This window comes from Phragmites australis, chromosome 20 (genome assembly GCF_958298935.1).
Source record: "Phragmites australis chromosome 20, lpPhrAust1.1, whole genome shotgun sequence".
Classification (NCBI taxonomy): Eukaryota; Viridiplantae; Streptophyta; class Magnoliopsida; order Poales; family Poaceae; genus Phragmites; species Phragmites australis.
In genome coordinates, this window is record NC_084940.1 from 13285961 (window position 1) to 13358049 (window position 72089).

Consider the following 72089-nt stretch of genomic DNA (forward strand, 5'->3'; position numbering starts at 1 on the left):
TGGTGGTGAAACTGGCAAGCTCGCCGGTGACCTCGTCCCAGATGGGCACCGGCTGAGCGTACGACGCCCGGCCTAAACTGTTGTCCAAGCCTTCGGTCCTGTCATTCTTTGTCAGCTCAATGACTTGGTTGTGGAAGTACGCGTAGCCCTGGAAGCTGAAGTTTGCAGCGTTGTAGCCACCCGGTTGGGAGAAATCGAAGTCGAAGGAAAGAGAAGTAGCTTGAGGTAAGTGGAGGGTCGACAACACCAAGTAGCAGAGCGAGAAGGATGGCATGAAGAGGCCGAGTGCGACCATTGTTGGCGCGCCTCTTTCACTGTGGGTGGAGTTGCTTCGTGTGTTTGGGAGCTGAACACATGCATGAGCTATATATATGCACGAAATGGATGGGGCTGCATCGTAACATCATTTTCTCTTTACTTAAGGGGACTGCCTACGCATCTTCGGAGAAAATAAAAACCTCAGACCCAGTCAGTCAAGTTTTATGTCATCTAAATGTTTAATTACCTGTGCAGAGCTTCTTCCGAGACAATAAGAATCAGCAAATATCAACACAAGTCCAATGGATACAACCTGTAGATAAGCAAAAGAAAAATTTATAATTACTTAATGTTGTTAGTCTTGGCGCGACCCAGTCAACCAGCTGCCGGTTAGGAATATATAATACACATTGGATACCAATGCGTCAGGTAGCTTCCAAGTTCCAGACATCCTTTCATTTTACTGGTGAAGCTTTCCTGATTTTACAAAGAGATAAAGCAGCGCCATCAATAACAACACAGTTCCCTGTATCCAGAAATAGGAAAAGTACAAAATCTGAACATCCTAGACAGATCGTTGCGGCCAATCGTGTTCCTCCCATGTACATCATTTCAGCTTGGGGGTCTCCGGAGACTGATTTGGTGAAGTCGAAAGTATGGCTTTTGGCCGTTGTCAAAAATGAGGATGTTGCCGGAGACCTTGAAACGATCGATCGGCCTTGGTTGGAGTGGACAGCGGGAGTAGCCTCGTAGCAAGAATGGGGGGCCGCCGGACATCTCTCCTTCGGCAACTCCGACTTCCACTCATCTTGATTAGATCGTTCTGTTCCGTATCGTTTTCTCGAAGACACTTCTGTGTAACAGTGCTAATTTCGTGTCAGGTTGCTCATACATGAGCATCACCAGTCACTACGGGTTTCATTACGCATTAATTTGGAGGTGGCGTCCCAGGCCGTGCTTGCATGATGAGGCAGAACGGGTTATCAAGAAGGATTTTATTACCGTATGTTCAAAAATATGTGTTTTTGTGTTTCTCACGTACAGATATATCACTCTATCTGTAATATAGGTATACATAAATAGATCTAATTAACAACTGTGTCTATAATATGGTTACACAATTGTCAGTTTCACAATTATCATAGATGAATTTACTATAAAAATCATCTATGTCTGTATACTATCACAGACGAGTAATTTTCATAACCATCTATGTCTCTGGTATAGTTCTAGAAGGGGATATTAAAAATCATTTGTGTCTTGCTTATCGTTTGAGACAGAGTTCGTAAGTAATTGTCTGTGTGACACAAACTGCTTTTTAGTTTAAATTTCACAGTCGTATTTCTTTAATAATTGTCTGTGTGTAAATATTCCAGACGTATTGATGTAAAAACCGTCTTTATGTCCCTAAATCTCCGAAGAACCAATTTAGCTCTCAAGACGCCTTCAGAACATATTAGAATCTCATAATATTATGAATCATATGTACATGCAATAAATGTGGCAGACACATATGACATTCACGGAAAACAAAATCAAACATAATTCATTATCAATGTTACACAATGTATAACACTCTTTCACACATGCATGGAACTCATTAATAAATTACTTCTACAGTGTAACATACACATCAAATATATCATCAATCTGAATGAAACTCCCCTTTCGGATTAATTACTTGAGAAATTAAGAAAAGGGCGATTCGTCCTCGAATTTTAGCAATTGTTGCAGTTGGCAGTGTAGTTGTTAGCAGTCTGAAAGTTTGACAGTAAGAAAAATATGTAAGTAATAATGAGCATGTGTAGATCAAGATTGACCTAAAAGTAATGATGTACAACCTTTAGATCTTGATGGCGGCCATGTTAGTGATGTGTTGCATGCGGTGGGCAACGTAGAAGCCACATGTGTTACCCAGTGGTTGCTTGTAGCACTACAAATAAAGCATAGAAATATATTTATGTCAAGTCAATAGGACACATATTACAATAAGAACATATGTAAAAGATATTACTATACTTGGTATTTGAAGAAATGGTTCAGTTTGGTTCCTTTCGGCTGTGAACCTCATTTTAGGCGGATGTATGCATCAAAATCTCTACATGCATGTAACAATAATAAAAATTTAAGTACTACAAGAATAAAACACTATGCCAGAATAACATATTAGTGATGGGTGATAACCGTTATTAGTAAAGGATCACATACCCGTTACTCTGAACGCAGCACTAATGATAACCCATGAGTGATGGATGCCAACCCATCACTAAAGTGCGTCTCCTATGGCCTGAGCAGGCATGTTGCCCATCACTAATGACTGAATCCCAATGACGGGTGATAACTGCATGCATCACTTATGACTTGGTCATTAGTGATGGGTGGTAAATGTACCTATCACTAATGACCAAATCATCAGTGATGCATGAGGATACAACCCGTCACTGATGACCTCTTTAGTGACGTGTGACATTTTCACCCGTCACTAATGTGCTCATCGCCGAAGGGTTTTATCTGTTTCCTGGCAACATCCAAAAGTAATATTAGGATTTAGTAGCCGTCTTGTCCTACAAACAAAGTAATACACATATAGATATACACATAGAGATCACTCATAACATTCATGCCATAATAACCATGCATTTCAAGATATCCATATTGTAGGAACCAAAATCATGAGATATCCACATATACATAATCAAAATGTACAATGGCGCAAGTCCACATCAAGAATGGAACTACAAATTACATTAGTAAAAAATAAAACCACAAATTACATAAGACGGTATGCCGCCTCCCTACAATGGAACTCACCTTTTGAAGAGACCACTTCGGTCATTATGAACGAGGCAATTCGTCCTCGAATGTTGAAGAACGTAGACTCCTCGATGTTGCCATCCGCAAAGATGAATTCCTGCTGAATGAAAATAGTAGTGGAAATAGTATGCAATTAGTGTTAGCAAAGTCATTTATCATCAGATATTAGTATTCAATAAAAGAAATTATGAAAAGACTATACAATTATCTTACATCTAAGGATTTCATATCCTTTGTTGCCATGGTTAGCAGCAGGTGACGTGCAACGTAGAAGCCACAAGCGTTACCCGGTGGTTGTTGGTGGTACTGGAAAGGAAAAAATAGTCAGTTCGAAGGAAAAAAATGGTAGTAGTAGAGTATTTGCAAATATGTTTGCTAGTATTTACCACGAAGGAGGTCTTATGTGTCAGCGCCGGGCACCTTCAAATCGTATGTGTGGTCAGAGCAATTACACATGTAAAAAGCTCTACATGCAAAAAGGGATCGATTAGTCAATATTTGGAAAAAGTTTGAAAATTTTAATATGTCTAACACCGTAAATTTCAAATTTTTGCAATAGATTAAAATTTTGTTAGAAGTTAATAGGAGTTACAATTTTGTTCAATAGAAAGAAATTAATTTCTAAATTTAATTTGGCCATAGGTTATATAAGTTTGATGCATTCATGTCATCATAGTTGCAATAGGTTTTTATGCGTGGGAAATGCTTGCAAAAGATCGCTAGAAATTGCTCGATTAAAACTCCTTTTGAAAATTGGTTTAAAATCTAAAAAGGAAAGCAATTTTGAAATTGAAAAATGCCCATGGGCCAAATCTCCTTCCGCGGCCCACTTCCTCCCTCCCCCTCTCTTTCTTTTCCTCCCGCATGAGCCATCTCCCCCTCCTTCCAGGCTAGGTCGCACCGAGCCGTCCTGCAGCGCTTGCCCGAGCCGCCCTCTATCCTCTCTCTTTCGCTGCCAGGTGAGACTAGCTGGAGCCAAGCCGAGCCACCTGCGCCCGAGCCGCAGCTCCTCTTCTTCCACCTTCCACCGCCGGCCATCTTGACCCAAATCCCATGCGCCGTTTGAAATCCGAACCACCCCACGCCTTTATTCGCCGATTAAAAACCATGGTCGAAACCCCCGCCCCCTATTCACTCCTCCCCGACAGTTTTCCCCTTCAATTTCCCCCCTCATCGATGGAAACCGCCGCGTTTATTCCTTTTAGGCCACCAGCCAATTCCCCTCAAATCCGTCCGATCCTTTCCCTCTCTCGAATATATAAGCCTCTCATCACCTTTCTTGTGACGTTCCGCACCCAATACACTCATTTCTCCTCTCCTTTCGCTCGAAAATCGACCTCGACGCCGTCATCTTCATCATCTCCGGTGAGAGCTTGGCCGCCGCCCCTTTTCTCGGCGATCGAGCCATCATTGATCCTTTTCTTCTCTCTTCAGCATCGTAGGTGCTCAAGGACCATTCTTCGCTGCTTCTTGGTGCTTCTCTGCCGCCCCTCTTCATCACCAACCGTCCACTGCCCTTCCCGGCCTTTGAGCACCCCTTGGTGATGATCCCCTCCGCCTCCTCTCTCTTTTGTGCCACTTCTCGTCGCATTTCGTGGTCGGTAGCTCGATTTTGCACATCTCTGATGCTGCACCGGCGATCCACCGCCATCGGCTGCCGCCTCCCTGTGGTTGCGCGAGCCGGCCAAAGACCCATTTGAACCCCGGCTGTTCGATCTCGGATCGACGGCCCAGATCAGAGGGGTGCATACCCCTTTGGTCTGGTCCATCGTACCCCTTCGGTATGATCCATCGTGGACCCATGGACCGGTCTCCAAGCCGTGGTCCATGGGCCTATAAACCTATTCCATGAGTTTTTCAATAGAAAAATATTTCCGTTTTAATTTATGGCATCATAAATAGAGTTTTCAGTATAAAATCAATTCGGTTTATTCTCAAAAATGAAGTAAAATTCGTTTTTTTGCTCTCAAATATTCGTAGCGACATGTAGAATCTTTTTATTGGGGGTTTACCTACATTTAGTTCTTCTTGGTGTACTGTCCTTAGAGGATTCTTTTGTGTGCTTTTCCGGTCTGTCGTTTAGAAGGTGCGCAGTTCAGGAATCTTTAAGAGCAAGCTTTCGAGGACTTTGAGCAACCCTCCGTTGAAGGCAAGTGTCCTTGAATATTTTGCCCCTGTTTTAGGATCCATGTGTAGTTTTATCCTTAATTTGCATGCTTTTCTAAATGGAATCCCACTTTAGGGTTTACTAGTTTTGTATAACAATTCCTTGTCGTCGTTGATGGATCATGGGGTAAAATGGGTAGTTTTTGCTAGTGCAGTCATAAGGTGGGGAAATGTTAATATTGACTAATGAACTATGCAACAAGAAATTGGGTAATGATAATCTTGTAGCAACATGGTATAGGGATCCTACAGGATGGTTGGTTTGAGGTGGTGCTTTACAGCAAGTTTGTGGTTGTTCCTGTGTGGGGTCCTAAGGACCTTCTTGAACATGTAACCAAGTGAATCAGCACAACCACGTTACCTATATGGGTATGGCCTGGCTAACTAATTAGCCACCCCTGTTACTCTGTGGGCACCGTTGGAAGGTTAAGTGGCACAAGAGGGGGCTTCTGCAGCGATGTAATCATCTGTTAGTGGTGAAACCTCAGTAGGTGCCTGCAAGTTGGCGGGAGCTTTGTAAAGGCCTTGTAGTGGGACCCTGACTGTGAAGCAACACGGGAATCATGACTCGTGGGGAAAGCTGTGCAGACTCTGCAGAGTACCTATATGGTTGATCAGCCATGCTCACGGACAAGAGCGAACTTGGACTTCTTCACGATTAGATGGGATCAGGGTTTGTTATGGTTGGTTGGGTAGCCAGGTAATGGAATGACCTGGTGAGTCTTGGTAGTCGGATGGAATCCAATGAGTCAATCCTTTTGTTTCAGTTGAGTCTTCACACCTAGTAAATAGGTTGCCTGTTGTTGAAGTCATAGGTCATAGTTGCTTAGTGCAGTTAACCTGTTTCTATCCTTTCCTTGACTTGAGCCCCATAGCATGTTTACCCTATACTTGCAGAGTACTTTTTTGTACTCACACCCATTGTCCCTTCTTTTGCTTTCCCCTCTGCTGAATCAGAAGCTGTCAATGAAGCTGCTACTTTCGAAGAGGATGATTTCAACCCGGAGTTGCTGTTCTAGGTTGGTGTGCCCCCGGTCGACACCTGTGGCTGATGGAAGTCCCGCTGGCGCTAAAGACCTCTTTTGTCCCACTGTGTTTTCTTTAGACCCTTAGGTCCTTTTTGTAATAAGTTAAATACCGTTGTAATAATGGAACTGTGATGATACACTGATGATGTAGCACATGTATGGAAACTTGATCCTGGTATACATGTGTTATGCCCGATTTTATTCCTTTAAAATTGGGTGTTACAATATGCAACCTAAGTCATGAAGAACTTACTGATCGAGGATTCCTTTGACCAAAGTATAGCCACACTCTCCCCGTTCCCTGTCAGGAACTACTACTAGTCTTGATGAATTGTGGTACCAGACCAAGTTTCACTTGGGGGTAATAACCAGTAAGATCCAATGGCCACCTGTGTTGTAGGCGGCCATCAGGTAGTCCTTCATCGAAAAGTGCCTCATTTCCCTAGCCACATATCCTACAATGTCCCTATCTTGTTGCATCATCGAGATTGTCATCGTTTGTGGGTCAAGGAATCCGAAGGGTTCCTTCTTCCTCATTTCTTGCACGAAGTGTCTACGGATAAGAAGTTAGTTAGATTGGAAAATTGGTGAAAATAATTAATGAATGTCTAGTTTGAAAGGGCTTACAATGTGAAGCATCGTAATAACCCCACATCCAGTGCATCGAGGTTGAAGAGGTCGTATAAGTCGTTAAAACCCATGAGGAAGTAGCCGTCCCCATTTAAGAAGTGGCAATTCTGATATTGGAGGACAACAAAACTCTTCTTCACTCTACAACCTTACAGGTAGTAATTATGCAACTTGACACAAGGTTGTCCCACCATTTGAAGTGGACCTGCCATCAGCAAGGGCTTTCCATGCTGGAATTTTGGGTTAGCCTTAAACCAAGCTACCTCTATGCCACGCTTCTCGATGATTGAGTCCTTACCGGATGACTTGGACTTCTTTGGTAGCTGCTTCTTCTTCTATGGGCTGCCCTCAGGTTTCATAGCTAAAGATGATGGAGTAGGCAAAGGTGACGTAGCTAGCTCATCACGAGGCTGAGTTTGTGGTAGGAAACTCGATCCACTTGAATGTCTAGCTGGATCGATCCTAGATGGTTCCATATGCACTAAGATGTCCCCCTCATCCATTGTGTCCTTTGAAGATGAGCTTCACCCAGTTTTTAGATCTCATTATTGGGGGGGGGGGGACGAGAAAATTTATGTCCATGGCATTGGCATATACAAAATCCACGAAGACCATGGCATAACTAGGGCGTATCGGGACCGTATGTAACACCTGGATCTCTGGATGCACCCGACCCTTTGAAACATCAATTTGGTAGCAACTAGGTCTTATGAATAGTGAGCATGGCATGGGCCCATTGAGAAGGTCTATAGTATCCGACTCCATGGAAATAGAGAAGACAGGTTGTTTGGCCTCCCTGCAAGCTTGACTACTCCTGCATCCAGCAATAAGGCTATCACCCACTGGTGCATTAGGAATTACGAATCCCTACAAGGCAAACCTTTGCATGAGGTCTTGATAAACACTCTCCCTGATTGACTACTTGCACATAGATTAGACCCAACCTATTCCTCTTCCTATACATCCCAACATGTTCGGGATAGCTTAACTTCCAACCCTGGAAACTAGACACGTAACTTCCAGCCCAGGAAACTAGACACGCCTCACACGCGACCTGGGTGCTCAGGGTTTCCCAGCACAATGGAGAGATTGTCATGTTCCTCGACCCCAGTGAATGAACCTTTTGTGGATTGGACTGCTATTTCTTTCACCTTTTCAGCGACTATCTTAGTTTCGCTAGATTTTAAGATGATTTTCGTACTATCTGACAACTTACCCCTCGCTTGCAAATAAGACTGCAGTCGACCCAAGAATTACAGCCAAGGATTCTCGTAGCCATTGTTGGCTAACTTTTCACCCTCTACCTGCCATTTATCCCTTTTCCCCACATACCCACATGTGCAAAGGTTGTGATTCTGCTTGTTCTTTGCCCGAAGCTGCTTCTTTGCTGAACTCTCCGTTTGCAATGCTTCTGAGCTCTGCAACCCCACAAAATCTTACCAATCCTCCCTTTTCATATATGGGTACCTGCTTAGGGGCTCTAACCCTTTTGCCATATACTCGTTCACAAGCTTGCTCATGTGGCTTCTCCAAACTTTGGCGATCATTTTCATAGCAACCCTGCAACCCTTCGCCTTCATGTTCTCTAGGAACTCCAGAAATGTATTGACGCCATCAATTAACAAGGCATTCTTTTGAACCACAGTGAGGTCATCAAACATCAGAAGGGTCAATGGCACCCACTCTCGAGCATTAAGGCTTGTGAGCTTCTACAACCCCTACAGGGCCTTCTTCTCCGTAGGCATTCCGTCATCATTGATTTCCATGATGGTAATCTTATCTATTGGCCACTTTGCTTGTGCCCTTAACCTTCGTAATGTTGCTCCACTGGGACCTAGTTGCGCAGATGTCTGATTGGGAGCTTGTCCTTTACCAGAGGATTTTGATGAAGACTCGTAGCCAGACATCTAATAGATACGAATACGCAGATACAATTATATAAGTATTAGTAACTATATTCACATTTATACGAATTTATGAAAATATGATGTATTTCTTATCTAAAGCGGAGGATCCTAGATAATTTCAATAGGCAAAGATAGGTCCTAATCCCACTTGAGGATATGTGGCCCAAATAGGTTTCCATGCTCTTGTACGGTTCTCGAGGAATTTAAGCAACACCTCCCCGTTGTTCTCCAAATAATGTCTCAACAACAAGCTAAGAAGGTATGTATCCAAAGAACAACAGGGAGATGTCACCAAAATTCTCTCTAGAACCATACAATTGTATAGAAGCCTACTACTCCGGCCACATATCCTATAATTGTCCAAAGTTTATGAACAATTCTGGATCATATTCTTATAAATATGACGAGTTACCAAGTCATATTTATAATCAAGCACTCCCGAACGGGAGACATAGGTTACGCAAACTGGGTTCACTTTTAGGATTTTCTTACAAATTTAGTTTCAGACATCACCAATTTGTTGTGCAATATGCATACATATAAACAAAAATATATAAGAACAAATAAACATGAATAAAATAGAATATGGAAGAGACCGCAAGGTGAAACTCACATATGGAAATAACAGCATATGGAATAATGGAACATATGTGAAATAATAGGATATGGGAAGAAAAAATTGCAAGTGTAATTGATCAATGTGCTCTCAATCATATATGAGCAGTTGGCCCCAAGATATATTTCAATCCTGCTTCCTAACTGCTAGGTTCCAAAATATCACTAATTGGACTCAATATAATAGATAAACAAGAATAAAATAGAATATGGAAGACACGACAAGGTGAAAATCACATTAGGAAATAACAACATATGGAACAATAGAACATGTGAAATAATAGCATATGGAAAAATAGAACTGCAAGTGTAATTGATCAAAGTGCTCTCAGTCATATATGAGCGGTTGGCCCCAAGATATATTTCAATCTTGCTCCCTAACTACTAGGTTCCAATACATCACTAATTGCACTTAATATAATAGATAATTAATCAACAATAATTTAGTTATAACAGCAACAATGTTTCTACATGAATTGAGAGATCAATTGCCAATAGAAACAAGTAATGACCAACATACTAGAATAGATCAAGTAATGACCACAACATTACTTGATTTCCACACAGGAAGCATCATCAAGCAATTTAACAGATCAAGTCCAAATCCAGAATGAACCTAGCATCATCAAGCATTTAAATAGATCAAGTCAAATTTCTGTATGAACCTAGCATCATCGAGTAGTATGAACTGACAATTTCAGTATGAACTTGATCAATTTAACAGATCAAGTCTAATTTCTATCATCGAGCAATTTAACAAGTCCAATTTTAGTATGTCTATCTAGGAATAAGAGGAGAGGAGGAGTCAGAGGGGGAGCTAGGAGGCCTACCTCGACGGATGAGGATGATGGCACTGCAGAGCACGGCAGTGTGGGCTCCTCAACATGGTGTGCTCATCGCGGAGGAGGCGGCAGGCTCCTCGGCATCGAGGTGGTGGTCCTCAGCAATGATAGTGGTTGACGAGGGCGCAGAGCACAACAGAGCGATCTCCTCAACGTCAGGCTGCTTGTCGGGGAGGAGGTGGTGGGCTCCTCGGTGTCAGGGTGTTTGTCCTCAGCATGAGTGGCCTCGGGGATGGTAGGAAGAAGGCATCCTCTACATAACCAGGCTGCATAGGGATGGTCAAGGCTTCAGGGTCAATGGATGGGAGCCTAGCAGCAGAGGCGTGTGTCAGGCAACAGGCGTCGAGGATGAGGGGGCAGCAGATGTGGAGGTGGAGGCGTCGGGCGCGGATAGGAGAGGAGGCGGCGGCGGGACTTAGGCAAATGCAGGGGCTAGGGTTCTGACCCCCTTTTATATAGGTAGGTCATTACTGATGGGCTCTAGCTTTAACGCGTCACTAATAGCCTTTACATTAGTGATGGGGAAAACAATACCCATGTCACTAAGAGTCTATCAACGATCACTAATTAGACCACGACTCAGATTCAAATATGATAGGTGGGCCCAATAACATTTTCTAACATCAGATGGCCTGCTGATGACAAGAAAGAATGCTGGATAGAACACCACACTAATGTCCATGAGGATGTGAAAAAGAGCTGATTTGAAGATATAAGCACTGGATGATCCGGTGATTGCCAGAGATGAACACCGAACCATTCTGGGAAGAACACTAAAATATGGACGCCGGATAATCCGATGATGAGAAAAATGAACTCGCCGAATTATGAAGTCATTAGTGATGGGTTATAGAGATGACCCATCACTAATGCTTGGTATCACCTATCACTAATGACTGGTCTAGACGCATGGTCGGGACATGTGGTCTGGTCATGTGGTCGGGACGTGTGGTTTGGATGTGTGGTCGGGACGTGTAGTCGGGAGGTGTGGTTAGAATGCGTATGATCTGAAAGTCAGTAGTGACAGGTTATATTTATGACCCGTCACTAACATGAAGTCATTAGTGACAGGTCATAAAGATGTCCTGTCACTAATGACTTTTAGAGGGATTTTGGTATATTTTCTTTTAAGAATAGAATTTCTTTTTTTCTGTTTATTTAATTATTTCCTGTATGAATTTATTTACAATTGCAAAATTACGATTGTGCACTTTTTAATTCATGAAAATTAATCAAAATTCCTGAAAATTCATTAGATCCAATCAAAATTCATAAATTTCATCTAAATTCATAAAAAATCATCTAAATTCATAAAAATTCATAGATTCAAACTTAGGGCATCAATACACAAGAAATTCAGACTTAATTGAATTTACAAATTTGAGGTTACATTGATTCATGCAACATTTGGCCTATACTCGTTGTTTTCGTGCTTTCTTGACATGGATCCCTTCGTTATGGTTAGAACGTAGGTATGGATTCTTCTTATTCTGTGCAACCTGTGGCATGATTGTAGTAGTAAAAAGGGGGGATTTCATCAAATTGGTTGTACTCGTCCTCATATACCACGTTTTCAACTTCGACAATCCGTCTTTTCCCAGCGAGAACCACATGAAGTTCCTTTTTTGTCATGTCAATCACATAAAACACATGGGCAACTTGTTTAGCGAGTACGAAAGGTTCGTCCTTATATATGACAAGTTTGATATTAACGCTAGTGAATCTATACTTGTCTTTCGTAATGCCCTTTGTCCCGTGTATCCAACGACACCAAAGCAGAGATACCTTGAATCCAAGGTAATCTAGTTCCCAGATCTCCTCTATCTGACCGTAGTATATGCTCATGTGCATATTGTTATCATAAGCATCTATATGGACACTGCTTTTTTGGTATGTACTTTTCTCATCTTGGGCAACCGTGTAAAATGTCTAACCGTTTATATCAAACCCTTGATATGTTGTAATCATGTATATAGGGCTTGCTACTAGTTTCCTGTCAAATCACTTGTAGGAGTACTTGATTGATTGATTTGATCTTGAAACCAAGTGTTGAACCTTTGCATATGTTGCTTCACATGCCAAGCTTCAGTCCACCCTAGATTTCTCTTGAAGAATCAACTGCTTGTGCTCATCGATATATGGGGACATTTCGCTCATTTATTGCAACACAAGAAAATGAGATTGGTTGTTTGCCTATGGCTTAGGAGTAATTGCATGTTTTCCTAGAATGCCTTGACCTATGAGTCTACCCTCATGGCAAGAATAAGGCACACCAGTTACACCAATTAGGTTATCTGGGTTTATGTAATTAATGCACCAGCCCACTACCTCCTTTGTAGAGTAACCCTGTGCGATGCAATCCTCAAGCAAAGCTCGATTCCTTATGTACAACTTGAGAATGCCCATGAATCTCTCATATGGATACATCTGATGCAGGAACATAGGGACAAGAAAATAAATCTCCTTCACAACATGAGCTATGAGATAGAACATGATATCGAAAAAGGATGGTAGGTGTCACACCCTGATTTTAAAATTTCTCAAATTTCTAAATTTTCAAAGATTAGAAAATAGATTAAATAATTAGAATAGAAAAAAAGCCTATTTTCTAAATTCAAATTCAAATTTGAATTAGGTTATAGTTGTTTGTATGCATTCATGTTGGAAATAGGCATTTAGGTTTCATTTTGAGTGGTTGAGTTTCTCTAGATTTCCTTGGATTTATTTGAGCTCATTTGGATTTTATTTGAGTCATATTTTATTTAAAAAATCTCAAAATGTTTCCATAAGCTCAAAATATTTAATTGGCTTCTAAATGTTTTGAAAAGCTTGTCGCATTTTCTAGAATTTCTAGGCTTCATTTGGTATTTTATTTGGATTTTATGTGCTCTACTTCTTTTCTATAAATTCCCAAAACCAAAGAAAAACTTAAACCTATTTTGGTCCGGCCCATCCCTCTCTCTCTCCGGCCCACTGCTTTCCCCCAGCCTGGCCCACCAGTCGACCTGCTGACCTCCCTAGCCCAGCTAGCTCACTTTCTCCTGGCCTTCCCTTCCCACCCTCCGCCTGGGCCCGGTTTCCCCAGCCTATTCCCGCATGCCCCAGCTCGAGCCAGCCAACGCCAACCCGCATTTCCGCCAGCCCGCGCTGAAGACACGCCCATGTCATTTCTGCCACCCCCGAGCAGCTGACACATGGGTCCCACCTGTTGAAGCCGTCTCCTACCTCGAGTCGGCCATCTAATTCCATTGAATCCATGCCTAATCCGAGGGGGAAATCATCTAGAAGCTCACCTCATGATCCCCAGGACCAGTTGCTGCCTTATCTCCAATAAATCCGAGTTTAAATGAGGAGTTCTATTTGGATTTTGAGCCGCAACCGCCATGAGTCCTAATCGAACTCGACACGGCCACCCCAAGCCTCCCCACCTATAAATATGTGCTCTTTCACTCTCCCCGAAGCACGCCAATCCCTTTTCCTAACTTCCCATCGAGTTATCGACGTTGTAGCACCCTCTTCGCATTGCTCCGACCCTCGAACCCGCCGCCGCAAATCGCCATGTTGCTTCGGTGCTTCGCCGCCCCTATAGACACCCTAGGTGAGTTGCTCGAGCCCCCTCTTTATGTTCCACCACTCGCCAAAGTCCCTACCCTGCCGAAGCGCCGTTCCAACGAAGTCCCGACCGGGCGCCACCGTACCTGAAGCTCCCTCCACCATCTTTCTCTTGCTATAGGTCGCCAACTCCCCTACTCTCCATCCCATCCATTTGATTTAGATTCAACATCCACAATTAGATCCGGTAGATACCCCTTCAGCAACTAGTTAGAAGCCGACATGTGTTAAGCCTAAGCATAGTGAGTAGTCTTGCCACGTCACCTGCCATCTCAGCCACCATGTCATTACCTTTGCTGATATGTCAGTCCAATCACGCCCAGTCAACCATTTAGTTAGCAATTCAAACTTTTCTAGTACAAAAATAATTCCAAAATTCCAGGAAATTAGGGAACTTTGCACTTAGGCCCTTGAACTTTTCTGTATTTACCTAAAAGCCCATATCTTTTTTAGTTTGTCCCTAACTTTTCTATATTTACAAAAAGTTCCCTCTATTTTTACAAAAAGGCCCCTACCTTTCCTGTTTATTTAAAATAAGTCATTTTCTTTTTCAGTTTTAACCCTAAACTTGTTTTAGCATAATCATGATCTATCCAACCATGCCAGTTTTAGGTGTTAATTCTCACAAGATTATAGTAGTTATTCCTCATTAACGTCTAGATACCTACAACATGAAGATATTGTTTTAATTAGTAAATTTATTGTTGTCACATTGACATATAGGTCCTGATCAAATCTACATATCGTTGTATCACAAACATGATTTTATGGTATTAAAATAATATATTAATTTGTAGGTCACACATGTTAATCTTTTCTTCATGTGAGGCCCTAGTTCTTATCTCTTAATCTTTCTTCTAAAGAGGTCGAGTCAATTCTGTTCTTTTTGTCAAGCCCAATCAAAGATCCCAATCTATCATTATATTCCTATTATTTTTGCTATTTAGAGTTTATTTGGTGTTTATTCAATGTTGCTTTTGTTTGTCGTTAGAATCCGCGATTAGTCGACAATGCTTCGAATCTATTTGAGGGATTTCAAGCAAGGTTTTGACAACACTGAGCAGCATTGGGTAATTGGCAAGTGTACTTCTTGATCATATTGCTCTTATATTTTAAAATGTTTTGTTTTACAAATTGCATGCAGTGTTTGTTAATTTGATAGGTAGTTACCTATGTTAAGGTTTACCTAGTTCTTCCTCTACATCCCTTGAAGCCTAGATGGTAATTGGTATGAGTCTTTTGTGTAGAATTGTTTAGCCATACTGTCAAGATGTTGAGAAATGTCATAACATGATTAATGGACATATACAATAGAGGTGATGAACTTGATATAGTAACATGGAACCTTATGACTTGGGCAAAGAATGGTAGAATGGTGATGGTAAGTGTATATAATGGTAAGAGCGGTAGGCTTGTGGATACGTTCCAAGCAGGTAGTTTCTCTTTGTTAGGATGGCCATGACATCTATTTCCTTTTACCCTCCCCCATGCTTTTTCGATTGTTATTTCCCTGTTGAGTAGTCTTTGCCCAAGTGTCACATATAAGGACTAGCTCGTGGAGCAACAATCTAAGAAATATAGTACCAACTATGAGGCCGATATGGGTAAGGCTTAGCATATCGATTAGACAGGCATTCGTTGGAGTACTAGGACCTAATTGATGGACCATGCTTCGTAGTGATCTCTTGGCGGCACACCACAGGCGTGTGTTAAGTGTTTTGTGACCACGGCAACATGGAAATCATGACTCATGGGGAAAGTTGGACAACCTCTACAGAGTGTAAAATCTGATATCTCAGTCGTGCTCACAGTCATGAGAGAGTTGGATCCTCACATGATTAGATGTTTTTTGGGTATTGTTTTTTTATGGTTGGGTGGTACTGGTGGTACAAGATTGTCGGTGGATGAACACCGCAAGCAGGGATCCTGAGGGCCCCTTTGAGATTCGGCCGGGGAGCTGGTCCTAGATCTACCTCGTACGTGGGGTTAATGTGTGTGGGACTTAGGCAGGATGAATTATCGTTGGCTACTAGTAATAAATGCACCAAGGACTTAGACAGGTTCAGGCCGCACGGAGGCGTAATACCCTACTCCTGTGTGTCTAGTATATTATCAATGCTCTTCAAATGCCTTTCTCTAGATCTCTAGCACTCTCGTTTTTCTCTGTGTTACAAGGAGCTACTGTTCTATCGGCTGTGTTACCCAGTCTGGGGCTGCCTTCTAGGTCTTGAGCTTCCTTTTTTTTCTTTCTACGAAGTGCTCCCCCCCCCCCCCCTTTATCTACCGAGGGGAGGCCCTCCAGTGAGTGCCCAGAACGAAGGCACAAGTTCCCGTAAATAATAAATGGAAAGCAACCATCATAGATCTATAGCTGATGTTACAGAGGGTTGAAAATGCATCCCTCGGACGGTCCCATCGGTCTTCATGTCCCAGCTTTAGTAGGGGCAGGGGCGCCCATCGGCCAGGCACTGAGTACTCTCTCATGCCTGTCTGGTCAGAGTAGGTCTGACACGGTCTGATGCAACAGGGCGATAGGCGATAAGCCTCAAGCCCATCGAAGATATCTTTAAGCCCTCTTTCTTCATGGGCCCAGCAAGGAGATATGCGATGGGACCCGTTGCATTAATTGTGCCCACGCCCTCTTGCCAGGCGGCGGCAGGGACTGGCGTAATCAGTACGGCAGGCGTGGGGGAGAGTGGTTGGACGTGACCATCCACGCTCCCCATTAAATGCGACATCGGGCCTCCCACTGATCGACACCTCATCGTGGAGTCCCTGCGGGGTCCATCGGCATGGGGCCTGCAGGGTGCTCGGGGCACTCTGGGTGCTCAGGGACCAACTGCTCTTGGCCTCGAGCGCCCACTCCCGGATCTGGCTCTTCTCGGGTCCTCGGGGCACTCTGGGTACTCGGGGACCAACTGCTCTTGGCCCCGAGTGCCCACTCCCGGATCTGACTCTTCTCGGGTCCTCGAGGTACTCTGGCTACTCGGGGACCAACTGTTCTTAGCCCCGAGCACCCCCCTCCTGGACCTGGCTTTTCTCAGGTCCTCAGGGCACTCTGGGTACTCGAGGGCCAACTGTTCTTGGCCCCGAGCACCCCCTCTCAGACCTGGCTTCCCTCAGGCCCTCGGGGAGGTAGTCCCCGAGGGAAGGTGCCATGTGGCACTGCGCTGTCCTGGCCTCGGGACTTGGGAACTCCCGGATCCCATATCACCGACAAAGATGGTTATGGTTTACAGGATAGTCAACCTTGGGTGTGGTTGGATTAATTGGGTTACATTCACTTAATTATTGCTCAATGTTTTTAAGTTACATTATTTTCCTTACTTGCAGTGTTGCAAATGAACCCTTGAGTCAGCCTGCCATTGTTAGAAGCCTTCATATCATTATTCTCCTATACGCTTGATGAGTGTGTCATGTGCTCACACTTGCTATTTTTCCCTATACCATGCGACATGTGTGGTGTTGCTCAGTGAGTGAAGATATTGAAGACTATCAAGATGAGGTTGTGACGTTATAGACGCTTGTCTCCTAGTCGGTTACCTATGGTTCTGTTGGGCACCAGTCCTTCTATTCCGCTGCAAATATCTTCATAGAAGACAATATATGTCAATTGCTGTAAGAGTTTAACATGTATTCTAGAAAAGTATTGCTTTTGTTACTTAACCTATGATGTCCTAATGCGTGTTGAACATCCTGAGCACACATAAGCCGCATTTGGTTTTGTTCATTAAAACCGGGTGTGACAGTAGGAAATACATCTTGAGAAGACATATAGTCTCGAAGTATCTTTCTTCTAGCTTGGCTAGCGCTTCTGGATCGAGTACCTTTTGACCAATTGCATTGCAGAAGAAGCATAGGCTCATGATAGCCTCTTGAACACCAATTTGCATCATGTTTCTAATTCCAACCATAATCATCTGCATCAACGTCAAATGGCAATCATGAGTCTTCATGTCGCCAACCATTTTTATCTCTTTCACCGAAACAAGTCTTCGAATGTTGGATGAATAATCGGAGGGAACTTTCAAACTGTGCAAGAACTCACAAAATTCATTTTTCTCCTTTGATAGGGTGATGCAAGATGGGGGTAGGAATTTTACTTTATCCGTATCCTTGGCATCAAGCTCCAGCTGTAAGGATCGGTGATGTTCTAAGAGAGGGGTGAATTAAACACTTAAAAACTAATAGCTTCAAAAACTTCACAAGATAAATCTGTATCAGTTTCTACCTAAATAGGCTCTAGGTTTATCTAGTGTGTCAACCATTCAAAAGGTTTGCAACCTACTCTAGGAAGGTAAATTGCAAGTATGTAAATGCGGAAACATAAATAAGGTAAAGAGAGCAAACTCGGCACAAGAGATTTTCATCCCGTGGTATCAGTGGCACACAAGGCACCCTTGGTGCATGTTGGAGCTTCACAAAAGATATGCTCCCAGTCGCCAAGACTCTTCCGGTTATGGCTCTTGAGCTACCAAGCCACCAAGGCAAGGCCTCAAGCACGATGATCAACCAAGCCACCAAGACGAGGTCTCACCACTAACCTCTCTTCCAATCACTTGTACGCTGTCTTCACTTCGGAGTTTTAGCCACCAAGGTAGGGGTCTCCGCATCCCTATATACTTCTTGCCATCACTCCACACCAAGTCGGAGGGTGAACAAGCTTGAGCCACCAAGTCCCAAGTTGCAGGCAAATCACCAAGACTCCAAGACGTCGGTGTACCTCTCATTATAAGGTTGGATCACCGCTTGATCCACTCTCTAGGTTGCAGCACTTAGCAACACTTCTCTCTAGGCTGCAGCACTTAGCAACACTTCTCTCTAGGCCTATAAGCACTAATCACTCTCTGATCTTGTGCTTAATCACCTTGGATGATCACTTTTAGTACTTTGATGGCTTGGATGCCTTCTCAAGTGTATATGGGCTTCTCTGGACTCAAGTACCTTCAAATGACTGAGTGGATGGGTATTTATAGTCTCAACCCCACGGTATAGCTATTGCCCCAATGGCTCAAATTCTCTATATACGCCGGATATTTCTGTGTAGACAGATTGTTTTCACTGGAACATCCAGCGTGTACACCTTCCAGAAACTAGCCGTTGGAACTCCACTCAAAACCAATATGAACACCGGATGTTCTTGCGTGTTCACAAGCTCCATCGTCGGACCTTACGGTGTGTTCAACTGAGCCATCCTGCACCTTCCTCAATGCAAAATACTCTAGCGTTGCTTTGCTTCATCGTCGGACCATCTAGCGTATTGAACTATACCAAACCGGACTTTGACATCTTCTCTACAACAGATGCTCTAGCGTATACTCCGACGTGCACACTACCGATTGCCAGACCTTTTGGCATGTACCATCCTTGAGCTTCAACTCAAAAATGCTCTGATGTTCATATCTCCACATCGCCAGATGATCCAATGTGTAAAAACACCCAACAAGAAAACACTCTGGCGTTCACAACTCCTCTGCGTCGGGCCTTCTATTGTTGTTATTTTTCCTAAGACTTCTCCAGTTAACCAAACTTTGTCCCGGTTATGATGACTTCTTGATGTATTGCATCCAAGAGACCTACTAATATATATTCTTGACAAGCATGTTAGTCCTATTGACTATGTTGTCATTAATCACCAAAACCACATACATGTCCTAAAGTAAATGCTGCAATCTCTCTAAGGGCATGTTTCCTATAATCTCTCCCTTTTTGGTGATTGATGACAACACAACCAAACCAAGTGGAAAGTAATAAATGTTACCAATTGTAAAGAGCACCAAGTCTTACCACATTGCTCGGATGCATGTTCTGACCACTTAGTCCCCCTTTGTTGTGGCTCCCCAGTTCTCCAACGCTACTATCTCCCTTGATCGAGCTATGCAAGAGTTTCTCCCCCTTTGTCAACAATCTTCCAAAAAGGCTATAAACACATATCGAACTCAAGGGAAAAAAATATTAGAAAACATGGGAGAGAGCTTTATAAACTATGATCCAATAAAGTGATACAACTTGTAGGGATTCAATTTAAAAGATATGTGGATATCAATTGAGATGAAAGCACATGTATCACAATTCATGAAACTCACATAATATAGCCTAAACTCCCCCTACATGTGTGCATACATATGATGAGAAAGAAACATATGCACAACTAGACAATATATCAAGATATAAAATTTAAGCTAAATTATGCATGGAGGTAGCTTAAATGAGCAAAAGATTTAATAAATATACCAATTGAAGGATTTAACCATTGCATACCTCTGGGGAACTGTCGATTACTCTATGAGACTACAAAAGATATCACTTGAAACACATGTTAGTCTCAAAATTACAACCTATAGGATATACTCCCTCTAAATGTGTGCATACAAGTGTTGAATACTTGTGTGATATATGCACTTGTTGTTGATAATAATGGGGATTTATCTTATAGATTGGACTCTTGGCACATAAGGAATACCAATTATAAAACTAGTGCCATATAAGGAACCTATAACTAATAAACCATGTAGGTTGCTCATAAGAAAGAGAGAAACACAAGTAACCTATCATTTGAAAAACCTATACTAGGTATTACAATAAATTGAAATATGCACATGCAATCCTAGACAAGGCAACAGTACTTATTTATTGAAAGGATTTTGCATCTAGTACCATTACCTCTTTTACCTTTAGATGGGAATTTGGGTCTATGATGATCATGATCTTCATCAATACGCCTAATCTTGTACACTTAGCTTCTTTGTTTGAACCTTCACTTCATCTTGTGAGTCAAGTCTCCAAATCCTCATAGCTGCCTTGGGCTTCAAGTATTCTTTGGAACCCAAACTAATTAGAGCCCCTTCATGTTGGTGATGACTTCCTTAGGCACCCAAATGGGTTGGTTCCACCTCCAGCCCTTTCTCCCAACCATGTGTGCAACCACTTTATCATTGTACTTCTTCTTGATCTTGTAGTGATTGCTCTTAGTTTTGATCCTGTAGTTGGTCCTGGAATAGAGGTTGGAGATCTTGTTGGAGAGGTTCTTTATCTTCTTTTTCTCCTTGGTCTCTTTCTTGACTTGCTTGCATTAGAAGGACTTGTGGCCTTCTTGATGACATTTAAAGCATGTCACGGTTGACCCTTTCGCAAGCTTATTCACCATTATAGCATGAATGTAATTAAGTGCATTGAATTTCTTAAGCTCTTTTGATTGTTTCTTTAAGGCTCTTTATTGCTCATAGATTAATTGAAGAAGTTCTTTATGGGAGAGGGAATTCTCATCAGATTCATCATCACTTACATCGCTATCCATACCTTTGGCCATAAGGAACTTGTAAGATGGCTTGCATGATGACTTGCGTGATGATGACCTTGAGAAAGAGTTTTTCTTGGAGGAGTGGATGGTATGTGAGGCTTTCATCACTTGAACTTGACTCTTCCCCTTGTCTCACTCTTGTCCTTGGTCTTCTTTTCCTACTTGATATAATCAATTGTGTTGACCAAGTGTTCACTGGAGATTGGATGATCAATCTTGGCATTGATCATCTTCATATTCTTCTCTAGTTTTGAGAAGAGATTAGCTTGGTTAGAACCAGCAACAGATGGCACCCAACTAGGCTTCAGGAACCTTCAGTCAGTCGAATATGCAGTTCCAGCAGCAATAGCGCTCCAACTACCAGGCCTCATGCCCCGTGAACCAGAACCAGCAGCAACAGGGTCGCACTGGCCAGGGGACCAGTACCATTGGCCCATGTTTCAGCTATGGAAACTTTGGGCACCTTACCAATAAGTGCCCCAAGAAGCAGCAGGGTCAGACCAACAACCAGCAGCAGAATCGCCCTGGAGGTCAGCCACAACAGCAGCCTCATTAGAACTTCATGAGTGGGCAAGTCAGCCACATCGCAGCAAAGGATGCCCCAGATGTGGTACTTGGTATGTTCCCCGCCAACTCTCACCCTACTATAGTTTTATTTGATTTTAGAGCAACACACTCCTTTGTTTCAACTAAGTTCATACAAAAGCATAATCTGCTGGTAGCCGTAATGAAAAGTCGATTGGTAGTTAGTTCTCCAGACGAAGAAATAGAATCGAGGCATGTATGCCCTAAGATAAGCCTTGCCATAGAAGGGGTAGAATTCCCAGAAAACCTTATCGTCTTGGAATCTAAAGGGATAGATATCATTCTGGGAATGGATTGGTTAGCTAAATTCAATGGAGTGATAGGATATGCTACCAAGACAGTTCAGTTGACACGTACATGTGGCACCAAGGTGGAGTTCAAGGCCATAGTAGAATCAGGAGGGAATATCAAGCTTAATCAAGCCAAGGCAGTGGAGGAAGTCAGAGTAGTTAGTGAATTTTTGGATGTCTTCCCCAAAGAATTGCCAGTATACCATCATACCGAGACATTGAGTTTGTTATTGAATTAGTACCTGCCACTGCTCCTGTATATAAGAGACCATACCGAATGGATGCCAACCAGTTGGCTGAGCTCAAGGAGCAAATCTAAGAGCTATTAGACAAGGGGTTTATTCGCCCCAGCACCTCACCCTAGGGAGCCCCAGTTATCTTTGTGCCAAAGAAAGATGGAATTCAAAGAATGTGCATCGATCATCGTGCACTTAATGAGGTGACCATCAAGAATAAGTACCCCTTACCTCGTATTGAGGATTAGTTTGATCGGCTAAAAGGAGCATGTGTCTTTTCCAAGATTGATCTACGGTCAGGGTACCATCATCAGCTAAAGATTCGAGCATCAAACATCCCCAAGACCGCTTTTGTCACCCGATATGGTATGTATGAGTTACGGTGATGTCTTTTGGATTGACCAACGCCCCAGCATACTTCATGTACCTCATGAACAAGGTTTTCATGGATTATCTAGACAAGTTCATGGTTGTGTTCATTGATGATATCCTGGTCTTCTTGAAGGACGAGGAAGAGAATGAGGAGCATTTGAGAATGGTCCTACAGAAACTCAAGGAAAATTGGTTGTACGCCAAGATGAGCAAGTGTGAGTTTTGGTTGAAGGAAGTCTCCTTTCTAGGTCATATCATCTCAGTAGGAAGAGTATCCGTTGACCCCAGCAAAGTGAAGAAGGTCCTAAACTGGAAGCCATCGCAGACTTCAGAGTTTTCTGGGGTTAGATGGATACTATCGTCGCTTTATAGAAGGCTTCTCCAAGATCGCCAAGCCAATGACGGAGTTATTGGAGAAAGGAAAGGAAATTAAGTGGACCCCTGCTCGAGAGGCTAGCTTTAATGAATTAAAGAAGAGATTAACCACCACCCCAGTGCTAATCATGCCTGACACACAGAAGCCGTTCTCGGTGTACTGTGATGCCTCGCGCCAAGGGTTGGGATGTGTGCTAATGCAAGAAGGCCACGTAATAGCCTATGCTTAAAGGCAATTAAGGAAGCACGAGGAGAACTACCCCACTCATGATTTAGAACTAGCTGTTGTGGTTCATGCACTAAAGATTTGGAGACACTACCTGATAGGGCAGAGATGCAAAATCTTCTCGAATCATAAGAGTCTGAAGTATATCTTCACTCAACCCGACCTTAACCTCAGGCGGTGTAGATGGCTGGAACTTATCAAGGATTACAATTTGGAAATCAACTACCATCACAGAATGGCAAATGTAGTGACAGATGCCCTAAGCAGAAAGGCTTATGTTAGTATGATGACCTTACAAGAAAGACAACCCAAACTATGTAAAGAGTTTGAGAAGCTTAATTTGGGCATTGTGTCCAGTGCAGACGTAGTTGCAATGAAAGTGGATTCCACTATGCAGCAGGATATACAAAAGGGCCAACAAGAAGATGAGAAGATTCTAGAGATCAAGCAACTCATTAAGAAGGACAAGGCTCCAGGATTCATGAAAGATGAGCAAGGAGTGGTGTGGTATAAGAAAAGAATATGTGTTCTGAATGTCAAGTCCATTCAGGAGTCAATTTTAAGAGAAGCTCATGACTCAGCTTACTCCATTCACCCAGGAAGCACCAAGATGTATCAGGATCTCAAAGATCAATATTGGTGGTATGGAATGAAACATGAAGTAGCAGAATATGTGGCTCTGTGTGACACATGCCAGTGAGTTAAGGCTGAACACCAGAGACCAGCCGAACTGCTTCAACCATTGAAAGTACCTGAGTGGAAACGGGAAGAAATCAGCATGGATTTTATAGTGGGATTACCTCAAACCCAATCCGGGTATGATTCTATATGGGTCATAGTGGATCGGCTAACAAAGGAAGCTCACTTTATACCGGTCAAGGAGACATATAAGGGATAAAGGCTCGCAGAATTGTACATGTCTAGGATTGTGTGTCTGCATGGAGTACCTAAGAGGATAGTATCTGACCGAGGTACCCAGTTCACATCACGTTTCTGGCGGCGACTGCATGAGTCCATGGACATCAGGTTGAACTTTAGTTCAGCTTACCACCCGCAAACTGATGGACAGACGGAAAGAACCAACCAAATTCTAGAAGATATGTTGAGAGCATGTGCTTTAAAGAACGGAAAGAGTTGGGATCAGAACCTCCCTTATATGAAGTTCTCATATAAAATAGTTACTAAGCAAGTTTAAAGATGGCCCCTTTTGAAGCATTATATGGAATGAAGTGCAGAACCCCACTATTTTGGAATCAGACTGGAGAAAACCAAGTGTTTGGCCTAAAAGTCCTAAGGATGTAGAAAGGCAACTGCAGGAGATTCGGAACAACATGCGAACTGTGCGGTCAAGACATAAGAGTTATGCGGATAATCGACATCGGGAGATGACCTCTGAAGTCGGGGACTTCGTGTACCTCAAAGTATCCCCAATCAGAGGTCTTCGCAGATTTAAAATCAAGGGTAAACTGGCACCCCGATACATTGGACCATTCCAGATATTGGAAAAGAGAGGGGAAGTGGCTTATAACCTAGATTTACCATCCCAGCTCTCTGGTGTGCAAGATGTGTTTCAAATCTCGCAATTGAAGAAATGCTTGAGAGTTCCGAAAGAGCAGATGCCAATGGAGGAGCTGAATATTCAAGACGATCTTTCCTATTCAAAATATCCTATCAGGATTCTCAAAATATCTGAACGTGTTACCCAGAACAAAAGAATCCATATGTGCAAGGTGCAGTGGAAACATCACTCAGAAGCGAAAGCCACCTGGGAGAGAGAAAATGACCTAAAAGTAGAGTTTCCCAGCCTCTTTCCCGATCTTTCCGAATTTCGAGGATGAGATTCATCCTAGGGGGGGTAGGTTTGTGATGTCCATTTTTAGCGTGGCCCAGCCTAGTTCTTCAGACCGTGGCCCAGCTCCTGGCCAGTGCAGCCCAGCCTATCTCTCTCTCTCTCTCTCTCTCTCTCTCTCTCTGACAGTTGGGCCCCGCTTGTCAGCATCGTCTTCCACATCGCACCCGCACCTGCGTCCACAACCACCACACCGTGTCACCTGATTTCACCAGCGCATGCCCCAATTCCTGCACCCGCAAACCCCGCAACTGCACTCACACATGCCTACTTAACCGCCTCTGCAACGCGTTGCTGCCCCATCCATCTCGCACTTCCTTTCTCCGAGAAACCGAGCCACCATTGTTGCCGTCGCCGAGCTTGCTGAGCGTCGCCTCGTCTGAGCCCTCCCCGGCATACCTGAGATCGCCATCAGCTTCACCGAAGCACAGGGATCCTGTTTCACCGCTTATCATCGTCGTTCCACCACTGCACGCACCTTCCCACTGAGCGTCGGTAAGTCCCGCCACCACCTCATCGTCGACTGCCCTAATCGACGCATCCCGCGGCCATTTGATTGTCTGTTCAGCACCGCAGGACCCAGTGGAAGCTTCCTCGCCTGCCAATTTCACCCCTTCATCGCTGTAGCTGAGATCCCATTGAGCTCCGACCTTCGCCGCCACATTCCTCCTCGCTGACCATCGCAAAGACCTCTCCGGCCATCGAAAGACCCTCGGTGAGAATCCCCATCATCATCTAATTCGATTGCACCTTTTCCCGTCGCGTTTGGTAGACCATAGCAAAGAGTGGTTGCAGATCTACACCACTGTCATTCGAGCAGCCGGTGGTGACAACCGAGTAATTGTCAACTACCTGTTAACCGCCCTTGATGGACCCACAAGGTCCTGGTTGCTAAACTTGCCGCTCAACTTGATTCATTCGTGGGCAGAACTTAAGGCTCAGTTCATAGCCAATTTCCAAGACACTATGTCAATATTTATTTGTTACACTTATATACACAAACTTAACATAGGATAGTTTGCTTCACCAACTTAATCCTTTCAAGTTTATTAACCACCATAAAATCTCTTGTTGTGTGTGTAGGAACGAGATTGATGACTAGAGAGGGGTAAATAGGCACCACAACATATTTCTTGTGAAATTGATTACCTTCTCCTATTTGGATCACCAAACACACATCGAAACTCAAGCGGAAACAAAAATTGAGAGACTTTTTAACAAGAAAAAATCTAGGCAACATGACACCATGGATGGTATATGAAACATAGATTCCATTTAAGATCAATCCATGTGCCTTAGCACTCAAAAGATCGCAACAAGCAAAGAAACAAGTGTAGGAAACATGCCCTTAGGTTGATTGCCTAAATTACATAAGGGCATGTATGTGATTTTTGTGATTAATGACAACATAGTCAATAAGACTAACATGTTTGTCAAGTATATGCTTTAGTAGGTCTCATGGATGCAACAAAAGAGAAGTCACCAAAGCCGAAACAAAGAAAGGAATGAATTGGACTTGTTCCATGAATTTTGATGTGATCAAATAGGTTGGATTTCTGTATAATTTTGTATAGTTCTTCACAAGCTTTCAATAGAGCCCAAGATCATCAAAATCGGAGTTCGGAGCGAAAAGTTATGCCCAAAATACAAAACGCAGTTGTGCTGAAATTTACCTCACCGGATTATCCGGTGCTCACAATGAATTTTGATGTGATCAAATAGGATGGATTTTTGTATAATCTTGTAGATCTATTCACAAGCTTTCAATGGAGCCCAAGATCATCAAAATCGGAGTTCGGAGCGAAAAGTTATGCCCAAAATACAGTTGTGCTGAAATTTGCCTCACAGGATAATCCAGTGCTCAAAATCAACATAACTCCGGTGCTTCAGAGGAATATCCGGTGCTCAAATCAACATAACTCCGGTGCTCAAATCAACATAAGTCCGGTGCCTCACAGGATAATCCGGTGCTCACAAAATGAACTCACCGGACTAATTTTTGCAGAGAGCTCCAAAATGAACTTATGGGCATAGGATAATCCGGTGCTTTTGTCCGGTGTTAACTAACTCATCACAGGATAATTCGGTGCTCACAGTTGAGTTTGAGTGGGTTCCAACAGCTAGTTTCTCTGATGTACTCACAGGATAATCCGGTGCTTGTACTACTATCATCACAGAATTATCCGGTGCTCACAATTTTCTGAGCCGTTGGGGCAACGGCTAGTTGGCGGGTTTGAGGCTATAAATACTCCTTCACTCAGTCATTTGAAGGTGCTGGAGTCCAGAGAAGTTCATGTACACTTGAGAAGACATCCAAGCCACCAAAGTGCTTAAGTGATCAAATCCAAGGCGATTAAGCACACCATTAGAGAGTGATTAGTGCTTGTAGGCCTAGAGAGAGTGTAGCTAGTTGATAGCTGCATAGAGAGTGGATCAAGGAGTGATCCTAACTTGTACCAATTGGTACGCCGGCACCTTGGAGTCTTGGTCACTCGCCGGTAAGCTTGTTGATCCTCCGACTTGGTGTGGAGAGGCGGCAAGGTATTTGTGCGGGGACGCGGAAACCCTTGCCTTTGTGGCTCAAGCTCCGAAGTGATCACGGCGGCGAGGAACCGGAAGAGAGGCTAGTGGTGAGACCTTGCCTTGGTGGTTTAGTGGCTCATTCGGGTAGAGACCTTGTCTTTGTGACTTGGTGGCTCAAAAGCCATGACCGGGTGCCGACCGGGAGCATATCCTTTGTGGAGCTCCAACGTGGACTAGGGGTGGCATTCATGCCATCGAAACCACGGGATAAAAATCCTTGTGCCGAGTTTGTTCTCTCTACCCTCTTTACACTTCCGCATTTACATTCTTGCAATTTACCTTACTAGATAGGTTGCAAGTTTCCTTAATCGGTAGAGTAGACACGCTAGATAAACCTAGAGCACATTTAGATATAAATTGATATAGGTTTGTCTTGTGTTATTTTTTGAGCCGGTTTAGTTCTAAGTGTCCTAATTCACCCCCCCCCCCCCCTCTTAGGACATCACCGATCCTTACAACAAGAAATGAAGAACACCGAGAAAGAAACTCTCCAATTTGATTATCTAGATGCAAGGGAATTCAAGACCCCATCACATAAGCATGTGTATATGAATTTTGTGCCTCTATCAAAAAGAAGAATGACCTCACAAGGTGCTGAAATTTCAGCCCAAAAACAAAAACGAAAATCAAAACAAAAAGAGAAAAACTTGCACACAAGGCAAGAGAACCAAGAGAAGGAATCTAGAAGGAAAGGAATTCAAGGATATGAAATAAAATAAACTTTATTACTCAAAGAGGTTAGCCTTATTTTAGGCGGATTACAAAGATTTTTCTCTCAAAATTCTCACATATTACATAGGCTAAGCACTCATTCTCCTCTCCACTAAAACCCTAACATAATGCTCTCATACACGTGGCACAAGGGGCTCAAATGGCTGGTTCATTGTGTCCTATAGCCCTACCCCTCTATTTATAGGCCTAAAAAACTTGACCCCAAGTTTCCTAGCTTTTTTCCAAAATACCCCTCTCTTGTAGTACACTTTTACCTACCATGGAGGGTATTTTAGTCCATTTTCTTTTCCATTCATCGAACGGCCGTGGAGCCTTTACGATTTAGCTTCACCTTGACGCAAGCTTCGCGATGGTGCCACATACTCCTCCAGTTCTCCCACAATTTTGAGGCCAAACTGCGAAACCCTAGCATGCTTCTCAAAGTGTGACTAGTCGCCACTTGCTTCCACATGAAGCAAGTGCTCTGATAATGATGCGTGTCCTCCATCTTGCGATCTTGACCACCGGCAAGTCTCTCCCGCTCTCGATCCCTCGGACCGCCTTGTCACTTACACTGGCATCTTCTTTCCTTGAGTTTGTCAACACGCCATCTTCATCCTCTATTTATACTTTTCTTGACCTTCATGTGTATAGTTAGGATCACCCTCGACTCCTCACGACCCTCCTTGATCATCCGGCACCAAGCACCCGCTTAGCCCCGATCACCCGCCGTCGATCGCCAAGTTGCATCTATCACCTGCACACCATGAAACAATCAAACACATTTCTCCACACTCCAAAACATTTTTAGGTTAGCATTAAACCAAAAACTTCAACTCAGAGCACATCTTTCAGAAAACGTGAACATCGGATGTTCTGGTGTCTTCTGCTCCTGAACACTAGACTATCTGATGAGTGTAACACTATCTATTCTAAGAAAATTTTGCTCTCTGTAAGACAAGATCCGGCGAGTATACATTGCCCACACCAGAAGTTCCGGTGAACATTGGAACTTCTAGTGTGTGTAATTTTTCTTCGTATAGAAAAGAATTCACTAATTCCAAACGCCGCCAACTCGAGTTAGGCATGAATAAGAATAAGCATCCATAAACACATGCTAACCAAGTTCAAGACATATCAACTATTGTCAATGCCTCATGACATGCAAACCAAGGCACTTCTCCACTTAGTTTCTCAATCTTCCCTTTGATGAGTGCATAGACAACCCTCAAAGCATAAAGATTTGAGATAGAAGAAGTGAAGCACATCCAAGTGAACAAAAACTCGATAAAGAGTAAACACAAATCACTTGGTATAAGACAGATTACAAAAAGCCGAAGATAGGCAAAGACAAGCCAAAACCACAAAAGATCAAGAAAAGCTCAAAATCTTAAAAACAAATGCTCCCCCTTGATGAATGCACTTTTTTTTTTGAGATTTGTTGCAAAATTTTCTAATTTCTCCTACTTTGTAGCATATTCTCTTGTTTGTGCATATGATCTACCCCTTTGGCAATGCAAACATCAAGAACAAAATATTATGCAATGCATGAATATGCAAACCTAATGAGCTTTCACAAGTATACCACAAAGTATTTGCAAAAGCTAGAAACATCAAAGGGCTCTGGAAAGTAGAAAGTAGAGCACACAATTGAATAGAGACTCAAAAAGAGACAGTGACACAAGAACATAAAGCTTTACAAGCTAAACCCGAACAATTGGTTGGCACATTGAAGTTCACATAGCCAAATCATGTTAAAAGTGACCACCACATAAGCATCCACTCGTGCCGAGGTAATACAAGCATTAAGAACTAGCCAACTTCAATCTCAAACTAGGCAAACAAGCATTCATGATAATTGGCTTTGCAAACACTCACATATGAAACCAAGACTTAAATTGATCAAGTGATTAAAAAGAATTAAACAGTTAGGCACATTTCTTTGAATTTCATTTTATCCTCAAGTTGCCTCATATCCAAGCAAAGTGTCGCGTGACTGGGTATGGCAAATACCTTGAGGCCTCAAGACAACCGTATTGGATCACATTTTAGCAAAAAGACTTGATTTTTTATGATCATTCGATTCGCACAAGTTATCAAGATAGTTACAAGATCAAGTTAAGTAGTGCCTTTACAACACAAGGAACACATGCTCCCCATGGTTCTATCATAAGCAAAACATTTAACAAAGACAGAAAACATAGTGCAATATTCCCCAATCCACTGTCGTGAACAAGAAGACCTAGAGCAAGATATCCATTAGACTAGCCTTAACACAAGCTTTGACTAAGCCTAATAAATTACGAATATGGTAATCAAGAATTTAGCATTTCATGGCCTACATGATTCATAAAATTGTCAAATTTCATCTTAAAGAAAGCAAGCTTACTTGAAATATATCATGTCAAAGCATCAAGAAGAGTCTAAGATTAAAAGATTGCTCCACAAAACTACTCAACTTAGTCCAAATTTAAGTCTAGCAATCGAAAATGCTAAAGATATACAAGTCAAAACTCAACTACTATGATTATCTTACATAATGAAATGTAATGCAAATGCAACAAAAGTAGGATAGAGTATGTACAAAGGACAACTCTCCCTCACACAATGCTATAGGGATAACACACACCAAGCTCTCCTCTCAAATATGCAAATCTTGTAGCATCTAGAGACTTGGTGAATATATCGGCTAGCTGGTATTGGGTATCTATGTGGCTCAACTCAATATCTCCCTTCTCATTGTGGTCTTCTAGAAAGTGGAATCTCGTATTTATGTGTTTGGTTTTGGAGTGTTGAACTGGGTTGTTGGCTAAGCTTATGACACTGGTGTTGTCACACAAAAGTGGCATACTCCTGAAATTCAACCCAAAATCCCTCAAAGTAGAAACCATCCACAAAATATGTGAGCAACAGCTAGCAGTAGCTACATATTCAGGTTTAGCAGTAGACTGTGCAACGCTAGACTAATTGCGAGAATACCAACACACAAGAGAAGTAACCAAGAAGTAACAAGTACTAGAGATACTTTTTCTGTCAATTCTACAACCAGCAAAATCCGCATCCAAAAAACCTCGAAGAGAAAGTGAAGATGAAGCGGAAAACCAAAGCACATACTCAAGAGTGTGCTTGAGGTACCTCAGAATGTGTTTCACCGCTTGGCAGTGAGACATCCTTAGTGAAGCCTGGAAGCAAGCACACAAGCAGACGGAGAAGTGGATGTTGAGTCTTGTCGTCATCAAGTACAGGAGAAAGTCGATCATGCTCCTGTACTCCCACTAGTCCATCTCCTCGCCATCTTCATCTGAATCAAGCACGGTCGAGGTAGCCATCGGTGTTACTAAGGGCTTCGCATCACTCATGTCGAACTTCTTCAGCAAATCAATGGTGTACTTTGTCTAATGGACGAATGTACCTTACCTGCATTGCTTGATTTGCAGCCCAAAGAAGAAGTTCAGCTCACTCATCATCGACATCTTGAACTCCCTACTTATAGTTTATGCAAACTTTGCCACAAGTGCATGAGAAGAGCCACAAAAATGAAATCATCCACATATATCTGAAAAGTAAGAAATCATTGCCATGCCTGAGAGTGGACAAAGTTTTATCAGCTGACCTCATCACATACCTATGCTCTAGCAAGAAAGACCTAAGCCTATCATACCATGCTTTAGGTGTCTGCTTAAGCCCATACAAAATCTTTCTAAACTTGTAAACTCTATATGGGTATTTGGGGTGCTCAAAGCCTATGGGTTACCTAACATAGACCTCTTCCTGAATGAAACTATTTAGAAAAGTACTCTTAACATCCATTTGATATAACTTGAAACCCTTTGATGCCACAGTGCAAGAAGGATCTTAATGGCTTCTAGCCTAGCTACGGGTGTAAAAGTCTCTCCAAAGTCTATCCCTTCAACCTGAGTGAAACCCTAAGCCACTAGTCTAGCATTGTTTCTCACTACAGACCCATCCTCTCCCTGTTTGTTTTTGACAACCCATTTTGTGCATATGGTGTGAACATTATAGGGTGGCTCTACAAGGATCCAAACTTGGTTTCTCTCAAAATTTTCAATATCTTCATGCATGGCATTGACCCAACTCGAATCAGATAAAGCATGTCCAACATAATGAGACTCAAAAGGAGCAACGAATGTAGAATCAGTAAAATGAGTATGACAAGTGGTCTTGGACCTCGTTACCCTCTCATCAAGATCTCCGATCATCATGTATGGAGAGTGTCACTGCTAAATGTGTTGAAGAGCTTCACGCCTAGAGGTGGACTCCCCCTTAACCTGTGCTGGTGCAAGCTCAAGAGTAGTTGAAGTGGAAGTAGACGCTGCAAGACCCTTTGCTGGAGTAAAAGAAGCAAGAGCCAGCTCTAGAGCAGGTGTGGTAGAGGGAAGTAGTGGATCATCCTCATCAACACCAAGAGCTGGAAGGTCATTATCTATAAAGATGCTCTCGCTCATCTCTGATCACTTGCACACGCAAAAATAGAACTAGCACATAGGGTTGACTCATCAAAAGTCACATCACAGGATTCCATGATGGAGTTAGTGTTAAGATTGTAAACCCTATAAGTATAACTATGAAGAGAATACCCCAAGAAAATACCATCGGAAGATCGCGACTCGAACTTATCAAGATCACCACACTTTAGGATGAAGCACTGACACCCAAAAACTCTCAAATGCGACACATTTGGCTTCCTCCCACAGTGCAACTCAAAAGAAGTCAAATTCAAGATTAAGCGCAAGAAAATCTGATTTGAGATGTAGCACGCTGTGCTAATGGCCTTAGCCCAAAACTTTCTCAGAGTCCTATGCTCGTTGAGCATCATCCTAGCCATCTCAACCAAAGTCATGTTCTTTCTCTCAACCACGCCATTCTGCTGAGAACGTGTGGGGCAGAAAACGGATGCTCAATGCCATGCTCAAGATAGAAAGGATCAAAGAGATAGTTCTTGAACTTGATGCCATTATCACTACAAATTGCTTTCAATGTACCAGAGAATTCCTTGAACAATCTCAAAGCTAAGCTCCGAAAGTGTGAGAACATTTCATCCTTGCTCACAAGAAAGAAGACCCAAGAGTAGCGAGAGAAATCATCAACAATGACAAGAACATACCACTTTCCACCCACTAAACGAACTCGAAAAGGATCGACAGTGTCCATATGAAGAAGTTCTCTCGGTCGTTCAGTCACCACCAGATTAACTAATAAATGGGAGGTAGCAACCATCTTGCCATGCTGACAAGGAGCGCAAACAAGATTCTTCTCAAACTTGAGCTTGGGCAATCATCAGATCAAGACTAGGGCACTCAAACGAGTAAGCAAATCAAAGCCCATATACCCTAGTCTCCTATGCCACATCCAAAGCTCAGAAAAAAGTTGAGCAATCAAGCAACGAGAAGAACCAAGAGACTTAGAAAAATTAGCTCCAAAAACTATCTCAACTCGAGAATCTTGTAAATCAAAGCACCAGAAGAATCAAGAACTCGAGAAGTATCATGTTTGAAATGCACTTCCAAGTCCTCATCCAACAACTAAGATACAGAGAGAAGGTTGTATCACAGATGCTCCACCAAAACTACATCCTTGAGAGTGAAACTCTCATTCACTCTTACCATACCTTTGGCTTTCACCCTTCGTTTCCGATCATCCCCGAATGTCATGTACTTGTGTCGATTCACAAGGGTAAGGCTTGAGAAACATGATGAATCTCCGGTCATATGACGCGAACAACCAGAATCAATGAGCCACTTGTCGTCCGCCATGAAGCAGAGGCCAGTGAAGTCCTTGATCTTCTTCTTGTTCTTTGCTTGTGGTTCATCCTCCTTCGAGCTCTCCTCATCGCTGGAAGAAGTGTCAATGTCGCTGAGAGCCACCACAAACGCCCTAGAAGCCGCCTTGGCTGCCTTCCTGGCTATCTTGTCACAGTTCTTCTTGAAGAAGGGATTCTTATTCTTCTTCTTGTTCTTGATGTAGTCGTGGTCGTCGTCCTCCCTCTTCTTGAGCTTAGGGCAGTCCGCCTTGAAGTGGGTAGTATCATTGCACTCAAAGCAAGCACGAGAATGACCCTTCCTCCGGTCTCGGTGATTGTTGTAGAAGCGGGTGAACTTCTTCATGATCAGCACAAGGTCCTCATCATCCAGCGTGCTCACCTACTTCTGTGATAGAAGCCAAGGAAGACAAAGCAAACCCAGTCAATGAAGTGTTAGCATAAGAAAAGCCAGCTGCAAACTGGTTGCCACCACTAGGTCCAAAAAACAACACCATGTTCTAAGACAAGGGATTTTTTAGACCAATCCGAGCCGCCTTGGCTATCTCGGTGGATTTGAGCTTGCTGAAGAGCTCATCATAAGTCAACATGTCGGAACTTGGGGACTCTTCAATGCTCGAGATCTTCACTTCTCATATGCTACGGTCAAGAGGATAGAGAAGCTTGATCGCTCTCTCGTGGTCATAGTAGGGCAATACACCAGTTGACCGAAGATTGCTAATAATCCCATCAAAGCAAGCAAACATCGCATCCAAAGACTCTCCGGGGCCTCAGACAAACATTTAGTATTATTGGTTGTATGTGCTTTGGCGTCTAGCCTTAATCTGATTAGTGTCTTTATGAAAGACACTCAGAGTATTCTAGATCCCTCGGGTAGTATGGAGGTGTTGGATCCTGTCAAATTCATTCCGACTCACGCTAGTGAATAAAATATTTCTGGCCTTATTATTAGCCTTATACTTTTCAATTTGAACCTGAGTCATGCGAGCAGTAGGAATCTCGTAGTTAGAATTAACTACTTCCCATATTTCACTTTCTTAGCTTAGAAGATAAGCCTCAATACGTACCTTCTAGTATGAAAAATCATGACCATCAAACAGCGGAATCTTCCAACTTCTCTCCATGTCACCTATGGATCACAAAGCCGGTTAAGGTAAACAAATGATCAAACCGGCTCTGATCAAATTGTAGAAATGAGATTGGCGACTAGAGGGGGGTGAATATGCGCCAAAACTAATTTCTTGCAAATCGATGGCCTTTACTTATTTGGATCACTCAACGCAACTCAAAACTCAAGCAGAAGCAAAAATCGAGAGAAGTTTTAACAAGAAAAAATCAAGGCAACATGACACCACGGATGGTATATGAATCATAGGTTCCATTTAAGGTCAATCTATGTGTCTTAGCACTCGAAAGATCACAACTAGCAAAGAAACAAAACAAGAAGAACAACGAGCAACGAAACTCTCCAAATTGATTATATAGAAGCAAGGGAACTCAAGATCCCATCACATAAGCGTGTCTATATGAATTTTATGCCTCTAGCAAGAAAAAGAATGACTTCACAAGGTGTTGAAACTTCAACCCAAAAACAAAAACGAAAATCAAAACCGGAAGGGAAAAACTTACACACAAGGCAAGGGAACCAAGAAAGGGAAACTAGAAGGAGAGGAACTCAAGCATATAAAATAAAGTAAACTTTATTACACAAAGTGGTCAGGCTTATTTTAGACGGATTATAAAGATTTTCCTCTTAAAACTCTCACCTATTACATAGGCTAAGCACTCATCCTCCTCTCCACTAAAACCGTAACACATTGCTCTCATACGGGTGGCACAAGGTGCTGAAATAGCTAGTTCATCCTCTCCCATAGCTCTACCCCTCTATTTATATGTCTAGAAAACTTGATCCCCAAGTTTTCTAACTTTTTTCCAAAATACCCCTCTCTTGTAGTATACTTCTACCTACCACTAAGGATATTTTAGTCCATTTTCTTCTCCATTCATCAGACGGCCGGACGCCTTTATGACTTAGCTTCACCTCGTCTCAAGCTTCGTGATGGTACAACATACTCCTCTAGTCCTCCCACGGTTTTTAGGTCAAACCGCGAAACCCTAGCATGTTTCTCAAAGCGTGACTAGCCACCACCTGCTTCCACCTGAAACAAGCACTCTGATGATGACGTGTGTCCTCCATCTTGCAATCTTGACCGTCGGCAAGTCTCTCCCGCTCCGGATCCATCGGACTGCCTTGTCACTTGCACCGGTATCCCCTTCGCTTGACTTTATCAACACACCATCTTTATCCTCTGTTTCATACTTTGTTTGACCTTCATGTGTACAACTAAGATCACCATTGACTCCGTCCGGCCCTCCTTGATCGTCTGGCACCAAGCACCCACTTAGCTCCAATCACCCGCCGTCAACTGTCAGGATGCATCCGTCACCTGCACACTATAAAATAAGCGAACACATTTCTTCACACTCCAAAACATCTCTAGGTTAGCATTAAATCAAAATTTTTAACTCAGAACACATCCTACAGAAAACGTAAACACCGGATGTTCTGGTGTCTTTTGCTCCTCAACACCGGACCATCCGATGAGTGTAACACTATCTATTCCAGAAAAAAATTTCTCTCTGCAAGAAAATATCCGACAAGTATACACTGCCTACACCAAAACTTTCGGTAAACACCGAAACTTTTGGTGTGTGTAATTTTTCTATATACAGATAAGAATTCATCAATTCCAAATACCGCTAACTCAAGTTAGACATGAATAAGAATAAGCATCCACAAACATATGCTAACCAAGTTCAAGACGCATCAACTGTAGTCAATGCTTCGTCACAGGCAAACTAAGGTACTTCTCCGTGCTCCTCTATGTTGTGTTGAGTGTGTTCCTTCTGCCCTCCTCCTTCCAGGTGACCATGACTCCCTATTTATAAGGTAGTACATAGCTTAGTATATAAGTTATCATAATGTGCAAATATCTAGGATCTGGCTGAATTACTAGGTATTATCCTAGATAACTATCTTTTACCCTACATAGAAGATAAATATCTATCGTAGTAATTATTGTGGTGCCTACCCCCTGAGGGGTGAGTCGGTTGCCAATTGTGGCCCGACGCCGCTATGTCAAGGGTGTCAGGATGACTTGCATCGCGCTGGGATGTCAAGATAAGCACCACTTTCACCGATATTAATCGCCCGTCACCTCACGTCAGGTCAATTGCAGGGGTGTCCCTTCTTCCCTAATATTATCTCTGAATGCCGACTGCGTCTTTAGGCTTCGGAAGGCTGTATGGGCACCGAAGGGGTGGCCCGAAGAGGTTCGCAGCCTCCGAGGATAAGGCCTCGTGCTGAGTTCGGAGGTCGAAGGCTTTGGAGTGACTTGCTGTAGCTTCGAGTCCTCGGAAGGCCACGTACGTGCTAGAGAGGTGGTCCGAATAGGTTTGTAGCCTTTAAGGATAAGACGTCCTGCTAAGTTTGGAGGCTGAAGGCTTTAGAGAGACCTTTGATTGTGATCGTCAACCATTATCCTCAGACTGATGTATTTTCCCTAACAACATAATAATAGCCACATCAATTCTGATTTTTTTTTTCTAAATATGTGATCTATCATGTGGATCTTCAACAATTTCAAAACTGCATGCCATACCCTTTCTGAAACTTACACAGGTTATTTGGAACTCTTAGTATAACAAAATTCACCAAAATTTTACAATATATTTACGGCAGTCCTTAGTATTTTTGTATTTTTTTTGCAGAACTAATTTTATTTCATTTGAACTAGTGTAAATATCGAGGTTTAAATCAGACTAAAAAGAAAAAAGAAAAAAGAGGCGCGGTGCAGCATGGCCCACACCAACCGACCCAGCCCATGGCCCACACCAACCGACCCAGCCTTCCTCTCTTCAATCCTCCTTATGACATCCTGGTCCCAAGTGCAGAGCCGGCCCATAATCGAGCGTTCGGGCCAGGTCAGGGGTTAGTAGAAACAACCAAACACAAGCGGCGCATTTCTTGATCCCCGCCGCCATGAAACAAGGGGCCTCATCACTGATCCGCTGGTTTCAACTGCAACTGAAAACCCACCCTCTTCTTGTCTGCTTCTGTTTAGTTTTCTGCTGCAATCCCTGATGCAACTTCCTGCCACGGCAAATTGACCAGGGAATATTCTCCTCGACGGCAGCTATTTCACACCAATTTTCTTCACTGCGAGATCCACATTGCCGCAATTGTTGGTTGGTATTGTGTAGGTCAGTCTCCTCTCGCCGTGCGCAGTGCGCTCCTCTCCAGGTACGCCCCAGTGCACCTTCTGGAACCTTCCGTGAGCAACTGCATTCACTTCCGTCGCTGCATTTGCTGCTAAATCCTCTCCAAACCCTCCGATTCGTGGGGTCTATCTCGAGCTCAGAACTAAAGATGGGTGGAGATCAGTGGGGTGATGAGTTCGGATCTTTGGGCTACTTTCGATTTCGTGAAATTCCTTGCGATATTCACCAATTTGGGACGGAGTTAGTGGTAAAGATTCAGTCTTTGACTAATCCGCGTTAGAACCATTGCAAGATTCGACCTGTCGCCGTGCCCAACACGTCCGGCTTCGCAAGATTGGGTCTGAATTAGAATACCAGTTTTGTGTACATTCTGACACAGGGAACCTTTTTTTTTATGGGAATCGGGGAATTGGGCTCACGGAAGACGACACTAGCAAGGCCACCTTGATTAGATGTTGATGAGGTATGGTTCGGCCATTACTGTGCAAAGTCCAGTTTTGCAGAGTATAGTGGACTGTAGATCAGTAGATGCAGAAACTGTCCTTTCTGTAGCTTTTTTTTTTAAAGCTGATGCAGATTGAGATGCTGTATTGCCTTTGCTGTGATGTTTACCGATTGAAGCCAGGTGCTAAAATCAGATTGTTGCGCAGAATATTACTTAGGTCAATAAGATCAGTGACTCCTGAGGCACACACAATGGAAATTTTGATCTATGTCTCACTTGTTGTGCTGCTTGTACTGGGAACCCTCTTTGTTATCCCAAGGTCCAACCGCAAAGGTAAAAGTTTTATCACTGTTAATCTTAAGTGAAGCCAGTTAAAAACCATTGCCACTGAGTAATGTTATATGGCAGGTAAAGGAGATGGAGCACATTCAGGAGGCACTGGAAAGGTGAACTTCATCTTTTATCATTGAATAATGTTGTTTCCTCATTTATGTAATGCATGCGCATCAAACTGACTAAGCAAGTTCGTTTTTGCTGCTTTAGAAGTATGCTTTATAATGTGAAAAACAAAAGATTATGCTTTATGATTGTTGACCAAAAGACAAGATTGATGTATGTTCTGCGAAGATCAAATTGCACATGCAGACGTGCCATTTCCTTTACCTTAACATCACTCTCATTCTTTGCTTTCTGTCATTTCACATGTAGACGTCTAGAAGCTATACAAAGAAAGAGGTATCAACTCACAACACAAGGAAGGATTGTTGGATCATAATCAAGGATAAGGTTGAGAAAACGATCCACCACTTTACCAACCAACTTCATTCAGCCTCCAATTTTGAAATTGAAAGGTCTTGGACTTTCTTCCTTCTGATTATTCGAGTTTGTGATTATCCAGGTTTACGATGTAACTTCATATGTGGAGGAGCACCCAGGTGGTGATGCTATCCTAAACAACGCTGGAGACGATTCAACAGATGGGTTTTTCGGGTTTGTAACTTCTCATCAATAGCTCACACTGCATTCTGCCAATATTATATACAGAATATGCTTTTCCGAAACTAGCGTGGTTACATCTTAGCCACCTGGACTTTCCATCATATGTTGCTGTTCTAGTATAAATATAGGAACTGCCAGAGGTTACTATCTTTCTAGACAGTTTCCTAGGGGGTTGTTTGAATAGTTTGTTTTGAAAAACCTGGTTTTCATTTAATTTACATTACTGCAGACTGCCAAAAGTTTAGTTTATTTAGATGAGGATAGAACCTGGATAAAGATCGCTTGTTTATTAAAAGCTCAAAATATTGAGTTCTCTCGGGGAAAAAACATTCTCTGTTGTTTTTTCAAAACTGAACAAGGGATAAATAAAACTCACTGAAACAAGATATTCACTTGTTAGGATCTTAACTAACCAACAAATTAGAACCAGTTTTCCATGAACTCACGATAAGACACGTTTTCTAGGAACGAGAATAGTGACTAGAGGGAAACCTCGAAGACCCATGAGCATACACTCATACACTCGTATGTGAGTTTTTATGCCTCTTAGCAACAACAAGAATGATCTTATAAGGTGCTGAAATTTCAGCTCAAAAATCAAAACGAAAATCAAAACCAAAAACCGAAAAACTTGCGAACTTACAAAGGAACCAATAGAGAGAAACTAGAAGAAGGAGAATTCAAGCATATGCAAAAATATAAACTAAATTACTCAAAGAGGTCAGCCTTATTTTAAACGGATTACAAAAATTTATCTCTCAAAACTCTCACCTATTACATAGGTTAAGCACTCATCATTCTCTCTTCTAAAACCTTAGCTCTAAAGTTCTCAAATGATTGGCACAATGGGGCTCAAGTGGTTGGTTCAAAGTTCTCTCTAGCTCTACCCCTCTATTTATAGGTCTAGGAAACTTGGCCTTTAAGTTTCGTAGCTTTTCCTTAAAATACTCCTCTCTTGTAATGCACTCCTACCTACCACCGAGGGTATTTTGGTTCATTTTCTTCTCCATTCATCGGACAGCCGCGGCGCCTTCACGACTTAGTTTCGCCTCGCCGCAAGCTTCGCGATGGTGCCACATACTCCTCCAGTCCTCCCATGATTTTGAGACCAAATCGTGAAACCGCCTGCACGCTTCTCAAAGCGTGACTCACCGCCTTGCTTACACCTTAAGCAAGCGCTTCGATGTCGACGCGTGTACTCCGTCATGCGATCTTGACTACCGGCAAGTCTCTCCCGCTCCCGATCCCTCGGGTCGTTTTGTCATTTGCACTGGCATCCCCTTCGCTTGACTTTATCAACACGCCGTCTCCATCCGCCTTCAATGTTTTGCTTGACCTTCACGTGTTCAGCTAGGATTGTCTGGCACCAAGCACTCCGCTTAGCCCCGATCATCCCGCCGTCGACCGCTAAGTTGCATCCATCACCTGCACACTATGAGACAAGCAAACACATATCTCCAATTCCAATTCCAATTAGTCCATAATCATTATGCTCAAATGAAATCTCAAATCAATTCAAATCACATTAAAGCTCATGCAAAACCGAAGATCATCAAACTAAATAAATGACAATATCAATCACTCATCACAAGAAAATAAGGCACATTTCAACTTGGTTTCTCACGTTTTAACTACACTGATATCTGTACACTTCATGCAAACAAACACTAGAAGACCCCAGTAATTTAATAATCCTTTTGAAAGTTATTAATATTTAATAACTGAAAGGTCTACACCTATGGATTTTTTATCACTGGTGGAGTGTTTCAATAAATCAATTTAAGAAACCTTTACCAAGGATATTTCTTGTTTTCTGTTTAGGCAATAAAGCAAAAGTGATCAGAAAAACTGCACTCTCATTTTTTTGTTGCATCTTTCGGTGTTGTTATCTGATGATTTCCTATTTTGAGCAATGTTCACACATTCTACCTATCCATGAAACTTTGCGTGCCCAGACCCTGAACCTGAAGGCCTGAATATATTATAGAACCATGTCCATGTTCTCTTTGGACATGAGATTGTTGATATGAAAAGAAGACATTAAATACTTACATTAGCACGTCAATAAGTTAATAGACTAATGAAAAAAATCCAGATGATAGATGCTGCAACATGATAAAAATTCTTAAACAATAACTTTGATGGGGATATTTGTTAAGAAGAAATTCATCTGATTTTGCTATTGTTTTCCTCCACAAGTCAGATTTGCAGTACTCTTGTACCTTGATTTTTTATATCTAAGATAAATATTTTACCTCTACACGTTTTCAGCCCACAACATGGCACCAGAGTATTTGACATCATCGAAGATTTCTGCATTGGCAAATTGAATGAATGATGATAAAGGGGAGAGGCTGTAGATGCTCCAAATGTGAACCCATGTCCTCTTCGATAGTTCCTTGAAGATGACAGGGAGTGAAACAATTTCCTAGTTGTGATGAGTACTACTCCCAGCTTTGTGGTTCTTATTTCATATTGACCTGGTACTTTTACTAGTAACAGTTTTTGAACCATGGACCATCTACGTGTTCTGAACGTCTTATTAGCTTGCTTTATCTCTTCGAGAAGATATGTTTTCTTATATCGATGGAACATTCTCACATCAGACGACAAACTTTGATAACTTTCGTATTGATTTATGGCGTGACAATGAAAGGCATTTCATCAGCCCAATTTCCCACTGGTCGTGTCTGAGAACAGTACAGCTATTGGGCTCAAGGGAACACGCTTAAACTGCTGATGAGCTCACAATTCTGTTCATAAAGTAATTTTGATGGAAGAGGTGATCTTCCAAGATCAGGTCAGCTTTATCTGTGAGATTGTGTAACAAGAGTAAATTTACCGATGGTTACCTTGACATAATAAAGCAATAATACAATGCAGCACAACACTCTCAGAAGAAGAAAAAACAAAAAGAATGTGTTAATTATGCTCATCAACAAAGGTTTACACATGAACTGACCCAGGAAGGAAACATAACCTCTCTTTGGATAGGCTGTTTTTTGTTTTTTCTTAGAAAAAAGGCGGGAGCTATTCAAAGAGCTAGCTTTTGGTCCCAATTTCTGAAGGTTTTTGATTGAGGAAATAGTTGTAGCTAAAATGAATTGAGTCTGATAAATAGGTTAAGAGAATTTTTTCTGGTTTTAGTGTGCTAAGAAATTAAAAATTTATTATAAAAATTAATAATCAAAATTTAACAACTACAATCATTTCCTCACTCAGAGCTTTTTCCATGAAACTAAGACACAGTCTATCCAAAGAGGCCCTAGTGGTCTTCCCTCTGTCGCTAGAGGAACGCCATAGTACAGAGGGGTGTCACATAACCTGATGATTCTATTGTAGTGTACATAGTAATTGAGAGAGACAATACAGTAGCAAATGAACTCTTGTATTTATTGATCATGTTGTTTACATATTTATACATGGTGAAAAGATATGATGAGAGAATATATTTTTTTGGAAGATATCTCTTCTCAATAGACACAACTCTTGGTAATTGATCATATAGTTATATCTAAAAGTGTCTATTCATAACACTCCCCCTTGATCAATTATCTTGAATGTAAACTTCTTGTTAGAACTCCTCCAAAAATCCTGTTGGAAAAATATGAGGAGAAAATAATATACTGATATGAACTCCTTTAAAACCCAATAGAAAAATATAAGGAGAAAATGATATGACATATATTGGTTATTGTCTCATTGTAAGCTCATATGAGAAATCTAAATAGAAAAAACTCATTTCGGTGAGCTTAGAGAACAATAATTATAATCTATGAATTATATTAAAACCTTCGAAAACTTCTTGGAAAAATAGGAGGAATAATATTGATTTGCTGTTAAAACTCCTTTAAAACCCAGTGAGAAAATAAGGAGAAAATGGTACAATATATATTGATTATTGTCTCTTTTTAAACTCATACGAGAAAACCTTTAAAAGAAAAAACCCATAAGCGAGTTTAGAAAACAATAGATATGTCTTTGATACCTCCTTTAAAAACCTCGAAAGGAAAAATAAGGGATATGGCATATGATCTTGTGTAGATATTGTCTCATTAAAAATCTTATATGAGAAACCGTATAGGAAAAATTCATAAAGGAAAAGAGTGCAATATAATTATGGACATATTATCATTCAGGGATTAACTCTTCCTGAACCTTGCAAATCTCGAAGTTGCGCATACCAATTCCGTGAATACATTTTAGAATATAGAAGTTGGTAAGGACTTAAAGAATAAATCAGCAAGGTTATCACATGATTTAGTTTGTAAGATTTCTATCTCCCCATTATGAGGATAGAACAATTTAGGAGCAATATATTTGGTTATATTACTCTTTATGTAACATGTTTGCATTTGAGAAATACATGCAGCATTATCTTCATAGATAATGGTTGGTGATTCAATAGAACCAATACCACATGACTTTTTTTATGTGGTTGATCATTCTGCGAAAACGTACACATGTATGTGATGTTTCAGAATAATAGATGGAAGTAATCACTGGAATCTGTTTGATGACTCCTGTGAGATAACTATATCACTATGATATCAGTCTGTGATCTGGTGTTATGGGGATCAGCTATATAGCCAGTGTCAGAATATCTCACTATAGTCATACCTTGATTTTCTGATAGAAAATCTTAGATCTTTGGTGCCATAAAGATATATATTGATATCTTCTTTGACTCCCGCCTAATGGCGTTGTTAGAGCTGCGCTATTTAAGCTAGCAAGTTATCTACAAATGCAATATCAAACCTGTTACGATTTGCAAGATACATGAGCGTTTTGATGGCACTAAGATATAGAACTTTAGGTCAATATCTTTTCATTGTCAATCCAATGTATGAATGGATCTTGATTCATATTTAGGGATTTAATGACCATAAGTATTTTTATAGATATGATTGTCCAATATCATTTGGATATTGGTGACTGATGGATAAATATTCCTGAAGAATATGCTCAAGTTTTAGACTTAAGCAAAATTTGATTTTACCCAAATCAGTCATCTCAAATTCCGTCTTTAAGATGATTACATATTTTATCATGTGTGGTTTGGAGATGAAACAAAATCCAATTGAGACTTTATGAACACACATATGCAATCATTGTATTTGGAGTAACCTTTCTGTGGAAGGAACTCATTTAGTAAGTTATACCACAATCAACTTAACTGCTTGAAGTCATAGAGTGACTTTGAGCTGTACACAATATATATTGCGATTTGTATTTAGATTCAGAATGTAAAGTTCATTATGGACTTATATGTCTAAATCTATCCAATTCATTTGATCTGCCAATGATATTGAATATGAGAACATAATTTCCACACATACCTTGGGGTATGTAGTATCGTAATTGATGTCGTGTCTCTGCGTGAACCCTTTTTACTACAAGCCTTGCTATTTCACCACCTTATGGAATAAAAATCCATTTTTCTTACGTATGGAAGACATTAGAGGTGTAGGTATTACTTTTGTGAATACCTCTCTTTTGTGAGCGAGTGCAATTCTACCTCAATTGCTTCCTTCTATTTGGTCCAGTCCGAGTGCTTGAGGCACCCTACCATGGCCATGGACTTTGGCTTGGATCCAATTGAAGATCTTCTGCAATTTTTGAGGAGAAATTATTTGTCGACAATTTGTAGTCTTTGGTGTTGATTGATTCTATGAAATCACTATAGTTTGTGGAAATATTATCCTATTTAACTCCGTGTATTTCCCAAAACAATAGAGTTAGGGTGTTCCCATGACCCAGCGCCTGGATTTGTGTACACATTTGTGCTGGTCATTTTGATGTTGAATATCCATAGGCGTTTGGATAGTGAATATCCATAAGGTGTCTATCAACTTGATGTTGATTTGCATTTACTGTTTTGGAGGAGGGATTCCTCTGTTTCCACGGTAGCTTGCAAGAAGCTTTATCCTTTGTGACCGTACTTCTCCTTCTCTTATTTTGAATTGGGAGTTGAGTGGTTTTGTTTGGTACCTCCACTCTTTCTAGCACATTCTTAGCAGGAATGTAAAATTTGATGACACCTTTATGACGAGTAAACGCATCTGGCAGATGATTTGCAATATGTTGCAAATACAAGATGGTTTGAATAATGATTCAGATCTCAGATAGTGGATATGAGGACTGAATATGAACGTGTGTGACATTCTCTTATGATTCTTGGCATTCTTTGTGGTATTAATCTCCCCCTAATGCCTGGAATTGTCCTCAGAATGTTATGAGCATACAGGCAATGAATATGTCCTTTGTGAGGGACTTGAGGTATTATATGATTGACGGATAATTATACCTCATATCGATTCCCAATGCCCTTTGATGTATGATGTACGGTGGTGATATCAGTACGTGCAGAACGTAACCGATTCGTAGATGGGAAATACTTGGCTGAGGCCAAATTTCCACGTATTAACTGCAACGGAGGGAGCCATATGATTACAGTGGGATGAATCTGGTATAATGATGTGGTGAGTAAAGCCGCATGTCACCAACAAGATGTTGGTCAATTACAATTCTTTGATCGGTCAGGCAAATGATTTGATTCTCTTGATGAGATATTCAGCTAGACTATTGTGGATGTGCACATATGGTACTTAATGCAGTAGTGTCCAAAACCAAACAATAATTGCATGCACGTCAAGGAACGGTATTATCCATGTGAATGGATTTGATCCTACGTCCAGGATTTTTTGCTCTAATTTTGATAATTTGAGCAATTAGTTTGGCATAAGTGTGGTGCCTTATGTATAAAGGACACATATGAGACTATTTTCTAAATACATCAATCAGCATTGTATAGTACCTAGATGGTCCATAAAATTGCTAAAATAGAGCCACATGTATATTCTTGAATGCATTCAAGAAATTAGGTGGCATATTATGAATTTTAAGGTAAGAGGGCCTTAAAATTAAATTCCCTGTGACACATGCGGTACACATAAATCTGAAGATTTGGGGAATATTGTGGCCAATAGAATTGTTAATAATTTTTCTCATCATCTCTAAGATAGAGTGACCAAGGCAATCATGCCATGTCTTGATGTAATCAAGATAGAAAAATTATTTTGTACGCAATATGTGGTACGGGATTTAATGTATGTATACTGCAATCCAGATGGTATATAGGAAAACTTGCCATATCCATTGATTAAGAGGAGAAATTCCTCATGGGTTTCGATATGGAAACCATTCTAACGGATATCTCTATAACTTATAAGGTACAGGTTGAATCGAGATACTATAGAGCATCAACGATTATGACTTGTGTACCCATATGGAGAGTAATTATGGCATGATCAAAGCCAATAATCACTACATCACGTTCAACGATTGTCAAAACATTTCATTATCTCTTAGTAAGAGTTTGGAAATATTTTGGTTTCCCTAAGTATAGAATTTGTGGTGTAACTATCCACAAGACACATTTCATCCATTGGATTGACTCCCGTAGAATTCTATATATAGAATTGAAGAATTTGATATGAAATTCTTTTCAGATATATAGAATACATACATACTTTATTGTAGTATCATAGTGCTGATACAATATTGTATTACAACATTAATGGGACGCAAATAACATGATATCTAAGGAATTGGGAGACTAGATAGGGTCTCCAAACATGTTGTACGAAGCAAATTCGACAAACATATATTCCGTGCTCGTGGGATCTTCTGGTTGCAGAAAAGTTTGGTTGTTACTTGATTTTTGTAGAACTTGTTGTGAATAACTTGCCTCTTTGGTGGAGTCAGTTTGAAGATTGAAGTGTGCTTCAAATCTTTTCTTTTGAGCAGGTCGGTTATATCCCACAAATTGTAAATACAGATCAATTAAATGTCTGGAGGTACGATATTTATTAGTGGAATTCTTGTAGCATCCGCATTTACGACAAATATTAGATTTGTCAAGTTTGGAAATACCTTGACCCTAATTTAGTGCACGTGGCTTCTGCTTTTTGTTGCATTTGCTTTTACCATTGAAGTTCTTCGGATGGCGTTTAATAGAGCCATCAAACTTATTGTTATTCTGAACATTAGCATGTATTTCAGGTAAATGAGGAGCGCTGATTGGACACTAATGATGATTCCTTAGAATGAGTTCATCATATTTTTTGCCTGAAGTAATACATGTATTAAATCAGAATAAATATGGTATTCTCTTGCATGGTATTGTTGCTGTAAGATCCTATCAGCGGGAAGCATAATGGCTCTATCTTTTCCGCACCTGTAGGTTCTTTTTCGCAAAAATGCAATTTTGAGCAGATTTTATGAAGAACATGATTGTAATTTCCGACGGACTTAAAGTCTTGAAGTCGGACATGTGTTCATTCATGACATGCATTTGGCAGAATGACTACCTTTTTGTTGTTCATATCTGCTTTTTAGAGCTAGCCACAATGTGCTCGGATTTTTCATCAGATACTCAAACTTGGGATCCAGATGGATATGATGCCTTATGTATAATGCATCATATATAACATAATCTTGTAGCGGTGGTTCTCCCTCTTGGGGGAGGTAGTAGTGCCGCTATTATTCCGCGGGACACAAGACTAATCTTGACGTCCATTATCCATATTGGATAATTGTGACCATCGAATGTGAGTTCATCGAACTCTTTGCCGATCTTTGTATCGTACATGGATTTTGACCATAGATTTGATTAATTTACAATAGTTAAATTAAAAATCACTATGATAATATTGTAATAATAATGCAAAATTTGTAAAGTCAAGTTGAAACTTGAATTACATAGTGTAGATCTTAAATTATGTAGCTAACACTTTGAAGATAATCACCAGATGTGGTGTATATCTCAAAGTAGTATGAGGCATAATCTGATATTTGTCAGTAGATGCCTATGTTCCTATTACCTTATGTTATACAAATATTGTGCTAACACTTTAAAGGTAATCACCAAAAATGGTACAGACCTTTATTTAATTCATATTCAAATTGGGTACGCACGTTGAGGATAGTCACTGTGTGCTAAACATAGTGTATATCCCATAGTAGTACTTAGGTACTACCTTGTGTATGGCCAATATGAGATATGAATTAAGGAAATCACCTAAAAAGGTGTAGACCATTGTTACAAATTTAATATTAGGTACGCACTTTAAGGATAGTCACTATGTGTTAGACATAGTGTAGATTTCACAGTAGTATTAGAGTACTACCTAGTGTATGGCCAATATGCAAAGGTTTGGAATATTGTGTTATATCAAGTGGAAGAGGTAATTATCTTATTTGCATTAATAATCAAGAGAAGAATGAGAAGAATACGCGGTCTTCAACGCCGTCAAGGTTGAAAGTATAGCATCAATGAATACTTGATGGCCTTCGTGCCTCTGTTCTAGATGGCTGGAATCGATTTATTATCTGTGTTGATACCAATGAACGCCTTGTAGAGTGCGAGTACATCGCCTTTGTAGCACAATGTAGATCGTCTGTCTGTGATTAACAACGAAGATACGTATGAGGGCACCTGAGGATTGGTCGCAGCAGAAAACGATGGAGTTCATGAGGAGAGTGGAATCGCAACCCATCTCGCTGTCTATCTCTGTTCTTGATGTCGGTGTTCTTCTACTGTGCTGATAACGTATTGTAGTGTAGATAGTAATTAAGAGAATAATAGAGTAGTAAATGAACTTTTGTATTTATTGATCATGTTGTTTACATATTTATACATGGTGAAAAGATATAATGAGAGGACATGTCTATTGGAAAGACATCTCTTCTTAATAAACAACACTCTTAATAATTAATCACATAGTTATATCTAAAAGTGCGTATTCATAACAAATTCAATTCCCTTTTGTTCATCGGGTGTGTAAGGATCGGCAAAGTAGCTTAAAATGCTTTGATCGAGGTTGTCGAAGCTTGGATCGAGGTTGAAGAACTCATCGGCGAAATCCATGTCCACGGCGGGCTCCGGCGCGCTCGTCGAGGCCTCGACGAGCGCGGACACCAGTTCTTGGATTTCTTCAGATTGCGCCCGCCACTCTACGTTTGCGGCCGCCTCGAACGCCGGGAAAGAGGGGACGTGGTTGGAGTCCGAGGTCTCCGGCGACACTCCGCAGTTCTCCAGCGTCTCTGACGCGGAGAACGGGCTGCGCTCAGGCGCCAGGCAGCCACTCACCGGCGTCGAGGAGAAGCAGAAGGGCGTGGTGGCGCTCCAGCCCTGGCGCTCTGTCGCAGCGAGCCGCTCGGTCTTCACCGTCAGGGTCGAGCTCAGGCTCTGCAGGCGGCTGTGCGCGTCCGGGTTGTGCTCCGGCGGCTGCGTGGCCGCGGCAGCTTGGCCTGCCGGCGCCGCTGCTAACGCCTTGTCAACGCACGTGTGCGTGCCGTGGTAGATCACGTCGAAGAGTTTCGGGTCCTCATCGGTGCGCTGCACCTGCTTCGTCGCCGCGCATCCCTGGGAGTGGCGGTGCGTGCACCGGTAGTAGCCCCTAAAATATTTGCACGATTCAGGTCAGGCTCATGGCATGACTAGTTTCTAAGCTCAAACTGTGAATTTTGTCTGGAAAAAAAGAAAGCTTTTGATTGTGAATTCATCGCAAGATTGGCTAGCCCAAAGCTCCAAAGTAGCATCATCAATCCGATTGGAAAACTTGTTTCATCCAATGAAAAATTGCATCATCCATCCTGTTGCCATCTGACAAGTGGAGGCCAATTGCCATCTGACAAGTGGAGGCCAATCAATTGGGAACAGAGCAGAGGCTGCAACTTTCACTGGAGAGAAAGGACGGCCACGACATCCAAACCCAAAAGCAGAAGCAAATGATTTCGATTCCACGCACCAAAAAACACGTGCAAATTGGATTCTGAAAAGAAAAGAAAAATCTTTTGGTGAGATGTACCAACCTTGGGTGCTTGGCTCCAAGAATCTCCTTCTGGCCGTACTTCCTCCAGCTGTGGCCGTCGTCGACCGGGCTCTCGCCGCCCCCCTCCGTGCTCACCCTCACCTGATGCTTCCACTTCTCCATCATCTTCCTGTAAATCACTCAACAAATTTAGCAAAAGAAAAGCTTGAACAACTCATCATGCTGAAAATAATCCATGGCCATGACATGGTTCAGTTCGTTCTGCAAGGATGCTCACCTCTTCTTTGTGTTCTTGAAAGGCCCGTCGGTGACGTCGCTGAGGGGGCTCGGCGTCGGCGTCGCAGAGATTGGCGAGGCGAGGCCGGCGTCGGCCGCCGACCGCTTCCGGCCGCCGTCGAGGTTGGAGGATGTGATCATGACGATGGACCGCTCGGTGAGGGAGGAGATCTGCGAGGCCAGGTGCTTGCACAGGTCAGGGGAACACCCCAGGTGCACCTCCAGCTGCTTCACGAGCTCCTTGATGTGGCTGAGCTCCGTCACCACCAACCGTCTGCCTCCATTGCCATCAACGCTCTCCATGTCTCTCCCTTGCTTCTCACCAACTAAATTACAAGCCAAGAAATGATCGAAATGTTGTTGCAAACTGAACTCAAGGATGTATTGCTCGTACAAAGATTATTTTTGTGGCGTGTGAACTGCGAGATGCAAGTGGGGTGTTGTAGTGAGCGAGTGAAGCGAAGGGAGCTGCCCTTTTATAAGCAAGAAAACGAGGGGAACAAGCGCGTTTCGGCAGTGAGGGGAAGAAGAAGATCGAACAAGATTTTGACCGGTGACATTACCAGAGACTGGGCCTTGGTTGGCCATGGATGAGTGCCATATCGGATCGGGTCGGAATTCGGAACACGTATTCATGGCCAGACAGTGAAGAAGGGGTCGTGACAACAGCTTCTTGGACGCTTCGGTTGGGAGCGCCTGCACACCGTGCTAGCCGAGTCGTCTGGTGTGGTAGTTTCTTTCTATACAGTAAGCTTTATTAACCCATATCTTTATAATAAGAAGATATAAACGGCATAAGAATTTTCTTTTATCCTCTTCGTATGACCAAGATGTACACAACTCATGTATGGTAGTAAATATTTGGAGAAATCCATGTCAAAATAGGAAACCATATGTTAGCGCATCAAGGGAACTGGAAGTCGGAACCGAAATGCTGTAGATGCTATATAGAGATAGCTACTTATATAAATGCGACACATTTCATTTATTTTATTGTTACTTTTACTCTGGTACTGCATGCCTCTTGGATTACACGGAGATAGTTTGCGGTTATACATGACGCATTCCTGAATCTGATTTCTAATTAGTCATGATGCTTAGAATGAGCATACCTAAGAACTTGCTCTAGGAATCCGCAACAGATATATACTCAACTTAGTGGTTTTTTGGAGTCTATTTAGCGGTTCGTAGTATGTAGGTCTCCAAAACTTTATACAAGGACGAGTAAAAGATACACACAACGCATGTTACATCCTATGACGTCGTTTTGTTGTTTGTACCCTTAAAGGGTATTTCTAAAGAAAACTTTGCTATATAGGGCGGGTTTGGTAGAGTTCTTTTTTATCTAAATTTTTGAAAGCAAGTGTACACACCGGAGCTATATGAGCGCTGATGTATGATTTAGAGCTTAAAACTGCAAACTGTTATTTGAAAAAGCTCCTACTGATTCCACTCTAGCAGTTGATCTGAGAGCTTAAAAAACAGGTCATAGTCAGTTGAAGTCTTTGTCCAGTTCATATTGGGAGTAATAAAGACACATATGTTTTCCACTTGTTTGGTGTTGTGTTTTGATTCGTACTCTCTAGGGGCGAATCCAGGGTCTATGCTAAAAGTGTTGCAGCATGGGTTCAGTCCATAAAATCTCATGTATCTTCATGTAGCATTCAACCCAAATTAGCTCATATAGCCCTAAATCAACCTAAGTAGCTCCATATCAGCTCAATATACACTGGCCTAGCCCCGGTCCAGCTTCAATTCCTGATCCGCCCCTGGTACTCTCTGCACCACTCTTTAAGATTTGTTTCATTCTTGTGTTTTTAGTGTAAGACAATAAGGCTACACTTTTCACACTGGAAGTACTGGCTGCTGGTATGAAAATTATCTAGAAAGATGAGTTAGCGCTGGCTTGCCGATTTTTTATGTCTCTTTGATTTACTCTTTCGGTTTCCCGTTCCGTAGTTCATTGTAACAAATTAATTCAGATGTTCAGAGATCGAGCCCACAAAGGAATGTATCATATTTAGTTTATTGGAAACAAAAGGAGATGACGGGCTCGCTAAATGTTGTTTCCTGATGATACTTCGTGCAGCCATGGGTTGATCAGTGTTGCTCTTAACTCTTGCAGTACAGGTTAGAATCGGCTGTAGTTGACGGTGGAATATATACTGCTTGTCTCCATAGTAAAAGGCAGTGAGCTAGTTCTTAATTCATAGGAAAAGAAATTAAAGTTGATTCACTAAACTTAACATGGAGATAAACTGTTCTACTTCTTTGGGAAATATCGTGTTGGGAATCAAGATAATTTACAAACTAGTTTTACACATTGGGAAATATTGCAACACTCCGAATTAAGTCTGGCATATATGCACACATTAAGCTTCAATCCATCATATTGTTCGGGGAATCAAGATAAATTACAATTGGGGTGTGTGCCACAACACTGCTGAATTAAGCTTCAACCATCAACCCAGAAAACTATTAGCTGGTTGTACTCACACATAACGCATCCCCCCAAAGCTGTTAGAATCAAATCACACTACTCGAGGAGTTTCTAAAGGCCAGTTGCCCACGATGCTGACCATTTCAACCCTGCCTCTATGCATGCTGAACAGGAATTGAACCACATCATTAGCAGTTGTTCGTACAACTATCGATCCATTGAACGATCACTATAAAAAATTATTTTTAGAGGCAGATGATAACTCATATTTACAGGTGTTTAGTGCATCCGCCTGTGATCGAAGGTCTGTAGAAATAAATGATTTTTACAGGCGCAAAAGTGACCACCTGGGAAAATCTATTATCATAGGTGGTTCACTTAAGGAACCGTCTGTGAAAATAGGTTTTCACATGCGATTCCTTAAGCGGACCACCTGTGGAAATTGATTTCCACAGGCGGTTCCTTAAGCGGACCGTCTGTGATAATCGGTCACTCAATCGATATTTTTTGAACCGAGAAAAAGCAAAAAAAAAAAAAAATTGGACCGATCAGGAACCTCACGCGGTCGCAAGTCACAAGTCACGCGTTTTTTCGCGCGAAATACGCGTGCTACGCGGTTTTTAGCACTCGAACTCGAAACTTGTCGGGTCACGCGATCCCTCCCCACCATCACACCAGAGAACGATAACTGAACTTTGAGCATATATAATTCTTTTGATATCTGCAATCCGAAACTTTAAATGATTATTTGAGCATCTAAATGACCTCAAATAAAAAACTTTTCGACTACAAAGTTGTAGATCTCGTCAAGGGCTACAATTTTCATATAAACTTTATCCTCATCCGACTTCATATGAAAAAATTATGAATTTTTGAAAATAAACTGTCACCCATTTCTATAGCGGTTCCTTAAACGGACCGCTGTAAAAATGCGTCTGTAAAAATATGTGATAGTTTATTTTCAAAAATTTATAATTTTTTCATACGAGGTCGGATGAGGATAAAGTTTATATGGAAATTTTAGCTCTTGATGAGATCTACAACTTTGTAGTTTAAAAGTTTTTCATTTGAAGTCATTTAGATGCCCAAATAATTATTTGAATCTTCAAACGATTATTTAGATTTCTAAATGACTTCAAATAAAAAAAACTTTCAACTACAAAGTTGTAGATCTCATCGAGAGTCATAATTTTCATATAGATTTTTTCCTCATCCGACTTCATATACAAAAGTTATGAATTTTTTTTAATGGATAGTCATTTCCAGAGGCGGTTCATATAAGGAACCGCATGTGAAAATGACTATTTTTATAGGCAATTCCTTATGTGAACCGCCTATGATAATAGATTATTATCACAGACAATTCCTTATGTGAACCGTCTGTGAAAATATATTTCCACAGACGGTCCGTAACTGCAAGAGACCCTCGCTAATTATTCAGACGTTTTTTCAAATAAACCACCTGTAAAAAATTATCCTAACTGTCTTGAAAAATAGTTTTTATACTAGTGGATGTCGCTGCTGAATAAGTAAAATCCATTGGACGATGTCGTTGCTGAATAAGTAATAACATACTCAAATGAGTTTGTCATTTAGTAACGGGTATGGCGCTGATATATGATTGTGTCTGGATTGTTTTTTTAGGATCATATGATCCGCAGCCATGTTGTTGACCGCAAGCTTCATTAACGAGTGGTAGCTATAGCTCAGTCATGTGCTCTCAATAAGCATTTCATATTCAGGATTTCAAGTCCGATCTGTTGAGGTTCCTAGCTTGTCTCACCTTGACGAGTCCCAATATAATATTGCTTTTGCTAGAATTAGCTAATGATGCTAATATTATCTTACTGCAAGTTGTCTGCACATGGTTCTTAAAAAATAGCTGCCGTTGTTTACAGGAGGTCAGGCGTCAGGATGAGTTGCCCTTGCAATGCAAGTGACATTTTATAGCAAACTATATACAGACCAACATCCATATGTATGATTCCCCCCCCCCCCCCCACCCCGAATATGGACATGTATGATTTGCTACGAAGTTTTGCTGATCAACAAGTATATATCAGAACTAATTCAAGCATTCTCAGCTCGTGTCGCTTGATACGATAATATTATTGTAAAATTTTAGGTTCTTCGATTTGCCAAAATTCATAGACACAGGAATAACTAATGCTTTTGCGGTATCAGAACATGCTAATATTCCAGGAAAAGCACGCCACAGAAAAGTATATGTTTTGGTGATTAACGACAATATAGTCAATATGACTAACATGTTTGTCAAATATATGTTTTAATATGTCTTATAGATACAATACATAAAGAAGTCACCATAACTAAGACAAAATTTAATTGGATTGAAGAAGTCCCAAGAGAAAAACTCTCAACGGATAGTCTGATATAGAAGAAAGTGTGCACAACAGAGCTTTATCTGCAAAAAGAGCAAAACAGATAAAGCCAACGTATAGTCCGGTGTTGATGCAAAATATACACATCGGAGTATTCTCAATGAAAGTTTACAAGCTGTGTACTGACTGGATAGTCCGATGATGAATGATATAAAGCACTGGAGCAATTCTTGCAGAGATAATTTAAGTGCTGAAGAATGGAGATCATATGACCGGATGGTCCGATGAATGTATTATGTACATCAAAGCATCATCACCTGAGTATTTCTTACAGAGAAAGTATCAGGAATTGAAGATTGAAGCTTAACTCACCAGATGTTACGGTGTGAAGAGAAAATGCACCTGAGGCTTGTACCAGAGTATTTTACACAGAGAAGAAGTGGCGCGGTTTAACTGAAGTTAACTCACCGCAAAGTTCGGTGATGAAGTTGAAGAATCCAATGGAGGATCCAGTGTTCGGGATGACTTTGAGTAGAATCCAATGGCTAGTTAATAATGTGCACTCACCGGATTATTCGGTGATTGTACTTCCGTTGTCATCGAATAATCTGGTGTTAACAGCTTTTCTGAGTCGTTGGGTTAACGGTTAGTGAGCAAGTTTGAGACTATAAATACTTCTCAACTTATTTATTTGAAGGTGTGGCTGTTCAGAGAAATCCATATACACTTGAGAAGATATCCACGTCACCAAAGTTCTTAAAATGATCATTGAAGGTGTTTAAACATAAGATTAGAGAGTGTTTAGTGCTTGTAGGTCTAGAGTGAGTTGTAGCTAAGTGCTGCAACTTGAAGAAAGGATCAAGGAGTGATCCTACCTTGTATCAAGTGGTACGTCAGCGTCTTGGAGTCTTGATGACTCTCCAGTAAACTTGTTGACCTTTTGATTTAGTGTGGAGTGGTGGCAAGACACGTGTACAGGACGCGGAGACCCTTGCCTTGGTGGTTTAAGTTTCGAAGTGATCACGGCGGTAAATGACCGGAAGAGAGACTAGTGATGAGGCCTTGCTTTGATGGCTTAACGGCTCATCCGGCTTGACGCATTGTCTTAGTGGTTTGGTGACTCAAGAGTCATGATCAGGTGTCGATCGAGAGCATATCTTTAGTAGAGCTCTAATATGAACTAAGGGTGACATTCATGACATCAATATCACGGAATAAAAATTTATTGTGCCGAATCTGTTCTCTATACCTTATTTACGTTTCCGTATTTATATTCTTGCAATTTACTTTTCTAGATAGGTTGTAATCTTTTTTTAACGGTAGAATAGACACACTAGATAAATATAAAATATATTTAGATAGAAATTAAGATATATTTATCTTGTAAAAATTTTAAAGATAATTTAGTTAGATTTCTAAATATCATAATTTAATCCTCTTAAAACGTTACCTCGCAATCGGCCGTTTCTACGGGGATAAAATTAGTGGGGATTGAGAGGTGAAGTCAGAGCTCGCTTGCTGCCCATTGGTGAAGCAACGTGGAAGCTGACTGGGTGCATGGCGCGCGGGAATCTTCAGGCCCCTTTACGCGTTGAGGTGAGAAAGTGACTTCAGCGATGGAGGACGCCTGACGTTGGGGCCCGAAAAGACAAACGGCGTTGCTGCGAATAGATACATGGGGCATGCGGAATTTTTCCGTCCACGCTGCACCTGTACGTACTGCTGTCAGCATTGGTATGATTTGTGGCCATGCTTTGTTTCGATCTCCCTGTTTTTTGCGCCTACACACTACTAGAAAAACAAGAATATTAGACGGCTTATCATTTGGTCCAAGATGCATCTCAAGCCCTGTGCCCATCATACTGAAAGAAGTGTCTCAAGTCATGTCGTAATAAAGCCTGAACTATGATTATATGTATATAGAATCGGAAACATCAAAGATCATGGAAAAACTTAAATAAGCACTAAATGAAATTCATTAACAAAGAATATGTTACCTTAATTAGGTTGTTATAAATTACTGTATTATCTAGGAGGAAGCATGGGCACTTCCGTTCCACATCCCCATGTATGAGAAGATCAAGAGAGAAGTACAAGAGGTAAGGCAGAGAATATGATAAGCGCAACATGAATCACATGTGCAGCAAACAATACAATTATACAACCTCACAGAGACGTTACATAGGTTAAAAACAAAATTGAAGTTGGGAAGACAACGACAGAGCAGACAACGACAGAGCATTAGGTGGGTGGAGTAGCTCCTAAAACAAGCAGACAATATTATTGCACTACTTTTCCACCAGTGAAAGATACAGTTGTTACATCAACGCGTTATTCTTACCAGTTTAGGAGTATTTTCTTTGCTCCACGTACAATTTGTTGTTTTATAGCTAGCTATAATATGAGTTCATGTATGTAAGTACTACCCATAATCAATCTATATAAAGAAAATAACTAGAAAAATAGCATGCAGTTAGCACGCTCTATTGACCCGTCACTGGAGAATTTAATAACCCCATCTATATGATTTAGGGACATCGATTCCTAAACTTTATGGTTGCTCTAATCTATTTAATTCCAATATATTGATATATCTATTTAGTATCTAGAGTAGTCTGTCCCACTTAATAGTAGACAGGGTAGAAACTATAGATCTTTTTATCTTTTGGTTTAGTGAGTGTCTGCTTGTGTATCTTCTTGTTCCCAATTTTTGGTTGAGTACCTGAAAGTGAGATGACACTAAGAATTATGAAGATGGTCAACATAATTTCATATTGGTAAATAAATGAATAATGTAGCCAATTTTCATACATTGGTATGAGATAATCAAAATGAATGAAGAAACATTAGTATGAGATAATTAAAAGTAATAATGTAGAGAACTCATTAATAAGAATGTTAGAACATTGGTATGCACCCACCGCAGACATTGCTACCTGCTAGCGGTTCATGCATGATGCGAATGAACAGATGAACAGTTGGATTTGTGGAAGCGTGTTTGTGTGCTGCAAATTCCTTGTTATGTCAGATTGTATTTGTTTCTTTATTTTTTGGCATAATGCACCTTAAAATTAGTACATGATTTCCTTTTTAAATTAAAATTATACCCTTCAGATGAGAAAACTCTATTGCAGCAAAGAGAATAAGGTAGCTCTGCAATTAATTCTGAAATGTTAATATTAGAATGACATGAATACATATGTACATAGAAAATGGTTGCTATCAAAGGTAGCTCTGCATGCGTGACAATTGTTCTAATAGCATCATTGTATTAATTGAATAGCATCTTTGTAATTTATTTAGAAACATCATCTAAGCATGTGGTAGTCATAATCAGCATTTAAAGAAATTTATTTCTTACAGCATAATTTGTTAGATAAATAATAATGTAATAATGCTCATCTAACATGGAAAAATCTTGATGTTTCGATATTGAAATCTAGTCAGTTTCATGTGCTTATACCAAGTGATAACTCTGGTAGGTCAAGTAGTAAACAAACAAAGTAATGATGTAGCAAACTCATTAATAAAGATATTAGAACATTTGTATGCACCCATTGCAGACATTGCTACCTGCTAGCGATTCATGCACGGTGTGAATGAATAGAGGAACAGTTGGATTTGTGGGAGTGTGTTTGTGTATTACAGATTCCTTGTTATGTCAGATTGTATTTGTTTGTTTATCTTTTGGCATAATGCACCAAAATTAGTACATGATTTCATTTTTCAATTAAAAATGTACCCTTCAAATGAGAAATCTCTATTGCAGCAAAGAGAATAAGGTAGCTCTGCAATTAATTATGAAATGTTAATATTAGAATGACATTAATACATATGCAGATAAAAAAGTTACTATCAAAGGTAGCTCTACATACGTGACAATTGTTCTAATAGCATCACTATATTAACTGGCATAGCATCTTTGTAATTTATTTAGAAACATCATCTAAGCATGTTGTAGCCATAATCAACATTTAAAGAAATTTCTTTCTTACAACATAATTTGTTAGATAAATAATAATGTAACAATCTCCTCATCTAACATGGCAAAATCTCAATGTTTCGACATTGAAATCTAGTCAGTTCCATGTGCTCATACCAAGTGGTGACTCTGTTACGTCAAGTAGTAAACAAACGAAAGCATTCAACAAGCCAATATTTTAACAAAGGCACCACCCGGCCTAAATTTTGGATGCTAATAACCAAAAACACTAAAGCTTTGACTTTTTATATGATGGTGTTCAATTTGACACATGATAAAATTCAATATCCTATTGAGCAAGTGTCGGAGGGTGAACTCCAGTCGCAGGGATCCGGAGGGATCCCTTTTTGAGATTCGGCTGGGGGATGATTCTGAATATGTTTGTGAGAGAAATAAATGGGCGTAAATACGATGGCAGGTGGGATGGAATGATCGAATGCAGAATGAAGTAAATGCACTGGAGGGATTTTAGACAGGATCGGGCCGCACTGAGCGTAATACCCTACTCCTGTGTGGATGCTATAAATGCACTGAGAATGTCTCTCAGGGATGTGGCTGGTTACAAGAATGTTTGGCTATCCTAGAGCTTTGGGCTCCTTGTTCTTCGGTGGTCTCAGCTTCTGTGCTTGTACTGAGTGTTCTTCGAGTCTTGACGTCTGTGTTCCGGAGTTCCTCAATCTCTCAGAGTGTGTCCTTGTCCGTGCCTGCCGGCTCTCTTAAATACTCGCCGGCGGTAGCGTGCCTCGAAAGGGAGGGCACGAGTTCCAAGGTGGCATAAATAGAAAAGCAGTCATTATGGGCTGCGGCGCGAAGTGACAGCGGGGTTGAAAACGCGCCCCCCGCCCGGTCTCGGTCGTCATGATGGCGTTGGCAATGGGCGCCGCGGAGCGGGCCCACCGGGCAGCCACAGAGCAACCCGGCGTGCCCGCCCGGTCTTGTTCGTCTGACATGGCAGGGTGGCAGGCGGGGCGCCTTGGGCCCTGCGATGCTATCCCGAGGCGCGCCGGATGACGCGGGATAGGACCCGTGCATTAAATGTCCCCACACCCTCCTGCCAGGATGTGGCAGGGACTGACACCGAGCGTGGCAGGAGCAGTTGGAAGTGACAGGCCATGCACCCTCTTAAATGCGGCATCGGGCCTTTCACTGGCTAACACCTCACCGCTGGACCCCTATAGGGGCCACCGACGAAGGACTTCTTGAGCCATCGGGGAACAGAGTGCTCCGGGGTTACTGTACACATCCCCGAGCACTCTCTCCCGGGAACGCCCTTTCTTGGTCTTCGGGGAACTGAGTGCTCGGGGGCCACTGTTCACGGCCCCGAGCACTCTCTCCCGGAATTGACTGTTCATATCCTCGGGGAACCGAGTGCTCGGGGGCCGCTGCTCGCAGCCCCGAGCACTCTCTCCCGGAACTACCTTCCTTGGGTCCTCGGGGTACTCGGGTGCTCGGGGGGCCACTGTTCGCAGCCCCGAGCACACCCTTCCCGGTACTCGGCTTTTCTGGTCGTCGGGGGACTCGGGTGCTCGGGGGCCACTGTTCATGACCCCGAGCACTCTTTTCCCAGCACTTAGTCTTCGCAGATCATCGGGGAACTCGGGTACTCGGGGACCACTGTTCGTGGCCCTGAGTGCCCTCTCCCGGGACTTGGTCGTCTCGCACTTCGGGGAGATCATCCCCGCGGGAGGTCGCCAAGTGGTAGCCTGCTGGTCTGGCCTCGGTATTCGGGGACCCCTGGTTCCTGATTCACCAACAGCAAGTATGCCAGGTTAATCATCAAATTTTCAGTATGTCAGGCAGGTTCTCCCTCCAGAAGAAACATTAGAATTTAGAAGTGACAATGGGCGATTAAGTACAAGAGGAAAATTATATACGCTAGGAGAATTGTAACACTGAAACCATAAGTAAAAATTGTCAGTCGCTATAACTTGGAATGTTGAAAGTCTGAAACTGGCTAAGAGAGTTAGAGAGCACATCACACATCTTTGTAAATATCCTCGACATCGGTCCAAGAAAGCAGCTCAAAATGAAACTACAGAGTTATGCTACATGTTACCTTGTTCAATTAATAAATAAGTGCAGAGCTTAATATAAAATGGAATTAGTTGAAGGAGACAAGTACCTTGTACATTAGCTATATATCATAGACAGATCTCAATATGTTTTGTCCCACCAAGGCAGCATAGAAGAATCATCATTCAATTTCGGTTTATGAGCGAGGCATGTGCCTCCAAAATAGACCTAGGCAAAATGGTCCACCTTTTAAAATAAAAAATCATCCTGACTATTGCTAATCACACCTGAGGCTTCTCTAGAGTTTTTTTTCCTCAAAACAACACCAAGCAGCTGGCAGGTAACCCAAACAACCAGCACATTTGAAATTATATGAATTTTAAGAGAAAATATGCAGATTAATGCTATTTGACAATTGCTCAGTTTCAACCTAATGCTATCCATGAGTGGACATGTGAAAGATGGTAGTGTTTGGGTAAAGATATACATGCGCTCTTGTTGCTATCATAGTGTCAAGCATAGTATTGGAAATATAAGAATGTTGATGTGCCTGTTTATGTATCGCCAATAGCAAAGGTTCAGTAACCAGTTTCTTATATATTACCATATTCACTTGCAGAGCTGTGAATTGACTAAAAGCGAAGGTTGTAACCATCAGGTTGTACCTATGACTTATGCAGTCATTAACCTTGTAATTGTGTTGTAAAAATGGAATCCTAATATTGAAGGCAACCAAATTTCCTAATGATTCATAAAGTGATATATTTCATTTTTTCAATCAATGGTTCATACACACAGATCTGGCTTTTTTTTTTAATACAAACCAAGGTGTTGGAGGGAGGAGAAGAGGAATGGAGGGAGCACTACTACAGCCTCATCTTCTTGCGGTTGGTGATGGGCTAGCTTCCTAGGGTTGTACAGGTCAGAGGCGGCACTGTCGCTGATCCTAGAAGCCGACGGGAGAAGAAACAAGTTCAAAATCTTTGACCTAGAAAGATTCAAGAAGAGTTTTCTAATGATGGGTTTGGGTAGTTTTTAAATCTCATTTGGTAGCCATGAAAAGGCTTACCCAAGCTTAAAATGTCTGACCCTGGTTAAACTGAACTATTTTAAATGAAACAAACATGTGTAACATAGCTCCCCTCGACAGGACCAAAGTAATGTCTCATCTATCTATGCAAGTAACAACTAAACTACATCGGAAGGTCCCGAATCCAAGAAACAAATCTATTAAGGATACCATTTCGATTCAAGCAAACTATTGTGAAATGTAGTGCTCACCTGGTTAACAATTGTCCATTGCATTTCAAGAGGAAGCTGAGTGAAGCCATCAAACTTTGTCCCGATTAAGATTGGAATAACCGTCTGTCAGAAAGGAAAAAAATTGTTCTGCTACAATAGCAAGCAAGCACAATGAATGCTACTATTCATCTAGAGCACTGCTAAAAACGTACATGCAAATCTCAAAGTTATTAAATTGTTACAAGTGGGCTGCCTGCAGCAATTTGTAACAATTTTTCCATATGTTCAGTTAGTGTGATCTGTTAAGTTATAATATCAGGTGCAACACAAAGAAAAATTGAAGTCTACAGGAAGTTGTCAACACATAAATGCACCAAACTTATTCTATTTCCTCGGCCTCCCGTACCAATCTATAATACTACAACACTAAAGTGGATAAGCATAAATGAGCACCAAATAAGAGTTTGATCTGAAGTTATGAATTCTGTTTGGAATTGATCTGAATACTAACTTAACAAGTGTGATCTTCTTATACCTGTTGGTGTCGACACCTTCAAGCGATAACCACGAGATGAAAGTTTGCACCAAAAGAGCAAGCTACTGATAGTTTAACATGTCAATGGCAAAAAGGGGGGAAAATCAAAAACTACGAAAGCTAAATTACCTTGGGGATGGGGTTGAATCCCCATAATCTAACTCCAGCACCTCCTGAGTGCCCCACTTAACAGTAGAACAATCATCGGGTGGAAAAGTAAGCAGCAGAAATCCATGCTTCTTCTTATCTTTGCACAGATGGTTGTGACGAGGCCGGTTATGGTTATGAAGCACACCAGACCCACCCAAAATAACAAGCCTAAATGACCATGCTACTCCTTTTGACCAGAACAATGAGGACAAGCTAGTCTATGAGTACCCAATATTGATAGGTGCGAAGCATGTTTTATAGATAATTCAACAATATTGTATTTGTAGCAAAAATATCATGTATCAAAGATAAAGGAGGCTGAAAACCAAGTTCTCAATATTGCCAAGTGCAAAGCATTTGTAAAGTGCCTATGTATCATTTTTTTTCTAAAAGCTGTATCGAGCATACTATCAATATAATGATATAACTAACATACAATATTATCATGGTACATAATCAAGATTTTTTTGCCCTTTTGTGAGTGCCAAAGTCATTAACTCAATTAGAGACTCGAGATTCAAAAAGCATACGAAGAAAATATTTTATAAAAAGTTGGTACCTCCTAATCACTGAGATACTGCACAATCTTTTAGAGAACTCCACACCAGTATAAACAGATCCTGCATGCATAAAAAAGCGCATAAGAGAAAATATATAAACTATGGAGGTAGATAAATGATTGTCCCCACTAAGTACGGTCCCCAAGGCTTCGCGAGGCTCACCAGTTAATTACGTTCATCTTCACGAATTACCTTCGATTAAGCTGTGTGTGATGGTCATCTGATCAATGGTCTCCTGAGTTGTGCATAGCTGTAAAAGAGATATGCAAAATAAATCTACATATTATAAAGACATCAGAATGTAAAAGCATTGGTCTCAGTATCGACATCATTGACTGGTAGGCAACCCAAAGCATCATTGTTCTCATATGTCCTCAGGCGATATATAAGACGGGAGAGAAAGGTTAGGAGCTCAGCATCTCGTATAGCTTCAACCAGCATTACCCTGGAGCCCAATGATCCGCTTAGCTACATAAACCCTCCCTTGACCTCAGCCCTAGCAGCCTCGGTGACGACAACAACATATAATCTTTCGGCATCAGGTGAAAGGTAACAAGGCATTCATCATTGAAAACCAACAGCATGAGCTCGCATGAAGAAGCCCAACTTCGCAGTAGTAACAGGTGCCGCCAATAAAAGGGAGCCTCATCAAACATAAGGCTATTCTGGCAATGGCCAACATGTTATCATCAACATAAGCAGCCGGCAACCAACCCATTCAAGGTCTGATCTAGCAATAAGCTATAACAGGGAAATAGACATGAACTAATACAGAACCACACCGATGCTAAAGATGATCAACCTCGCCATCCGGCAGTAGCAGGTAACTCATCAATAAGTTAGGAAATAGACCAACTTGGGGGAGCTCAGCACTTACCAGCCACACCCCATTGCCATCGCAAGGAGCTCAACACTTACCATTTGCACATCAAGGCCATCATAGGGAGCTCAAACATAAAAGAACCCCATATCAACACCGTCAGGAAGAAACCGGCCAATGTCTCACAGGTGATTATTATGGCAGCAGCAACACACATGCCTCATGAACGCATCGCAGTGGCAGCACGCCAGCCTACATCAGCTATTCCTGACACGCCAGACATATGCAAGATGTGGATGCGCCCAACAGCGGCACTGACACCTCAGCCAGTGATAGAAATGCACGGCGACCCTCAGATCATCCAGCTGACAATGCACGCAGGACCAAGTCTACAGCAAACACAATTGGACAAACACACAATAGCGAGGTCAACTGGCATGGGGACAGAAAGGATGGCCAGAACCAAGACTTTAGCGTGGTGGCATAGCTCACATACCTGGCGGCTCAGCTCACCCAACTGGAGGTGATCTCGGCATGGCAGCATAGCTCACTCGACCAGTGGCTCATCTCACCCAACTGGCGGCAGTCGTAGACAGATCATCAATGTGATAGAAACAGAGCACCAACGTTGGTGAGGCATACGCGACGTCGGCATGCACACCGCACCAGCGAGAGCAGCACAACAGCCAAGAATGTTGGTGGCCAACACACGCGTATGCACACAGATCCGAACCAGATCAGAGAGAAGAAAAAACCAAAGCAAAGCACGTTGTGCCTGCATTCAAGTAGCGGCACAGTGGCAGCACCTAGCTCAATGGCAATGGCGTGAATGCCAGCAACCAAATCCCACGCAAATCATCCAACTCCGCATCCAAATATCACGCAAGGGCGGGCATCAAGGAGCATCCAGAGCTGCCTGGACGGGACATGGAGGGAGCAGCCCTTAAGCACCGGCAGCACCCACCACTGTCGCTCTGTCATCGAGAGTCCGATGTCGCGGCCATCAATGGCAAGCGGGGTTGGGGAATGCAAAGGAGAGGCTGAGGCACCCCACTGGGCCCACCGGTCCGAATGCCAGCACCGCTCTGGCAAGGTCAAGAAGAGAGGTCCCACTCCAGCACTCTCTGGATCTAGTGGGCGGAGAGAGAGAGAGAGAGAGAGAGAGAGAGAGAGAGAGAGAGAGAGAGAGAGAGAGAGAGATGATAACTGAAGTAGATGGAAAGGAAGGGAGGGGGAGGCTTCATGAAGTACTGAGCATGACTGCTCTAGATTGGACGGTCTTCAACTATAGTTATTCAGATCTGACAGCTCTAAATGCAGGTGATGACGTGGATAGTGCCAGATGTCAAGAACACAACAGCGTTTAGAATGTTAAAGATACCCACATCTTCCCCTCATCGAGGCTATAAATGAATCAACCTCGTGTAATATGCAAATTGTCATATCCCAATTCTGTAATAATAAAATTAACATTAACCACACATTATAAGCATCATGAGCATTATGTTTAATTGTTGAGTGCTTGTTATTTTCTAATGGCGGTTTAAAAACTTTCTATGAGTTATAAAAAATACCGATGTTGGAGTTTTCATTTAGTTTAAGTTCCCACTTAGGCGTTGTGGGTGAATCCATTTTTGAAATGGGTTCATCTCATTTTGTAATCGCGGCACAAAATTCCTAGGTTTTACAGAGTATTAGAGCACCTCATGTTTGGTAAATAAAATGGGGAGAGAAAGAAATACTTATGCAGCTGAAAATCTTGTTTCACTAACCGGTGAGGCCCACTTGATCTGGCCCACACCTCACCCCCTCTTCTCCTCTTCAGCTGCCACAACAGCAGCCCCTCTCCCTCACTCTCACTCTCTCACGTGCTCTCCCTCACTCCAACCATGCAGCCCAAAGAGAGCAAGAGCAGCAGCTCTCTTCACCCTCAAGATCCTCCATTCTCCCCCAAATCCCACCTCAAGGAGAAAGAAGCAAGGTATGCATGTGTTGCCATGGTGTTCCCTAGCTCTTTAGCTTCCCATTTATCCAATTTGTTCTCGCATGTATGGAGATTTGAGTGTTTTCCAACTTATTTTTGTCACCCCCTTTGCTCTGAAATTTTCAGCAAGCTTGGACCTCTTCTCCAACCTCTTTTCCCTTCGATTCTTCGACACCGACGGTCACCAACATCAACAAGGTTAGTGGGATAAGTCGCCTAGGTTTTTCATGTGAGAATGCACTAATTAGTTGGCATTTGGATGAGATTTGTGGGCTGCAATCGAGAAATGGCAAAACACCAGTGTTTTTGAGGTTATGGAGCTAGAAGGGATGTTTGAACGAGTTTGAGTTAGTGAATCGAGCCTGCGGATTGAGTAGGATAGGTCTAGAACCAATGTATAGATTTTGACATGCGAGTTGAATCGGCAGAGAAACCATTGCAAACATGTCTTCTGCAGGAACTCAGAAGTTCCAGATTTCAACCTGGAAGTTTCGGGTAATCCTATTTGGAGCTACCCGAGAACCCCCACCCAGAAGTTCCGAGTATAGCCCAAAAATTCCGGATTAAATTAAGCAAAGCCAACCTGAGAGCCATATTCGGAGGGACACCCGGAGGTTCCGACCATCCGATAGTTCTAGGTATAGCCTAGAAGTTCTGAGTTAAGCCGAATTAGGATTAACTGAGAACCCCATTCGGAGCCAAACCCAGATATTCTGGACCAACCCGGAAGTTCCGACCTTGATCCGGAACTTCTGATTCTATCAAAGGTTGCAACCCGAGGACCCCTGTCCGGAGGATAACCCGGAAGTTCCAAACCTGGAAGTTCTGAGTTCAACCTGGAGCTTCCGAGTTCCTGTCAGAAGTTCCGAGATTGTTTAGATCGTATACTTCATCGTTTTTTCGTGTATCTTTACTTTTAACTTGTTGTTGTGCTACATCCTCTGCTGCTATGCATCTTGTAGCATACACCTTTGCACCTTATTCATGCTCATCACATTGCATGTGTTCTTCTTTAGCGAACGAAGGCCCAGAGTGTGACGCAAGGGTGATCGGGGCGATCAAGACTTTGTGTTTGATAGTTGTGAAGCTAAGCAGCAAGACAAGCATCTAAGCATACTCTACCTATTACTTTGGATCATGTGATGTTAATATGATAAATTATGCTTATGTATGATTGCATGTTAGTGAGTCAATGTCGGTTTGAGGGTAGATCCTAACTTTGCATTGCCTTACCTTGACTTTATTTATTCCTTGATCTGTTGTAACCTCGGTGGCTCTCATGTATTTGTCAAACGTAAAATGAATGAGATGTGCTTAGCAAGCTTAGGTCATCGATAGGAGTCGAGCGCTGGTTCGACCATCATTCGCGAGCTTAAAGCTTATTCAATTGTTCACAAATATAATGATAATGTTAGGTTGTATGAGTGTGAGGATGAAACGAGATATGTGCGGTGCTAGGGGTAGGTCGGAAAAGGAGTCACAGATGCCATAGACCTCTTGTATCGATTAAGCACCATCCGTTATTGCAGTTGGCTCTAGCACTTTTCGTACTTACCACATATCGAGATAATGGTAAGATAAGTCGAATACCTTTTGTAGCTGTGACATTTTTGCTTGTTGGCCTATGGTGTCTTGGGCATAATAGGTTTGTAGACGTAACATCGTAAATGTGTTGTGGGCATAATAGGTTTGTAGAGGTATCTAATTTGTTCGATGAGTAGTTCTAGCTACCTACACACCTTTAGGTGTATCAAGGGTGCTCTGAGAGTAATCCTAGTGGACCTCCGCGCCTATATGTGCATGTTCAAATGGTCGGGGCTCAATTAAAAAAGTTGTCACAAGTACCCCCTTGTGCTTACTTTAGCAGGTAGCACAAGCCAAATAGTTCTCATATCATGTGGGTAAAAAAAAATGTACCCCTGCAGGGTGTAAGATCAATTTGAATTATCACGCTCTCAGTTATGAGCATGCTTCTGTCTATTTGCATCAATCGTAGAGTTTTGATATTGGGATGATGTCATGGTATGTTGGTAAATGAATATTGATGTTGATGGCGAGTTGAGATGGTTCTAATGGCAGATATGATATGTTGATAATCTCAGGATAGAATGGTTTTGACTAGGTTATATAATCTCATACTTGAGTCAAAATCGCTTTCCCATAATAAATTTATTTAACCTTTATGGTTGATTCCTTGTTACGCATCTTTAAATGCATTCTCCTTAAAGTCGGGTTATTACTAAGTACCCAATATGAATTAAGTCTTGTGAATACCTTCGTACTCACACTACTTGTTTTCTTTTGAGGTGAGAAAGAATTAGTTTTTGTCACTTCACACCCACCAACGTTGGCGATGGGCAAGAGTAGTGCTACCTACTCAGGATATATCTTTTACGGTGGTGCTTATGGGCACATAACACTACCCATCTTTTATCGTTCATGTGCTTTTCCGCTGCGTAGTGACTCTAACCCACTAGGAGATGAAACTGTCTTTTATCCTCGTAGTGTTCGTTATGTAAATTTTTGTGAAATTGTAATCACTTAAAGACTTGTAATCTAATTTTATTACTCGCTCTTTTTTATGTCTTGATATGGTGAATCATATTGTAAAGATATGTGTTCCGATCTTAGGTATCACTACATGAGAAATAGACAAATGAGACATGAAATGAGGACGGGTCATAACATGACCCATCACTGATGATAAAAGTTATGACTCATAAGTGACAGGTCAGCCTAACCAATCATTAGTGACGAGTCACAACTTGACCTGTTACCAATGACTAACTCATTAGTGATGGATCATCCTAGCTAATCATTAGTGATGGGTCAAATTATGACCCGTCATCAATGACTTGGTCAATATATAGAGCTATCATTTCATGTATTATGTGTATATATATACTCCTAGGTATTCATACATATACTTAGGTTTATGTAGATACATATACATAACATTTTTCTCTATGAAAAAGTGCATGTACATATACTCATATATATGTATAGTAGGCCAAATTTTTATATTTTTCTCTTATTTTTTCTCACCTCAGCAGTATTAGAATAGGAATTATTGTATAATTTTGCTCAAGTTTGATGTAAGGGGTTGGAAAACGCTGCAGAAATTTCTGCGAGTGAGAACTCAATCTTCCAAGCTATTTTTGACCTCGAAAAATTCTTTAAACCTGACAAGGTCAGGGAGGAATGGATGTAACTTTTTTTTAATATCCATAGAGTCGAAATCAGAGTTCATATGCAAAAGTTGTGCCATATTTACTAAAAGCACTCTAAATCACCTATTTTATTTGACAAAATGAAAATCAATCATCGGTGATGGGTCACTGTTACGACCCATCACCAATGACTTCATTGATACAGTGACCCGTCACCAATAACCTTCGGTAAAAAAATTAAAAGGATAATATCTCCAGCTTCCTTCAGAACACACGCGAAGGTGAGATGGTAAGGGCGCTGCGCGCGCGAGGCTAGATCGCGGGTTCGATTCTGTTGGAACACAAGTATTAAAACGGTGTGAAAAATCATCTGTGACACGTGACGAGTGGTGATGATCCTGTGTTGGGATGGTTTGGGTCAATTTTTTTTTTGATTTTTTTGTCAAAAAATGGGAAAAATGTTTGTCAGTAATAAGTGACGGGTCATAGAGTGATGGGTTAAGTTTTGACCTATCATCAATGATTTTATTAGTGATGGGTCCCTACCCATCACTTATGACTAGTTATCAGTGACGTATTCGAAGTGACGGATGCGGTACCCGTCACCCATTACGATTATAACCCGTTATTTTTGAACTTTTTTCATGTAGTGTATCAAAAATATACTGGAACTATCAGGATAATATTCTGATTAATCACTAAAGTTATAATTATGTAAACAATCAGCTTAATAATTAATTAGAATACTATATGGACTGTTTTCCACACAAATACACCGAAACAAGAAACCACGGACACATGCATGTAACAAGGTGTTTGGTTGGTTTGAGAGATCAACTCATCCTAGATGGGATGATGTACTAATAGGCCAACCTATTGTACTCTAAAAACCAAATAAGTGAATTAGGTTTGGAGTTAGAATTGAATGTTCCATCACAACCTTATTTTTTGAACTAAACAGACCCTAAATATACATCTTTGTCCTTGACAAGCAGTCACCACTTCTCAATCATACTTCGAGTAAACCATACTCCATACACAGATTCATCCATCAATCCAACCCCCAGCTCATCTATCGCATATATGGGGCTGAAGTGAAGCGAATTGAACTCCTTCGCCGTGTCATATTGATCTAACCACAAGTGGCCCGAGCAACTTATTATATCGCAACCTATTGGACCCTTTGTCAATAACTAGCTAGTACTTCCTGAAAAAAAACTAGCTAGTATTATCTCTATTTTCTTTTTATCGTGTAGAATACCAACACGATTTTCAACCAGCACATTTAATTATTATTTTTATAACTACCTCTTGATAAAAATTAATAAAATTAGATGATGTTAAAGTATTTTTTATGATAAATTCGCTACTATCATTTTTATATATAAAATCCTAATAATTTTATGTATATTAATGATCAAAATTTATAAAATTTAATTACATACATTTTAGGATGATATTTATTTGAGAACCAACTTATTACAATGATGCTGGGAGAACTCTGAGCTTCCTGGCTCTTGGAAAGCCGCGCCGCCCCAGGTTTTGGTCCTGTTGGTGTTGGATGGAGGCCACTCTACTCTGCGCGTGGTACGGGTGCATGATGCATGGGTGGCCGCGGAATTTTCCAGCCGGGTGGGAGGCTAGCGAGCGACGCCGGCCGCCGCCCAAGGGGTAAGCGAGCCTCGTGGCAACGCAGCCGACGGCGGAAAGGGAGCTAGTAGCTAAGAGCAACTCCAACGGGTGCCCAAAAACGATCCCAATAGCTATACGTTGGGAACATCCTCTAAAATACGGCTCCAACAGACACCCAAACTGCTTCCCAAAAATTAGCAAA

General features: G+C 41.6%; 2 protein-coding genes and 1 pseudogene across 4 annotated transcripts; 1 reads left to right on the plus strand and 2 right to left on the minus strand.

Annotated features, from left to right (window-relative positions):
• Positions 1–295, minus strand: part of LOC133901477 (L-type lectin-domain containing receptor kinase IX.1-like) — a 4871-nt pseudogene extending 4576 nt beyond the window's left edge.
• A 37839-nt stretch (positions 296–38134) lies between these two features.
• Positions 38135–42423, plus strand: LOC133901239 (cytochrome B5-like protein). 3 transcript variants are annotated; one of them, XM_062342530.1, is made up of 7 exons: positions 38135–38252; positions 38353–38481; positions 39110–39237; positions 39313–39350; positions 39613–39690; positions 39803–39894; positions 42175–42423. In XM_062342530.1, exons 1-7 carry the CDS (start codon positions 38221–38223, stop codon positions 42239–42241), a joined length of 564 nt encoding a protein of 187 aa, XP_062198514.1. In that variant the 5' UTR covers positions 38135–38220; the 3' UTR covers positions 42242–42423. The 3 variants fall into 3 exon arrangements, with proteins under 3 accessions (XP_062198514.1, XP_062198516.1, XP_062198517.1); XM_062342532.1 differs by lacking the exons at positions 38135–38252; positions 38353–38481 and adding an exon at positions 38492–38922; XM_062342533.1 differs by lacking the exons at positions 38135–38252; positions 38353–38481 and adding an exon at positions 38494–38922 and having other exon boundaries at positions 39081–39237.
• Positions 42424–49549: 7126 nt separating this feature from the next.
• On the minus strand, positions 49550–51480 carry LOC133901304 (transcription factor WRKY19-like). The gene is made up of 3 exons (XM_062342613.1): positions 51019–51480; positions 50782–50910; positions 49550–50366 (listed from the first exon to the last, which is right to left on the minus strand). The coding sequence occupies exons 1-3, from the start codon at positions 51318–51320 to the stop codon at positions 49697–49699; spliced, it is 1101 nt and encodes a 366-aa protein (XP_062198597.1). The 5' UTR covers positions 51321–51480; the 3' UTR covers positions 49550–49696.
• Between the last annotated feature and the right edge of the window lie 20609 nt (positions 51481–72089).

What these genes read in the sequence shown, in the direction of transcription:
- LOC133901239 (XM_062342530.1), top strand. Translation starts at nt 38,221, where the DNA reads ATGAAACAAGGGGCCTCATCACTGATCCGCTG. An exon ending in CCCAAGGTCCAACCGCAAAG is followed by an intron (nt 39,238 to 39,312) that starts GTAAAAGTTTTA and finishes GTTATATGGCAG; the next exon opens with GTAAAGGAGATGGAGCACAT. An exon ending in ATTCAGGAGGCACTGGAAAG is followed by an intron (nt 39,351 to 39,612) that starts GTGAACTTCATC and finishes TTTCACATGTAG; the next exon opens with ACGTCTAGAAGCTATACAAA.
- LOC133901304 (XM_062342613.1), bottom strand. Translation starts at nt 51,320, where the DNA reads ATGGAGAGCGTTGATGGCAATGGAGGCAGACGGTTGGTGGTGACGGAG. An exon ending in TTCAAGAACACAAAGAAGAG is followed by an intron (nt 50,911 to 51,018) that starts GTGAGCATCCTT and finishes AGTGATTTACAG; the next exon opens with GAAGATGATGGAGAAGTGGA. An exon ending in CTTGGAGCCAAGCACCCAAG is followed by an intron (nt 50,367 to 50,781) that starts GTTGGTACATCT and finishes CAAATATTTTAG; the next exon opens with GGGCTACTACCGGTGCACGC.